The 72,089-nt window shown below is 43.2% G+C and overlaps 1 protein-coding gene across 1 annotated transcript; it reads right to left on the reverse strand.

Moving 5' to 3' along the window:
- Positions 1 to 48,457: 48,457 nt before the first annotated feature.
- Positions 48,458 to 50,116, reverse strand: LOC123125020 (salt tolerance receptor-like cytoplasmic kinase 1). The gene is made up of 2 exons (XM_044545567.1): positions 49,632 to 50,116; positions 48,458 to 49,513 (listed from the first exon to the last, which is right to left on the reverse strand). The coding sequence occupies exons 1-2, from the start codon at positions 49,984 to 49,986 to the stop codon at positions 48,831 to 48,833; spliced, it is 1,038 nt and encodes a 345-aa protein (XP_044401502.1). The 5' UTR covers positions 49,987 to 50,116; the 3' UTR covers positions 48,458 to 48,830.
- Positions 50,117 to 72,089: the final 21,973 nt, after the last annotated feature.

Below are 72,089 nucleotides of genomic sequence, written 5' to 3' on the forward strand. Positions count from 1 at the left end.
CTTGCGGAAATTCTTTTCATTGCAGAAAACCATGTCAAGAGTGATCTGGCCAAGTGATTTGGTTTTCTTTCCTGGGATGATTCCATGGAATCGCATGTTGCTCTCGCTGAGTTTGGACATCGGAATGCCCATTCCTTTGAGGGCCTCAGCATATAGAATATTCAGACCACTTCCACCATCCATCAGAACCTTGGTCAGTCGGGTGCCTCCCACGACTAGGTCGACTACCAGCGCTTGCCGCCCAGGGGTAGCTACGCATGCCAGGTGGTCAGACTGGTCGAATGTAATGGTTTTTTTGACCACTTCAAATACTTCGGCGTTGCCGAAGCCACCATGTTCACCTCTCTGTTTATGACCTTCAATCGACTTTTGCTCTTGATATCGGCAAAAATCACCAAGGTGGAATTGACATTAGGGTAACCACCATCATAATCCTTATCTTCTTCTTCCTTCTCAGACTCTTTGTCCTTATCACTAGGTTTACTCTCTCGGAAGTTCTAGATTAGGAGTCGACATTGTCGAGTGGTATGCTTGGGGAGAATCAGGTTCCCCTCTTCATCCTTCTTGGTGTGAATATGACACAACAAATCCATCACATCGTTTCCTTCCTAGTCCTTCACTTTCTTAGGGATCCAAGGCCCTTTGGGTTTCCCTTTGAACTTTCCTTGATTCAACACTACTGCCTCGACAGGACCTGCTGCCTTAGCCTTTCGCTTCTGCTTCCGACTGCAATTTCCTCCTCCGCTGTCCTGGGTGACTGCTTTGTGTTTACCGCTCCGGAGTCGGTCCTCTTATTCGCCGTTAGCATACTTCGTGGAAATCCCCATCATCCGAGTCAAAGACATATCTCCAGTCCAACCAAACTTCAGATTGAGCTCTCTGTAGCGAACGCCTTCCTTGAAGGCACAGACTACTTGGTGATCTGACACATTCTCCACTATGTGGTGCAGAGTGATCCATCTCTGGATATAATCTCTCAAGGTTTCATTCGGTTTCTGCACGCAATGCTGCAACTCCGGTAGACCAGTAGGTCTCTTGCAGGTGCCCTCAAACGTTCTGGTGAACACTCGGGCTAACTCATCCCAACTCAAAATGCTCCCAGGGGCCAACTGATTCCGCCAAGCCCTGGCAGAACCTTCAAGCATCAGAGGAAGGTGCTTCATGGCCACCTTGTCGCTGCCGCCACCAATGTGCATAGCCACTCGGTAGTCTTCAAGCCAAGTATCAGGCTTCGACTCTCCTATGAACTTACTAACACCAGTTGCCACCCTGAAGTTATGAGGAATCTCAGCGGCTCTAATGGCTCTTCCAAAACATTCTGGGCCGGAAACATGGACTCTGCTTCCACTGGGTCTGTCTCGATCCAACCCTTCTCTATATGCTCTGTTTCGATTGACCAAAACCTTGCGTCGAAGCCAGGCTCTCTGGGGTCGACTGGAACTCTGCGGTCGTTCCCATATGGACGCCAGTCATCGTATCGCCGGGGCACATACGACCCGTCACTCGGAAGGGGCGAAGGTGCTCGATGGTGGTTGTCGCGGGTGTACTCGCGATCATATTCTCCATGAGCTCTTCCCAGGTGCCGATCCTGGCGGTGATCACAACCTCCATGCCACAAAGGCGACCTAGGACTGTGTGCCGACTGAACAGTGTATGCTCTTACTGATCTGCTGTGGATTCTGTTCCGTGACTGGGACACAGCGGAGTTCTGGTCTCCTACTGCCCGTAGCAGTGTTCTGATCTGTTCCAAGCCTCTTCCAGCCTCCAAATGGGACGACTGAATGGACTCTGCAATACGCGCAACGGCTGCAAGATTCTGAATCGGTGTGTGGAATACCTGAGTTTGCGATGGAAACAATTGCCGTGGACGTCGACTGGACTCGGGGATCAGTCGACGAGCATGCTCGTCGAGAGAATGTTGGAGATTCTCCAAACGGGTGCGCTCAGCCAGAGTGGCCAGGCGCACTGCCTCCAAGGCCCGGGCCTCGGCGGTTTCCCCTATGATGGGGGTTTGGAGAGCCTCCACGTTGCGGCGATGCAGCTCCTCTCTCTGCTGCAAGCTGAGAGGTTGGGGCTGATATTCTTCATTGTCGAATGACAGGCTGTCGCTTCTACCGCCGTTGCTGATGTGACAAAAACTAGGTGGACCGCGATGGGAGTCGGCCATGAGGACCTCCGTCTCGGGGTCACAACTCCCACTCTCGGAAAAGGTATCTGCGAGATCAGTCGATAGGTCGACCGATCCGCATGGAAATATGTCGGGCTCGATCACCGCGACTTGGGGGGTGAACGCCTAACGAGCCACCGCGTGCTTCAGCCATCGCTGGAGCCGCGAACGACCAGATTGCTTGCGGCGGCGTCCAGCAAAGTGAGACGATGACGCGAGGACCGACTAATACGGAGTCGACAGCTGCCGGAGGACGACGACGCAGGCCTTCGCACGGAAGTGCGATAAGCCACGAACCGGGAGGGCCTCGACATCGAGGGGGGCCTCCTGAAGCCAGGCGGAGTCGTCGGCGACGAAAGTGAGCGCACTGAGTCGGAACTTGCGGCCCATGACCAAACCGCCGCTGGAAACCGTGTTGATGAAGATTGAAGAAAACACAACCTCGCCGGAAGTCGCTAAGACGCTTTGCCCCAAGGCGGGCGCCAACTGTCGTGGTACTAAGTCTGACAGTAAGTATAGGGGGTACGAATGAGGAGGTAATGTCCTAGCTACGGCAAGATTGTACGCAAGTGTTTACGAGTTCAGGCCCCTCTCGGAGGAGGTAAAAGCCCTACGTCTCGGTGCCCCAAGGAGGTCAACTGGAATATGGTGTGTGTTACAGGGGGTGCGAACCCTTGTACCAGAGGAGGGGGTGGCTTATATAGAGTGCGCCAAGACCCCAGCCATCCCCCATTACAAGGAGTTCAATGTACGTAAAGACGGGGCGTTACTGATAATGCCAACCATAAGTGCTATTAATGATGTTAAAGACTATAGAACGTCCGACCATTGCCGTTCTGAGTGACTCTGGTCTACAGTAGGTCAAGTGATTGATTGGTCGAGTGTCATCGGGAAGGAGGGGTACCCGAGTGACTGATTAGTCGAGTGGATTGCACTCGACACCTTCTCTGGGCACTTCTTGTCGTCTCTTGGGCTTATTTGCTTCTAGGGTAGTGACCTTGGGTAGGGCTTATAGGTCAGGCCTATGACCCTACCCTAGGTCTATATCATCATCACTACATGCCTATCCTATTACATGATCGCCATCCAAACCGGTTGAAAATATCCCGTGCTACCATCTCCCATCAGGTAGACCCAGTAACCAAACGCTCCCTGGCCTCCGTCGGAGTGAGTAGCGACCACATACTGATCAATGCAGTGGCTCTGAAGATAACCTGCAAAAAGTGAATATTTGTTGTTTTGTTAAAGACCAAATCATTTCTGCAATTCCAGACTGCCCATAATAAAGCACATACTCCTACACGAATGTGTCTCGCTGTATCGTTATCTATCCCATCAAGCCACGTCCCAAATAACGTGTTGATAGAATTCGGTGGAGTAATGTTAAAAGCTATGTGAACCGACCACCACAATTTTTTTGCTAGAGGACAATCCAGAAATAGATGTTTGATTGACTCGTGTTGGTCACAGAAACTACATCTGGTAGATCCTGTCCAATTGCGTTTTGTCAAATTATCCTTAGTTAAAATAACTTGTTTATGTACAAACCACATAAACACTTTGATTTTCAAAGGAACTTTAACTTTCCTAACGTGTTTCGATCTAGGAATCACACTAGAGTTGATAACATCCAAATACATGGATTTAACCGAAAGTTCACCATTCTTAGTTAGTTTCTAGCACAAATGATCGGGCTGTTGAGACAGCTGAACATCCATCAATGTTCTGACAAGATTGAGCCAAGCTTCCCAACGGGTTCCCACTAGCGTCCTCCTAAATTGAATAATGAGCGGAGTTGACTGCATAACTGTTGCAACGTAAGCGTCTCTACGCTGAACAATGTTATAAAAAGAAGGATATTGGAGTGTGAGGGGCGTCTCCCCTAGCCATGTATCCTCCCAAAACCTTGTAGCGTTACCGTTACCAACTATGAATCTTGTCCTGTTGAAAAAGAGTGGTTTAACCCTCATCAGTACTTTCCAAAAAGGCGAATCAGTCGGCCTCACTGTCACCTGGGACAAGGTCCTGGAGTGAATGTACTTGTTCCGCAAGATCTGAGCCCAAGTGGCCTCCGTCTCGACAGAAAACTTAAACAGCCATTTGCTAAGGAGACATTTGTTCTTCACTTCTAGATTCTCAATACCTAGACCCCCTTGGTCTTTCGGCCTACAGATGATATCCCATTTAGCAAGTCTGTATTTTCGCTTAAGTTCATCACTCTGCCAGAAGAAGCATGATCGATAGAAGTCTAGCCTCTTCCGGACTCCCACCGGAACCTCGAAGAAAGAGAGAAGAAACATGGGCATACTCGTGAGGACCGAATTAATGAGAATTAAGCGTCCTCCATATAACATCAGCTTGCCTTTCAAGCAGCTCAATTTCTTCTCAAAACAATCCTCAATGCACTTCCATTCTCTGTTGGTTAGCTTACGATGGTGAATTGGTATACCTAAGTACGTAAAAGGTAAAGCCCCCAATTCACACCCGAACAATTGCTTGTATGCATCTTGTTCATCATTAGCTCTTCCAAAACAGAACAGCTTGCTCTTGTGGAAGTTAATCTTTAACCCGGACAATTGTTTGAACAAGCATAACACGAGCTTCATATTTCATCCTTTTGCCAAATCGTGCTCCATGAATATGATAGTGTCATCAGCATACTGTACGATGGATACACCTCCATCTACTAAGTGCGGGACAAGGCCGCCTACCTGACCCGCATCCTTAGCTCTTCCTATAAGAATTGCCAACATATCGGCCACTAAGTTGAAGAGAATATGAGACATCAGATCCCCTTGCCTCAGTCATTTGTGTGTTTGGAAATAGTGACCTATGTCATCATTCACTTTAATTCCAACACTCCCTTTTTGCGTGAAGGAGTCTACCTGGTGTCTCCAGGCCTAATCAAAACCTTTCATACGGAATGCCTGTTGAAGGAAGGGCCATTTGACCTTATCGTATGCTTTCTCAAAGTCCACTTTGAAAACAGCTCCGTCTAGTTTTTTTGAGTGGATTTCATGGAGTGTTTCATGCAGAACGAAAACCCCTTCCAGGATGTTTCTGTCCGGCATGAAAGCGGTTTGGGACGGTTGCACAATAGAGTGCGCAATTTGCACAAGCCTATTAGTCCCAACCTTGATGAAAATTTTGAAACTAACATTAAGAAGACAGATAGGACTGAACTGCTCAATACGAACAACCTCTGTCTTCTTGGGGAGTAGAGTAATCGTTCCAAAATTAAGTTGAAACAACTGAAGCTGTCCAGAGAAAAGATCATGGAACATTGGAAGCAAATCCCCTTTCATAATATGCCAACATTTTTTATAAAACTCCGCCGGAAAACCATCCGGCCCGGGAGCCTTCTTGTTCTTCATTTGTGAAATAGCCTCAAACACCTCTTTCTCTGTAAATGGGGCGGTCAAGACCTCATTCTCATCCGACGCAAGTTGAGGGACATCCTCAACCCTGGACTCATCTAAGGACACAAAGTTATCTTCCGGCGGCCCAAACAGCTACTTATAGTAATTGGTAATATAAACTTTCAGATTTTCTTGACCTAAAATCGTCCCTTCGTCCTACTCAAGCCGAAATATTCTCTTCTTGCGGTGTTTGCCATTTGCAATCATGTGAAATAACTGAGTGTTATCATCCCCTTGGATGATTTTGCGAACCTTAGCTCGCAATGCCCACTTCAATTCCTCCTCTCGAAGAAGATCTTTTAGTCTCAACTCCGCCTCTACCTTATTTTCCAGCTCTCTGGTATCTAAAACAGTGGATTCGGCTTTTAAGTCTAGGAATTGAATAAGTAAAAGGAGTCTTTCCTTCTCAGCCTTATAAATCCCATGCGTATGTTTAGCCCATCCACGAAGGAATCTTCGCAGATGCCTAATCTTATTTTGCCATCTCTCAACAGGAGACCTTCCTCTAGAATCTTTAGCCCATTCTCTAGCGATCAGCTCAAGGAACCCTTTTCTATGAAACAACGATAGCTCGAAAGAAAAGGTGTTCTTATTTCCCACATGGGTTGGATCGCCAGAGTCAACAAGCAACGGGTATGATCCGAAATTGCGCGTGATAACGCCTGAACTGTTACGAGGGGGAACTTCTGCTCCCAATCGACACTAGCGAGGACACGGTCCAACTTCTCAAAAGTCGGGTTAGGTAGCGAATTAGCCCAAGTGAATTTCCTACCAGATAGCTCTATCTCTCTAAGATCCAAACTTTTGATTATGGTATTGAACATAAACGACCATCTGCCATCAAAATTCTCATTATTCTTCTCCTCCCTCCTTTGAATAATGTTGAAATCGCCCCCAACTAGGATTGGGAACTGCTCGCTACCACAAATACGAACCAGATCAGCCAGAAAATCTAGTTTGAGTTCTGGCTGCGCGGCCCCATATACCGCCACCAAAGCCCAATTAAACCCATCGGCCTTAGATCTGACCCAAAATTTTACCGCTAAATCTCCCGTAACCACACTCCTTCTAATTCAAAGGAATAATTAGGGCTCCTTCTAATTCAAAGGAATTCCATAGGATTTTTTAAGGATTTAGAAAATACCACAAGATGCTTTGTAGTACATTATTTTGGAGGAAATTTCCATCCATGCAAACATCTTTGTTCTACATTTTTGTTTTTCCTATAATATCAAACACTGCTTGATCTAAATTCAGTGGTCTTCTAATCTTATAGGATTCAAGAGGACACGTCATTTCAATCCAATCTTTTCTTGTTTGGTCATCATTATTTGACATTATTCTTATATATCAAATAGATTATAACTTTACATCTGTGTTCAAATTTTTCTGCACATATTCCAGGCTTTTCGATAATGTTCTTCAGTGTGAGACGACGTTCCAGGTGCCTTAGGTGACATCGCCAATCTCAAGATTTGCCAGCTCGGTTGCTCTGATTTTCTCTGCACGCGTGCGTCTCTCTCTCTCTCTCTGTGTGTGTGTGTGTGTGTGTGTAAGAATAAGTATAACTTCACACTACAAGTCAGAAGTACTTATGTAGAATCACAAAACCAAAATATGACATACGCACAAATATCTTTGTACTAAATACGTACAAAAAATGTTTGTATGTTCTAAAACAAATATTCACGACGTTAAGAAAAAAGATGCGCACATTTAAAAAATGTCCATACATCTTTGAACCAATGTTATTGGCGTTTAAAACAATCTTCTTGTTTCTCATAAACAAGTTAGCCCATTTAGTTCAAGAAGAAGAAATGAAAATAAAATGGAACATTTTAAAAGTTAAATAATAAAAGTAGAAAACATATATGAAAAGCTGAAAATAAGAAATGTACATGCATTTATGAGTAAAAATGTTAATGATTTCTTAATAAATGATCATAGAGAGGGGGCGGGGGATTAACACAGGAAAAGACTACCAATAGAAAGTACACAATAGTGAAAAAAATAAAAGAAGAAAAGGCAAACCCAAGAGACAAGGCCGGGGGTAAGCCTCCTTTTTAAAAAACAAAAAACCCAAGAGACAAACATTGGGGGAAAACATGGGCCTTGCCCTATGAAATTTTGCTGAAGGTAAAAACATTTCCTTGTCACTGCCTATGGAGTAAATGAGATATAGCCAGATTGCGTTGAATAAAGCTCAAGCAAACCAAATGCTTCAACTATCAAAACTTGAATCGCTATTTCTCACTTATTACAAGACGTAAATCACGCTCGACTCCAGTGTGGCTTCGCTAGGCTGTGACCGAGAAGCAAGGGAGGGAAATTGTTTTTTCATCACTCTTTTATTTTTAAGAAATATCTTTTTTTCTTGAGGCGTTGGCTTTTATCTGGTTCTAGGGGCCGCAGCCTAGTAGAACGGACGGGTGAGGTTTTTTATTGTTGTTTTTGGGCACCGAGTTTTACTCTGTTTTTTTTTGCCTGATCTTTTTTGTTATTTTTAAATTTTACTAGCAAAGAGTCTGTGAGTGCAAAGGAAAAAAATATCACGCTCCCCTAACACAATAACCATGACTTAAGACCACCATAAGTTCATGTTCTTTATTTCACCACATGAAATCTCATCTATGTCACCACTTCTCCTCCTTCCCACCGTCGTCGATGGTGGCCTCGATGCTCACACAATCTCATCGCGTTTGAATATTGTCAATTCTAAGATGCATGTTTGTTTCCTACCATTAATGGTAGTTCCACCACTTGCGTTTTGTATGTTGTATGTAGTATATGTCAAAATCAAGAATATGTACGTATATAACAATGTTTAGATAGTATATATACATTTTTTAGGTAGTATGTATCATATTTTGAGCATACCCTTTTTACATTGATATAAATATGTATGTATTTTACAAATATAACAAAAAGTATGGGCTCATATGCAATTTTCGTGTAACTTGCTTTGAAATATCTTAGATATAATATATGAACACATTTAGAATGACAAAGTAGTATATATACTACTACATAATAGTACATGAGACATGTGGGATAACTACCCCGGGTGGTAGGATGTATTTTCCCTATATGTGAAATCTGCTTTTTTCCACTATGAGGTTTTGGCAAGCATGCATGCAGCATGCATGGTTATAGAAGATTTTTTTCGTTTCCAATTCTAGTTTTGTTGATGTGTCCATTTCCAATCCAGATCAGAACCGGTATGAAATATAGACAGATCATGTGCCATTGATTAAGGTTTCCTTTTAGGGGGGGGGGGGGGGGGGGGCATTGATTAAGGTTGCACCCTAAATAGCATTTTAAATTGGTTAACAGATACTATAACATCATATTTAGATTATACATATTTTTCTAATCAAATTACATATATAACTTGCTAAATTTGGAGTTACCGTTTAAAAGATACATATATATTTAAAAGGCAATTGATATGCATTGTTGGTTGATTAACCCAATTATCAGGAGCTTCCTTGCAAAAGCAAAAAAATTGACTTAAAATTGGCCTGCAGGTTGAATACCAGAAATATCGGGGGACCTTTTGTAGAAGTGAAAATCTTTAAAAGTCGACTGATATATATGGTTTTAAAGTATTTTTGTTTTGGATTTCTTACTTTTTCTACTTATTATCCTTTTCTCTTTTGTTCTATTCATGTTTCTTTTTTCACTTTTTAGAAATTCCATTATTTATTTTGTCGAAATGATTGGGCATTTTTATATGTCATGAACCTCTTTTTAAACAACGGAGCCAACAAAATACTAAATTTTCATGAACAATTTTGCAAATTGATGATTTTGTAATTGCATGAATTTTTTCTACATCTAACAGATGTTTTTCAAAGATGGCATGTACAATTTTTAAATGTTCATTTTTTTGATGGTACGAATTTTTTTAAAACTGGATGAACAGTGTCTACATGTGTGAATACTTTAAAATTATAGGAATTTTATTGAAAATACATGCTAAATAATTGTAACATGACTTTAATACAGAGTGAACTTTTTTTAAAATGAATGAAATAAAATTATTTTCTAAAACTATGTTTTACAACACTTTTAAATATGAGTTTAAAGAAATATAGTTTACGTATACGCATGGCTGCTAGCGATCAGGGGTAGCTCCTATATGTAGCTAAGTGCGTCAAGATTTAGACCATTCGCACAGGCACCACGACGGGGCTAACCAAGCTTATCGTACGTGCGATCAATCCTCTAATATTTTCGTTATTTGTACTTTCCATTTTATTAGTTTCCATAAGGTTTTCTTGTTTTCGAATAAAACAATTGTTGGGAAACATAGTTGGAAAAAAGAATTAACCTACAAATCATCCAGAGGATCATTATGAAGATGAAGGTAAGATTGGATCTAGATTAGATGCTCGGCAACATAGCACACTGGACATGAGAGTTGGTAAAGCGTGCTGATGCAGATTCCCACAGCTATGTTATACCACCAACCATGAGAATTTCCCCCTCAAATTGATTTGTAGATCAAGCACCAAACATTCGGTGCCTCTGTAGATATCCATGCATACGAAACCACCGATCCGGCATAACTTCATTGTCCAGAACAAGAGCAATGTGAGAGAAGTAGAGGAAGACATGGAGCACCCTTACGGCGTGGGAACAACATCTCGCAAACAGACAGAGAGAGGGGGGGCATGAGAACCCACAAGTATAGGGGATCACAACAGTTTTCGAGGGTAGAGTATTCAACCCAAATTTATTGATTCGACACAAGGGGAGCCAAAGAATATTCTCAAGTATTAGCAGCTGAGTTATCAACTCAACTACACCTGAAAGACTTAATATCTATAGCAAAGTATTTAGTAGCAAAGTAATATGGAAGTAACGATAATAGTGACAAAAGTAACAGTAGCAGTTTTGTAGCAATCGTAACAGTGGCAACGGAAAAATAACTTAGCAAAGATCAATATGAAACGAGCTCGTAGGCAATGGATCAATGATGGATAATTATGTCAGATAGCATTCATCATGCAACAGTTATAACATAGGGTGACATAGAACTAGCTCCAGCTCATCAATATAATGTAGGCATGTATTCCGAATATAGTCATATGTGCTTATGGAAAAGAACTTGCATGACATATTTTGTCCTACCCTCCCGTGGCAGCGGGGTCCTAATGAAAGCTACGGGATATTAAGGCCTCCTTTTAATAAAGTACCAGACCAAAGCATTAGCACTTGGTGAATATATGAACTCCTCAAACTACAGTCATCACCGGGAAGTGTCCCGACTATTGTCACTCTGGGGTTGCCGGATCATAACATGTAGTAGGTGACTATAACTTGCAAGATAGGATCAAGAACACTCATATATTCACGAAAACATAATAGGTTCAGATCTGAAATCATGGCACTCGGGCCCTAATGACAAGCATTAAGGATGGCAAAGTCATAGCAACATCAATCTTAGAACATAATGGATACTAGGGATCAAACCCTAACAAAAATAACTCGATTACATGGTAAATCTCATCCAACCCATCACCGTCCAGCAAGCCTATGATGGGATTACTCACGCACGGCAGTGAGCATCATGAAATTGGTGATGGGGGGTGGTTGATGATGCTGATGGCGACAGATCCCCCTCTCTGGAGCCCTAATCAGACTCCAGATCAGCCCTCCCAAGGAAGACCAGGGCTTGGTGGCGGCTTCGTATCTAAAACGCGATGAATCCTTCTCTCTGCTTTTTTTTCTCCCCGAACGTGAATATATGGAGTTGGAGTTGAGGTCGGTGGAGGTCCAGGAGGGCCACGAGGTAGGAGGGCGCGCCCATGGGGGTAGGGCGCCCCCCACCCTCGTGGCCAGGGTGTGGGCCCCCTTCGGCTGATTCTTTCGCCAATAGTTTTTATTAATTCCAAAAAGAATCTCCGTGAAGTTTCAGGTCATTCCGAGAACTTTTATTTCTGCACAAAAATAACACCATGGCAATTCTACTGAAAACAGCGTCAATCCGGGTTAGTTCCATCCAAATCATGCAAATTAGAGTCCAAAACAAGGGCAAAAGATTTTGGAAAAGTAGATACATTGGAGACGTATCAACTCCCCAAGCTTAACTCATTGCTTGTCCTCAAGCAATTCAGTTGACAAACTAAAAGTGATAAACAAAAACTTTTACAAACTTTGTTTGATCTTGTTGTTGCAAATATGTAAAGCCAACATTCAAGTTTACAGCAAAGATCATGAACTAACCATATTCACAATAACATTTAGGTCTCATGTTTACTCATATCAATGGCATAATCAACTAGCGAGTAATAAAAATAAATCTCGGATGCCAACACTTTCTCAAAACAATCATGATAATATAACAAGATGGTATCTCGCTAGCCCTTTCTGAGACCGCAAAACATAAATGCAGAGCACCCTTGAAGATTAAGGACTGACTAGACATTGTAATTCATGGTGAAAGAGATCCAGTCACGGTGATACTCAGTATCAATTAATAACAAAGCATACAAATGAAAGTGGTGCTCTCTAACTGGCGATTTTTATAAGAGGATGATGACACAACATAAAAGTAAATAGATAGGCCCTTCGCAGAGGGAAGCAAGGATTTGAGAGGTGCCAGAGCTCGAGTTTTGAAACAGAGATAAATAATATTTTGAGCGGTATACTTTCATTGTCGACATTAGAACCAAGAAATCTCGGTATCTTCCATGCTACATACATTATAGGCAGTTCCCAAACAGAATGGTAAAGTTTATGCAAGTGCAACTATCCCTGGGTGGTTTTGGTAATTATTAACAACATATAGCTCATTGAACTAATGCTATTTCAAGATGAATATTTCAGGAAAGTTCAATGATTGGCATGGCATGGATTAGGAATGTGGACCCCTCAAAATGCTAAGGACAAAGGATTGGCTCAAGCTCTAAAGCTCAAGACTCTACATTTTACTTTTAGTGATCCAAGATCACATTGAGTCCATAGGAAAAGCCAATACTATTAAAAGGGGATGAGGTGTTTCTTAATGGCTTGCTTGCTCAAAGTGCTGAGTGATATGCTCCAAAGCCCTCAACCACTTTCTCATATCCACATATGTCTCAAACCAAAAGTTAAACTCGGCCCCACCGATTTGATCTCTCCGGCGCCACCGAGTTCATTTGACATAGCCACTGCCAGAAACCCTAGTCACCTTGGTCTCACCGATAGGGATCTCGGTCTGAGCAAGATGGGGTTGCAAACTTTTTGTTTCCCTTCGTAACGTTTCGGTCTAACCGAGATGAGCGATCGGTCCCACCGAGTTTCCAATGCAAACTCTCTGTTTCCCCTTCGTAACATTTCGGTGTCATCGAGATGAGCGAATTGGTCCCACCGAGTTTGCCTGGCCAACTCTCTGGTTAGCTTATTACCAAAGTCGGTCCTACCGAGTTTGTGTAATCGGTCTCACCGAGATTACGTTATGCCCTAACCCTAAATAAATCAGTCCCATCGAGTTGACATTCGGTCCCACCGAAATGCCTAACGGTCACATTATGAACTAAATCGGTCTGACCGAGTTTTCTGATTCGTTCTCACCGAGTTTGGTAAATTGTGTGTAACAGTTAGATTTTTTGTGGAGGCTATATATACCCCTCCACCCTTTCTTCATTCATGGAGAAAGCCATCAAAACGTGCCTACACTTCTAGCATTCATTTTCTGAGAGGGAACCACCTACTCATGTGTTGAGGTCAAGATATTCCATTCCAACCACATAAATGTTGATCTCTAGCCTTCCCCAAGTTGCTTTCCACTCAAATCATCTTTCCACCAAATCCAATCCTATGAGAGAGAGTTGAGTGTTGGGGAGAATATAATTTGAAGCACAAGAGTAAGGAGTTCATCATCAACACACCATCTATTACCTTTTGGAGAGTGGTGTCTCCTAGATTGGTTAGGTGTCACTTGGGATCCTCTGTCAAGATTGTGGAGTTGAACCAAGGAGTTTGTACGGGCAAGGAGATCGCCTACTTCGTGAAGATCTACCCTAGTGAGGCAAGTTCTTCGTGGGCAATGGCCATGGTGGGATAGACAGGGTTGCTTCTTTGTAGAAGCTTCGTGGATGGAGCCCTCCATGGACTCGCGCAGCCGTTACCCTTCGTGGGTTGAAGTCTCCATCAACGTGCTTGTACGATAGCACCACCTAACGGAACCACGCCAAAAATCTCTGTGTCTACATTGCGTTTGCTCCCTCAAACTCCTCCATTTACCTTCATGTGCAATGTTTTACATTCCGCTGCTATACTCTTAGAATTGCATGTGTAGATTGATTGCTTGACTTGTGTAAAGTTGCTAAAATCTGCCAAGACTTAAAATTGGGAAAAGGCTAGATTTTTATTTGGTAAAGTAGTCTAATCACCCCTCTCTAGACATACTTTCGATCCTACAAGTGGTATCAGAGCTATGGTCTCCATTTGCCTTTATTTCCATCCATAGCTTTTGGTGATCATAGCCTTGGTTTCACAACCTAGGAGAGTATGGCGTCTAGCGAGGGAAATTACCACCCTAGGGGTCCTTACTTTGATGGTACTAATTTTGCTAGTTGGAAGCATAAGATGAAAATGCATATTGTTGGACATAACCCCGCTGTTTTGGCTATTCTGTGTATTGGTTTGCAAGGTGAGTTCTTCGATGGGAGAGAACCGAACAGTGAAGATACCGCAGAAGAGTTGAAGATGCTGCAATACAACGCTCAAGCTTGTGATATTCTCTTCAGCAGATTGTGCCCCAAAGAATTCAACAAAACCAGTCGTCTTGAGAATGCAAAGGAAATTTGGGATACTTTGATTGATATGCACGAAGGTACTGACTCCGTCAAGGAATCCAAACTAGATGTGCTTCAAAGTCAGCTTGACAAGTTCAAAATGAAGGATGGTGAAGGTGTCGCTGAAATGTACTCTAGGCTTGCTCTCATCACAAATGAGATTGTCGTCTTAGGAAGTGAAGAGATGGCCGATAGATTCATCATCAAGAAGATCCGAAGAGCCTTGGATGGAAAATATGATACCGTGTGCACATTGATCCAAATGATGTCAATTATAAAGATCTCAAGCCAACGGAAGTCATTGGAAGAATTGTTGCTCATGAGATGTCACTCAAGGATAAAGAAGAGCTTCACAACAAGTCAAAGGGTGCTTACAAAGCCTCTTGTGATGCTCCTACATCACAAGTGAGAAACAAACCTTCAATGAATAATTGAGCCTAATGGTGAAGAACTTCAACAAATTCTACAAGAGTAGAAGCAAGGAAAGAAGTTCCAAGTCAAGGTCCTATAATGACAAAAGATCTTCGAGTCGTGAACATAATTGCTACGATTGTGGAAGACCCGGACACTACTCAAATGAGTGTACGGCTCCCTACAAAAGAAGAGAAGATTCACCTAAAAGAAGAAGTAGAAGAGAAGAGTCACCACCAAGAAAGAGAAGGAGTAGAGATGATCGTTATGAACGAAGAACCTCTCGGAGAAGCAAGGATTCAAAAAGGAAGGACAAGTCATCAAGGAGCCACACAAAACGAAGACATCAAGGTCATGTTGGTGAATGGGTATCTGGCTCCGACTCCGACCACCACTCCGAGAGAAGTTATCACTCCGACTCCGAATATACTCAAGATGAAGGTGTTGCCGGTCTAGCACTCGTGTCAACCAACTCCTATGACATATTTTACTCACCAAATGAAGGAATTGGGAGATGCTTCATGGCTAAAGGCCCAAAGGTATCACACCCCGAGTATGTTGATTTCAATAGTGATGAAGATGATTTGCTAGGTGATGATGATTTACTTGTTGACAACTCTAGTTATGAAAACTATGATGAATTTCCATACTTGTGGAGTGCTCAGTTCAGTTCCTGATTTCTCTCAAGCCTAAACCGGAAAAGGAAACCTATTACCCGGGGTCCCCCCTTTCGGCTATCTCATCTGCTGTTCCTCGACTCTCAGTTTACTATTAATCATGCTAATCAAGATAAAATGAATGACGATGATAAGAGGGAGATTGATCGTCTAACTAAAGAACTAAATACTCTTAAGTTAGCTCATGAAACTACCTTGGAAGATCATCGAGAACTTTTAAAGACTCATGAAAAGCTATGCTTTGAAAATCTCAACCTAGAGCAAGAGCATGAGTTTTTAAAGGCAATCAATGATGATCTTTGCAAGAAAAGTTCTTCTTACATTGCCAACCATTTACTCTTGTCTACTTACATACCACAAGTTAAATCTAGCAACAAAAGTAAGAAAGATTCTTCTTCTAGTAGTAACAATAATCATGCTAAAAATGTTGTTGCTTCTAGTAGTTCTCTTGATTCCACTAATGATTCTCTTAGCCAAGTTACACTTGAGCAAGAAAATAGCTTATTGAAGGGAATTATACAGAATGGTGTTTACAATAGCCTTGCCGGAAGTAAGAAATTTGAGGAAATTGTACGCAAGCAAGGAAGGCACCGGAAGAACCAAGGTGTTGGTTTTGAACGAAAGTTCAGTGCCAATGGAGTTGAATGGGAAGAAGATCAATACCCCAAGACAAAGTTTGTTCCTCAACAAGAGAAGCATGATCCTACTTCTTTCCAAGGGACACAAGCTCAAGATGATCTTTCACCACAAGACCACAAGCAAAAAGGCAAGGATAAGCTTCAAGAGGAGATTGATGCATTTGAAGAAGCTCCCAAGGCCTTGATCAAGTGGGTTCCCAAGACTACATCAAGTTCTACTTCATCAAGTACGACTACAACCCCAAGGATTCCCATCAAGATGATGTGGATTCCGAAGAAGAAGAACTAGAGAGTTCTTGAGGGTGACTCCGCCAACACACTTCACTCATATCATTTTGGCAAGAACAAGTGCAAACAAATTCCATATCTTGCACTAGTTCAAGGAGTCACAAACCCTCTTGTTGGTAAGACAAGGGACAAGGTAACCTAATGCTTTCATGGACATCATCTTGTGTGTACATCATTCTATGTCTATGGATATCCTTGCTTGTTCCTTGTGGGACTAACCCGTGTAGGTATTGAAAGTGCAACTCACTCCAATGGATTGCTCCGAATGATCTACATCAACATTGAGCGTCCACATCTTCAACAGCTACATGAAGTCATCATCGACAAAACCAAAGGTTAGTTCATCCCTCTTAGGGGGGATATCACATCTAGGGGGAGCTTTACTCTAAGAATTGAGCTAAAGCAACTCTAACAGTGTGAACACAATAATGCTTTATGTAAAAGTGGTAACCCCACTTGTGCTTAAACGATGAGTATGACCTATGATCAAATGTTCTCATTTGACTCCTAAGTCAATATACTCATATATAGATGACCTAGTCATCGCAAATTGCTTGGTAGATTCTAGAGTGTCTGTGCATGCTTTGCTACATATTTCATTTGCCATTTTAATTGTGTGAGCATGTTGGTTGCATGTTTTACTCATTCGAGGACATCCACTTGTTGCTTTGATTGTTTGGTTCTTTCTCTTTTGCCAAGTGGATGGACAAGAATTACTAATAACCTTCTCTAGCTATCTATGCTTTTATCGTCTCAAACTCTATTCATGCTACATCACAAAGTTTGATCAAGTCAGATTCGAACCACTCTGTGTGAGGAGCACTCGGAGTCCCTGATTCGTCATAGACTTAAACTTCCAAAACCTCTTTGTGCGTTTCGGTCTGACCGATTCACCCTTTTCGGTCATACCGAGATCACTAAATTGATCTAGGTTTTCAACCTCGGTGCAACCGACTAGAACTTTTTGGTCACACCGAGTTGCAGTAACTGCTTGCAGTTTTGCATCTCGGTGCCACCGAGTTGTTCCACTCGGTCACACCGACAGGGTAAGGCTATATATACCCACGGGTCAAATTTTGGAAAAATTTCTGAAACCCTTCGCCCGCGCATTTCGGTATGACCGAGTCATCCATTTCGGTCGCACCGAGTTCACTAAGTTGATCTAGGTTTTCATCTCGGTGCAACCGATTTGAACATTTCGGTCCCACCGAGTTGCAGTAATCGCTTGCGATTCTACATCTCGGTGCCACCGAGTTGTTCCACTCGGCCACACTGGCAGGGTCAGGATATATATATATCCACGGGTGAGATTTTGGAAATTTCTTCAAAAGCCCTCAGCCCGCGCATATCCTACTCTGCCTCCTCGTATCTCTGGATCGTCTCCTTGCCACCAGTGACCTCCCACCGCTGGTTTCTGTCGCCGTTAATGGGAATCTGCTCCACCGTTGCCGCCGTAGCGAACTCCCACAAAACTGAGGTATGAGTTCGACCCCTTGTGCTCTCTTTTTACCTCTGATTCTAAGCACAAGGACAATGCCATGATCTTTGGCACATATGAAATCAATCTATCCAGAGAAAACTTCTTTTAGGTTAAGTTTGATTCAAAAATTTAGGGTTAGGTCTCTGCTAAACTCATCTCGGACCGACCAAATTTTAGAAATCGGTCTCACCGATTTGGCTTAGGCCATTGCACATGCGCTTTTCGGTCTGACCGAAAACTGCAAATCGGTGTGACCGAGTTCAATTCTTTGTGAAACCCTAGCAATCTCGGTGCCACCAAACTGTGACTCGGTCCGACCGAGTTCACTAGTTTAGGTTCCAAATGTTGCATCGGTATCACCGAGTTCATCAATTCGATGGCTCCAAAATCATTTCAGTAGAGAACTAAAACTATGTTTTTGACTCATTTGTTTTGCAAAAATCTCTGCACCTTGTGATGCTCATCCATTCTACCTCATCTATATCTATTCACAGGGTTTGCTGTCAGTTTGGCTGATAAGATGTATGACCAGAGTGATAGCCAGAATAAATCTTAAGAGCAAGTGCAAATGAGTGAGGGCACTAGTCCTTCAAGCAGCTATGATGAGGGCAGCAGGAGCACACTAAGTAACTTGCCCAAGGCAGCCACTAGAACAAGGAAGAAGAGAACCTCAGACTCTGAGGATGAGGACTATGTGGCTGTTGAGGATGAGGCCACTCAAAGAAGAAAGTGCTGAAGAAAGAGTATGACACTGCTGCTACAACTAAGCCAGGGTTGCACAAGAAGGCACCAGCAAGGAGAGTCCCAATGTCAAAGCCAAGGAAAGTTCCAACAGGAGAAACCATGAAATTCACAATAGAATCAGATGATGGTAAGGCAGTTGGAGATGGCAAGAAGAAGAAGAGGGCAAGAACCACATTTGCAAAAGTTCTTGGAAAGTCATGGTAAGAGATTCAGAAGAAGAGGAAGAGGATGCTGCACCAGCACCCAAGTCACAAAAGCTTATGGGAGATGCAATAAAGTCAGGGGCTGCTACTTCTAAGCCTAAACCTGCTCCCAAAACTGCTTCTCAAACCACCAAGTTTGCACCCAAGAGAAGCACCAGAAACATTCCTTCTGAGGAGAAGAACAAGGCCCCAGTGCCTGAGATGGATGAATAAGAAGATGTTGAAGCCCAAGTGCTCAGAAAGCTTAAACCAAAGATTCCAGACCACAATGACACTCATCGAGTGGCAGAGGACATGAACATCAGAAAGGATGCAGGATTGAGACTTTGGAGATAGTCTGATCCATATGCTGTAAGAAGGAGAACTTATGTGGACTATAGGTTCCACACCAAAGAACAACAAGATTTCTATGAGACCATTCTGCTTGACAAGAAGCCAATTGTCTGTGATATGAGATGGGTTGATTGGGAATATATTATAGAGAATTAAGATCACTTTCCAGGTGTATATGAAAACTTCAAATCTTGTGGAGTTGACAAGTTCGTTGGACAGAAGCTCACCAAATGGAATGATGAGCTAATCATGCAATTCTACTCCACTGCTCATTTCTATCCAGATGGAAGGATAATGTGGATGTCTGAAGGTACAAGGTACCAGGCAACTATTGAGGAATGGGCAAAGTTGATCAATGCCCCAAAAGACCATGAGGATGATAAGAGGACATTCAATCAAATTGTTGCATATTTTTTATGTGCCTCAAAAATTCAAGGTCATGAGTCTGATTGTAGAGACAATCAAGAGGATAGCTGCTGACCAGAAAAGATCTCATGGGTATGCTCCACACATTCAGGTGCTCATCAACTCAAAGATGGGCACATGCACTTACTTGTTGGACAAGGAGCACTTACCTCTCAAGCCAGAATTTGAAGATAACACAGTTGTAATGGATGAGAATGAACCTTCATCAGTACAAGCACAAGAGAAGAGAGCTAAGGCAAGGACAGAAAAAGCTGCAAAGATGCCAAGTGCTGAAGAGGCATCTCAAGTGTTCTTGAAGAGCAAACAAGATCAACTTGGATATCTGATCCAATCAACTTTGAGGATTGAGAAGGGCTTGGCCACCCTGACTCAGAATCAGGAGAGCTTGGAGAGGATCATTGAACAAAAATTCTATGATCTTGATCTGAAAGTGACTGAGATGCAGACAGTGGTTGAACAGCTCCAGGAGGATGCAGAGGAGAAGAAAGGGAAGGCAACTACAGATGCTTTTCAGCGAGTGCCAAGAACTCAAAGGTCAGCTGCAGTGCCAGTACCAAACACTAGATCTACCACATCAACACCATCAGCTACAACTTCAGTGCCACCTCTAGCAGCCACTCCACCAGCTCCAGCTACATCGACTGATGCCTTCATCCTTGGAGTTCTCTCTACACCAACTCACGAGGACCAAGCCTGAGAGACGCATAGCACTGCATATTTGAACTTTTTGTTAACTTGTTGCCAAAGGGGGAGAAATATGTATAGATCATAGGCTTCGAGAGAGAGTGTTTCTTTTTGTCTCTCTTGCTATTTGTTTGGTTGAACTTAATTGTGTGCTTGTTTGAAACCTTATGTCCTTGTGTGAGATACTTGTATGATCATGTGTTTGGTCATATGCTACTTTAATGTCTGCTTGGATGATATTATCTCTTATATCCATATATGATCATTCACTTTGCTTGGTGATGAGTGCATGCTTTTAATTGCTATCATTTTGAGCGCTCCACCAAGATGTATGTGACATGGAAGAGTAACCCATGATACTAATCGATTGTGCATTTGCATTCAAAAGCAAATCTTAAATAATGCACAAATTTAGGGGGAGCTCTTGCTTATCACATACTTCTCAAAGCGATGATGTATTTCAATCTTATCATCATGTGTCGAAGCTTTGATCTATATGTTTTCATCAATTACCAAAAAGGGGGAGATTGAAAGTGCAACTATCCCTAGGTGGTTTTGGTAATTATTAACAACATATAGCTCATTGAACTAATGCTATTTCAAGATGAATATTTCAGGAAAGTTCAATGATTGGCATGGCATTGATTAGGAATGTGGACCCCTCAAAATGCTAAGGACAAAGGATTGGCTCAAGCTCTAAAGCTCAAGACTCCACATTTAACTTTTAGTGATCCAAGATCACATTGAGTCCATAGGAAAAGCCAATACTATTAAAAGGGGATGAGGTGTTGCTTAATGGCTTGCTTGCTCAAAGTGCTTAGTGATATGCTCCAAATCCCTCAACTACTTTCTCATATCCACATATGTCTCAAACCAAAATTCAAACTCGGCCCCACCGATTTGATCTATCCGACGCCACCGAGTTCATTTGACATGGCCACTGCCATAAACCCTAGTCACTTCGGTCTCACCGATAGGGATCTCAGTCTCACCGAGATGGGATTGCAAACTCTCTGTTTCCCTTCGTAACGTTTCGGTCTAACCGAGATGAGCGATCGGTCCCACCGAGTTCGCAATGCAAACTCTCTATTTCCCCTTCGTAACGTTTCGGTCTCACCGAGATGAGCGAATCAGTCCCACCGAGTTTGCCTGACCAACTCTTTGGTTAGCTTATTACCAAAGTCGGTCCCACTAAGTTTGTGTAATTGGTCTCACCAAGATTATGTTATGCCCTAACCCTAAAGAAATCGATCCACCGAGTTGACATGTCGGTCCCACCGAAATGCCTAACGGTCACATTATGAACTAAATCAGTCTGACCGAGTTTTCTGATTCTGTCTCACCGAGTTTGGTAAATTGTGTGTAACGGATAGATATTGTGTGGAGGCTATATATACCCCTCCACCCTTTCTTCATTCATGGAGAAAGCCATCAGAACGTGCCTACACTTCCAGCATTCATTTTTTGAGAGAGAACCACCTACTCACGTGTTGAGGTCAAGATATTCCATTCCAACCACATAAATCTTGATCTCTGGCCTTCCCCAAGTTGCTTTCCACTCAAATCATCTTTCCACCAAATCCAATCCTATGAGAGAGAGAGTTGAGTGTTGGGGAGAATATCATTTGAAGCACAAGAGCAAGGATTTCATCATCAACACACTATCTATTACCTTTTGGAGAGAGGTGTCTCCTAGATTGGTTAGGTGTCACTTGGGAGCCTCCGTAAAGATTGTGGAGTTGAACCAAGGAGTTTGTACGGGCAAGGAGATCGCCTACTTCGTGAAGATCTACCCTAGTGAGGCAAGTCCTTCATGGGCGATGGCCATGATGGGATAGACAAGGTTGCTTCTTTGTGGACCCTTTGTGGGTGGAGCCCTCTATGGACTCGCGCAGTCGTTATCCTTCATGCATTGAAATCTCCATCAACGTGGATGTACGATAGCACCACCTATCAGAACCACGCCAAAAATCTCCGTGTCTACATTGCATTTGCTCCCTCAAACTCCTCCCTTTACCTTCATGTGCAATGTTTTACATTCCGCTTCTATACTCTTAGAATTGAATGTGTAGGTTGATTACTTGACTTGTGTAAAGTTGCTAAAATCTGCCAAGACTTAAAATTGGGAAAAGGCTAGATTTTTATTTGGCCAAGTAGTCTAATCACCCCCCTCTAGACATACTTTCGATCCTACAGTGTATACTCCCCCACCACCAACATGCACATTCCACGACTGGTCCGAAACAACGGGTACCGTCCAACTAGCAACAATCCTGGGGGAGTTTTGTTTGCAATTATTTTGATTTGATTTGAGCATGGGACTGGGCATCCCGGTTACCGGCCATTTTCTCGTGAATGATGAGCGGAGTCCACTCATCGTGAGAATAACCCACCTAGCATGGAAGATATAGACAACCCTAGTTGCTACATGAGCGATTCGAGTATACAAAACAAAATTTCATTTGAAGGCTTAGAGTTTGGCACATGCAAATTTACTTGGAACATCAAGTAAATACCACATACAGGTAGGTATGATGGACTCATATGGAACAACTTTGGCGTTTATGAAAGTGGATGCACAAGCAGTATTCCTGCTTAGTACAGGTGATGGCTAGAAAGAGACTAGGAAGCAACCAACTAGAGAGCGACACAGTCATAAACATGCATTAGGATTAACCAACAACGGGTGCAAGCATGAGTAGCATATAAATCACCATGAACACAAATATCGTGGAAGCTATGTTGATTTTGTTTCAACTACATGCATGAACATGTGCCAAGTCAAGCCACCCGGATCATTCAAAGGAGGATACCACCCTATCATACTACATCACAACCATTTTAATAGCATGTTGGCACGCGAGGTAAACCATTATAAACTCCTATAAGCATGGCATGAGTAACTATAATCTCTATTTGTCATTGCAAACATGTTCCATTCATAATAGGCTGAATCAGGAATGATGAACTAATCATAATTACAAAAACAAGATAGGTCGAGTTCATACCAGCTTTTCCTCATCTCAATCATTTCATCATAAATCGTCATTATTGCCTTTCACTTGCATGACTGAACGGTGTGGATAATAATAATAGTGTACGTGCATTGGACTAAGCTGTAATATGCAAACATTTATTCAAAGGAGAAGACAAGGTAACATGGGCTCTTTGTTAGATCAACGATAATGCATATGAGAGCCACTCATCATTTTCATCGTGGTCTTCTCATCTCGACCCCAAAGAAAAGAAAAGAATTTCAAAGAACGAGAAAACCTATTTACACGGGAAAGCTCCCAACAAGCAAAAGAAGAACGAGAAATCTTTTGGGGTTTTCTTATTTAATTACTACCACTACAAGCATGAAAAGTAAACTAGCTAGAAGCTACATCTAATTTTTTTGGTTTTTTCTCGAAGTTTTTCAAACACATAAGAAGAAAGTAGGAAAAGAAAATAAACTAGCATGGATAATACAATGAAAAAGTATGAACACTAACAACTAGAATGAGTGTGTGAACATGAATGTAATGTCGGTGAGAAATACGTACTCCCCCAAGCTTAGGCTTTTGGCCTAAGTTGGTCTAAGCCCATGGATCAAAGTAGCCCTCTCCGGGGTACTGAGGAGGATCCTCGGGGTTCCACTGGTTAACGAGCTCATGTAGATCCCACTGATAAATAGACTCCTGATATGGATCAGGTGACGGCTCTGGCTCCACATCTGGGGATTGTGTCCCCCTCCAATATGCGTGAATATCCACGGGCAAAACAAAGTGCCTACCTGAATGAAGATCAAACAAAGTAGGCGCAGGCAAGGTAACAATCTGAAAATTATCCTCGCCAAATATCAAGTTATAAATAAGTCTCTTTTCCTTGTCATAGCGAAGAAAATCACGTGCTTCCATACTTTGATAATCTAAGTAAATAGTGGGCAGCAACTTTTCTTCTTTCTCATAGTGTCTAATAGGTATCTCAAAATATTTAGCAAGACGAGAAGCATAGATTTCTCCAAAAATGGGACCCTTCGTATGGTTTAAACTCAACTGTTTAGAAACCGTAGCGCCTAAACTGAAAGTTTTATCACGAAATAAAGCATGGCAGAAAAATGGCAAGGTCAGGAGCACTGAGGCCCCCACTGTTGCGCAAGATAGGAAAATGTATACTAGTAGTTCTTGCATCCGACACTTTTCTCCTTTCCCCTATAATAATTTCATTAATAAAATATCCCACATCACTAGGATGTAGTTCCTCGACGCTGCCCTCAAAAGGTAATTTGCAAACCTCACAAAAATCATAGAGTGACATCTCCTTATACTCATCATATAAATAAAATTCTACTGAGGGCGGTGATCTCCTAGCATGAAAATGAAAATTTTGCACGAAAGTATTAGTGAGTAGGAGATACTGATCACACTTATCATGGAGAAAGTCGGTGATGCCTGCATTCTCAGCCAAGTAATAGAAATCTTCATAAATTCCGGCTGCCTTCAAGAATGCGTCACATGGCCATTGACACGGTCGGACCTCCATGGTGCCAGGAAGGTTGTACTTGGACTTTTCATTCTCTTCATTCTCCTTTTCCTTCGAGCCACAGCTCGAGGAGCCTCTTAACAATCTCCTCAACATTTTTCTTCCTCTAAAAATTTCTGAAATTTTTAGTGACTCAAAATAAAAGTGAACCAAACTCAACAAGATTGATAGAAACTACTCCCATAAGTGCATAGAGACTATATCATGCATCAAAACTACTTTGGACCATAAAAATTTGACATGCAAGCTCAAGAACAGGTTCACTTCAGCAGCAAAAATATGCAATAAATAAAGCACTAGAACAAAAACTAATTGGACCATTCGAGGAGTCACATACCAAAGAACAATCCCCAAAGCAGTTTTGTGAATGGAGCTTTGAACAAGCAGATTGAAAATGGCAGCAAAATGAGCAAGAACACGAGTTTGAGCTACATGATGATTTTTTTGGAGGAAGAAGAAGTGGATGGGTGCTGGAATAAGTGGAGGGGGGCACGTGGGGCCTATGAGGCAGGGGGCGTGCCCAGGGGGATGGCACGCCCTCCACCCTCGTGGCTCACTGGTGCATCCCCCTGGTGTGTTCTCAGTGCTAGAAATTCTCAAATATTGTATAAAAATGCATACTAAATTTTCAGGGCATTTGGAGAACTTTATTTTCGAGGTATTTTTTATTGCAAGGATAATTCAAAAAACAGACGGAAAAATACTATTCTTGCTTTATTTAAACTAAATAACAGAAAGTAAAAGGAGGGTACAGAAAGTTGGCCTTTCTAAATTCATCCATCTCATGCTCATCAAAAGGAATCCATTAACAAGGTTGATCTAGTCTTATTAACAAACCTCTTTCGAATAACATGAAACTGGAAAATTTTCGAATAACACTAGGTTACCTCAACGGGTATACGCATGTCCCTAACAATAAGAATATCATATTTCTTTTTGACAGTAGGAAGAGGGAATTTAAAACCTCCAATAGTAATAGTTGAGATTTTTCCAATAGAACTGATACTATGAACTTGAGGTTGTTTCTTTGGAAAGTGTATCGTATGCTCATTGCCATTAACATGAAAAGTGAATTGCCTTTGTTGCAATCAATAACAGCCCCTGCAGTAGTCAAAAAGGGTCTACCAAGGATGATCGACATACTGTTGTCCTCGGGAATATCAAGAATAACAAAGTTCGTTAAAATATTAACATTTGCAACCACAACAGGCACATCCTCACGAATACCGATGGGGTATAGCAGTTGATTTGTTAGCCATTTACAAAGAGATTTTAGTAGGTATCAACCTATTCAAATCAAGTCTACAATATAAAGAGAAAGGCGTAACACTAACACCGGCTCCAAGATCACATAAAGCAGTTTTAACATAGTTTCTTTCAATGGAGCATGCTATAGTTGGTACACCTGGATCTCCTAGTTTCTTTGGTATTCCACCCTTAAAAGTATAATTGGCAAGCATGGTGGAAATTCCAGCTTCCGTTATCTTTCTTTTATTTGTAACAATATCTTTCATATACTTAGCATAAGGATGGATTTTAAGCATATCAGTCAAACGCATACGCAGAAGGATAGGTCTAATCATTTCAGCAAAGTGCTCAAAATCATCATCATCCTTTTTCTTGGATGGCTTAGGGGGAAAAGGCTTGGGTTTCTGAACCCATGGTTCTCTTTCTTTACCGTGCTTCCTAGCAACGAAGTCCCTCTTATCATAACGTTGATTCTTTGATTGTGGTTTACCAAGATCAACAGCAGGTTAAATCTCTACATCATTATTGTTACTAGGTTGAGCATCATCATTAACATTATCACTAGGTTCATGTTCATCACCAGATTGTGTTTCAGCATCAGAAATAGAAATATCATTGGATTCTCTGGTGTGTCAATAACAGGTTCACTAGAAGCATGCAAAGTCATATCATTATTCTTTTTCTTTCTATTAGAAGGACTAGGTGTATCCGTATTAATTCTCTGAGAGTCTTGCTCAAGTCTCTTAGGATGGACCTCGGGATACAAAGGTTCCTGGGTCATTTTGCCACCTCTAGTCATAACTCTAACATCATTATCATTATTCTTATTATTTAACTCATTGAGCAAATCATCTTGTGCATTAAGTACTTGTTCTACTTGAGTTGTAACCATGGAAGCATGTTTACTAATAAGCTTAAGATCACTTTTAACTCTAGACATATAATCACTCAAGTGTTCAACCATATAAGCATTACGTTTCAATTGTCTACCAACATAAGCATTGAAGTTTTCTTGTTTAACAATGAAATTGTCAAACTCATCCAAGCATTGACTAGCAGACTTATTATGAGGAATATAACATTCATCAAATCTATAGAGGTAATTTACCTTTACTAGTTGTGTCAGGTTATCAAGACCATGTATCTCTTCAATATGTAGTAAATTCTTAACATCTTCAGCTTTAATACCTTTTTCTTTCATAGATTTCTTTGCCTCTTGCATATCTTCAGGACTGAGAAATAGAATACCCCATTTTCTTTGGAGTTGGCTTAGGAGTTCGTTCAGGAAGTGTCCAATCATTATCATTACTCAATATATTATTCAATAGCAATTCTGCTTGCTCAACAGTTCTTTCCCTGAAAACACAACCAGCACAACTATCTAGGTGGTCTCTGGAAGCATCGGTTAGTCCATTATAAAAGATATCAAGTATTTCATTTTTCTTGAGAGGATGATCAGGCAAAGTATTAAGTAATTGGAGAAGCCTCCCCATATCTTGTGGGAGACTCTCTTCATCAATTTGCACAAAGTTAAATATTTCCCTTAAGGCTACTTGTTTCTTATGAGTGGGAAAATATTTTGCAGAGAAGTAATAAATCATATCTTGGGGACTACGCACACAACGAGGAGCAAGAGAATTAAACCATATTTTAGCATCACCCTTTAACAAGAAAGGAAACAGTTTAAGAATATAGTAATAGCGAAATTTTTCCTCAGGAGTAAATATGGTGGCTATCATTCAATTTAGTAAGATGTGCCACAACAGTTTCAGATTCATAGCCATAGAAAGGATCAGATTCAACCAAAGTAATTAACTCGGGATCGATAAAGAATTCATAATCCTTATAAGTAACACAGATAGGTGAAGTAGCAAACGTAGGATCATATTGCATTCTAGCATTCAAAGATTTTCTTTTAGCTTAGCAAACAGTTTCTTAAGATCATATCTATCATTGCAAGCAAAAAAGTCTCTAGCAGTTTCTTCATCCATAATATAACCCTCAGCTACAACAGGCAATTCATATCTAAGGGGAGAATCTTCATCATCACTTTCATTAATATCATCAGTTTCATAAATTTCATTCTCTCTAACCCAAGTTGTTTATCAAGAAATTCACCTAGTGGCAGAGTATTATCAAGCAAAGAAGTAGTATCATCATAAGCATCATGCATAGCAGAAGTGGCATCATCAATGACATGTGACATATCGGAACCAATAGCAGGTGTAGGTGTCGCAATTTTACTCAAAACAGAAGGTGAATCAAGTGCAGAGCTAGATGTCAGTTCCTTACCGCCCCTCGTAGTTGAGGGATAGATCTTGGTTTTGTTGTCTTTCAGATTCCTCATAGTGATCAACAGATATAAATCCCAAGTGACTCAGAGAATAGAGCTATGCTCCCCGGCAACGGTGCCAGAAAAAGGTCTTAATAATCCACAAGTATAGGGGATCACAATAGTTTTCGATGGTAGAATATTCAACCCAAATTTATTGATTCGACACAAGGGGAGCCAAAGAATATTCTCAAGTACTAGCAGCTGAGTTGTCAATTCAACCACACCTGAAAGACTTAATATTTGCATCAAAGTATTTAGTAGCAAAGTAGTATGGAAGTAACGGTAACAGTGACAAAAGTAACAGTAGCAGTTTTGTAGCAATCGTAACAGTGACAATGGAAAAATAACTTAGCAAAGATCAATATGAAACGAGCTCGTAGGCAATGGATAGATGATGGATAATTATGTCGGATAGCATTCATCATGCAACAGTTATAACATAGGGTGACACAGAACTAGCTCCAGTTCATCAATATAATGTAGGCATGTATTCCGAATATAGTCATACGTGCTTATGGAAAAGAACTTACATGACATCTTTTGTCCTACCCTCCCGTGGCAGCGGGGTCCTAATGGAAACTAAGGGATATTAAGGCCTCCTTTTAATAGAGTACCGGATCAAAGCATTAGCACTTGGTTAATACATGAACTCCTCAAACTACGGTCATCGCTGGTTAGTGTCCCGACTATTGTCACTCTGGGGTTGCCGAATCATAACATGTAGTAGGTGACTATAACTTGCAAGATAGGATCAAGAACACTCATATATTCACGAAAACATAATAGGTTCAGATCTGAAATCCTGGCACTCGGGCCCTAGTGACAAGCATTAAGCATGGTAAAGTCATAACAACATCAATCTTAGAACATAATGGATACTAGGGATCAAATCCTAATAAAATTAACTCGATTACATGTTAAATATCATCCAACCCATCACCGTCCAGCAAGCCTATGATGGGATTACTCACGCACGACGGTGAGCATCATAAAATTGGTGATGGAGGATGGTTGATGATGACGATGGCAACGAATCCCCCTCTCCGGAGCCCGGAAGGGACTCCAGATCATCCCTCTTAAGGAAGAACAGGGCTTGGCGGCGGCCCCGTATCGTAAACGCGATGAATCCTTCTCTCTTATTTTTTTTCTCCCGGAACATGAATATATGGAGTTGGAGTTGAGGCCGGTGGAGGTCGAGGGGGCCCACGAGGTAGGAGGGCGCGCCCAGGGGGTAGGGCGCACCCCCCGTCCTCGTGGCCAGGGTGTGGGCCCCCTTCGGCTGATTCTTTCGCCAATATTTTTTATTAATTCCAAAAAGTATCTCCGTGAAGTTTCAGGTCATTCCGAGAACTTTTATTTCTGCACAAAAATAACACCAAGGCAATTTTGCTGAAAAGAGCGACGGTACGGGTTAGTTCCATCCAAATCATGCAAATTGGAGTCCAAAAAAAAGTAAAAGAGTTTCGAAAAGTAGATACGTTGGATTCGTAGGGGGCAGCCCTTGCGCCAAGATTGGATGTGCAGCCCCTCACTATTATAGGTTTAAGGCAGGGTGGGCAGCTTTGGAGGAAGGGTCGCTTCTCCTAGATGCGCCTTCAAGTTGTGGGCCCAACCCAAACCCTATTTGCACACTTTTACTTTTCCTTGGGCAAGCCGCACCCTTTGGTGGCCACCAAAGATCTAAGGAATTAGGCATACGTTAGCTTCCGCATGATTATACTTACAAAGAAATGATGATTTGATCTCGAAGTAAATCAATCGGTTGAGTCTGTTCAACACAAGTGTTCTTCCAACAATGTGTCCTCAAAGTTGTTGCCATCCCATGACCAGGAAAACAAAACCACCATGCAACCCTTGACCCAGTCTTATAAACAAGACTAGGAATATATTTACCATTTATTATTCCACACATGCGCATAAATTTTCCTGGTTATTGCAGACTCAAGAACCATTGCAAAATATAGCAATGAAAATAAACATTAATTGCGAACATAGAAAAAATAACTTTTTATACTTCCTTGAACAACATTGTTTTTTCTTTAAAGAGGACATTTTTATGAAACTTTGAGAACATTATTTCAAAAAATTGTGAAGATTTTTAATAACTTTTAGAAAAACTAGATTTTTTTAAAAAGAATGCAAAGATATTGCAAAAAATGTGATCACTTAAAAAAATTCTGAACCTATATTAAAAAATGAGAATATTTTTAAAGACTGTGAACATTATTTACAAAATATACATTTTCTAAAGATGTAAATATATAAAAAAAGTTGGAACATTTTTTGGAAAGCAAATAAAGACAAAAGAAAGGGTATAGAAAAAAAGGAACTGGCTACAACTTTCCTAAAACTTGAAAAACCTGACCCCAAAACCGTAACCTGTCTCTTAAATAATTAAATGGGCTCGCCCATCTCCTGCTCGATTGGTCGCGCTACTGTGCGATTGTCCAATATTTAGTGAGTAATAAAGACGGATTATCCGACCAGGTGTGCTTGCCTGCTTACTTGGCGGTGGAAAATGTAACGTGGTATTGGCATTCTTTCAAAATAACATTAAAAAACAATGTCTCATGACTTTAAAAAATTGTGCACGTGTTTCATGAAAATGTTGACTAAATTCAAAATATGCGTACATAATTTATAAAAATGTCGGGGTAATTAAAGAAATGTTCATGCTATTTAAAATAAGGTTCACACTATGAAAACAATATGCTCATAAAATTATAAAACAAAACAAGAAAATGAAAAATGTCACATATATTTTTCAAAAAATCTATATATTGTAAAAATGATCATGCTTTCTAGGAATATGTTGTTGGCATTTAATAAAACTATTTATACAATGTAAAAACTCAAATAAGTTTTATAAAAATCTTACTATTCAAAAAAAAATTCCATCCATAATTCAAAAGGTTTAACATTTAATGAAAATAAATATATATATTTTTGGGTAAATGTTCAACATGTATCAGAAAGAAACTACACACTTATACAAAATGGACATATGTATTTGAAAAGTTTAAAAAGCAAAATAAAAAGGAAAAAATAATCAACAAAAACCAATGAAACCATGAAAATCTACAACAAAAACACACAGAAAAAAACCCGCTGGAAAGCTTCTGAAACCTGATTGAACCAGTTCATAGAAGCTTCCCAAAATCTGCTCATGGTGGCTACAGTATGGGCCCAACTCACAAATCTCGCGCCCGAGGCAAGACTAAAGGATCTGAGCAAGAAATAGCCCTTGTGAAGAGCAGACGATACATTGCTTAGACCGTTACTGTGAAAGGTCAGTGACACGCACCGAGCTGAGCGAACAATATATAGCTCAGTAGAGCACAAGCCAATCTAACTCCATATTCCTTTTTTTAGATTTTATTCTATTTTTCTCTTCTTTTTGTGTTTTTCTGTTTCTTTTTTATAATAAAAGAGCATTTAAATAAAATCAGTATGCTAAAAAATGTTTTGAACTTCACAAATTATTTAACTTATATAAAAATTTGAAACTTCAAGAATAGTTACAATTTCAGAACATGTTCAACAAGTATTTTGAAAATCACCAAAACTAGAAATGCAGAATTTCATCATTTTATCTTTTTCTCTGAAAAAATATTTGAATTTTCAAACTATGTTCCAAATTTTCAGAAAAATTTGCATTTTTGAAAAAATTCACAAACTTAAAAAATGTTCACTATTTTCTACAAAAATAATAATTTTGCAAGTCTTACAATACATGCACATGAAATCGCGTTTCTACGGTTAGAGCTCCTTGTCGGCACTCGCAACCCGCATTGGTCGAATAGGTAGATTGTACCGATTGTGCACCATATTGTTTGAATGGGCCGGCCATGTCTCCGTTTTTCCATCGCTTTTGGGAATCTTCTAGGACCTTCCTTGAATTGGGTTTTTTCATTCTATCTTAATTTAAATTGTACATATTCTTTATTTTGTGAACTTCTGTCAAATTCATGAAGATTTTTTAAATATGCCAACCTTTTTAAAATGATCTACCATTTCATAAAAAATCACAAATATTTCCTGCAATCATGAAAAAATCGACTTCACGAATATTTCTTTTACATATTCCTGAATAGTCTTTGAAATCGAGAGTATTTTATCATTGGCGAACATTGTTTTATAAATTCAGAAATATTTTTCTAAAATGTGAACATTTATTTGAAACAAGGGAACTCTTTTCAAATCCTAATCATTTTTTCAAAGTTGGGAACAATTTTTTCTATTCATGAAGATTTATTTGTTTCTGATGAACAATTTTTGGAATACATGAACGTTTTTCTAGTTGATGAATATTTCTTGAACCACCGCATACTCTTTAAAATGATGATCTTGTTTGAAATTTGGGAACACTTTTAGTATCCACAAAAAAGTATTTCTGAAATTTTTAAACAGTTTATGTAATACTGAACAATTGTTAAGTTCATGCACATTTTCTGAAATTCCTTTAAAGTTTTTCAACCTAATAATTTTCTTCCGAAATTCCTAGCAAATTTTTTGTATTTTAGATTCATAAGTATTTCACAATTTTTTTAAAAAAAGGAACAAACAAAAATATGAAAGAAGGAGGCACAACACGTGCCCACACATGGGCCGGCCCAAATCACGCGCGAGGGGTTGCCCCTTCGCTCAATATCCAACACGAACGACTAGGGAAAGCTCCTAGTCTGGAAATTTCCGAAATCACTAATTGAGGAGTACTCCTCACAAAGATCACTTCCACCTTTCCAGGTTGTGACAAGTAGCATGCTGCATGTGTACCACTTATCGCAACCTGGTAGTTTTCCCTTTTTTCGTAGATCTGTTTATTCGAAACGTTTCATTTATTAAACCTTGCATCCAAATCTCAAACCATTTTCACTGTTGGATTTCTTGCGTCGAGATCTACAAACCTATACTCCATGTTGATAGGTTTTGACGAAAAAAAATCCTAAAAAAACAGACGAAAAAACTGAACCGGGAGCACGGTTTTTTTCCTTTCCGAAAGAAGCACGACCATGGCTCTCGCAAAATCACAACCGTGTCTCTCTTGAAAGGAAAAAATAATAGAAAACATGTTTTTTTTTCGTTTCTGAGAAGGCACAGCCGTGCCTCTCGCGAAAGCACAACCATGCCTCTCGCGAGAAAAAATTGTGCCTCTTGCAAAAAAAACATTTTTTTTCGTTTCCGAGAGGCAGCCTCTAGCTAAAGCAAAACTGTGACTCTCGCGGAAGAAAAACCATGCCTCTAGCGAAAGAAAAAAAATAGAAAACATATTTTTTTCGTTTCCGAGAGTCATGGTCATGCCTCTCGCGAAAGCAAAATCGTGCTTCAAGCGGATGAAAAAATAGAAAACATGTTTTTTTTGTTTCCAAGAGTCATGGTCGTGCCTCTCACGAAAATAAAACGGTGCCTCTCGCAAAAGCAAAACTGTGCCTCTGGCGGATGAAAAAAAAAAGAAAACGTGTTTTTCGCATAAAAAAAGTTTCGCTTTTTCGGGTCCAAAAGTTAAGGAAGACAGGTGGAAAACTGAAACATCGAAAACACAGGAAAAAAACCCTTTTAAAATCCAAAAACGCGTGTCGAAAAATAAAAAAAATTCGGAGGTAGCATCGAGAGCACGATACGTGGTGGGTCGATAAGAGCGCGCCAAGTGGCACTAATCGTTGTGAGGCTACCAAGTTGCTCCCGGAAATTTCCCATTTGCAGCATTTGCCGCAAATAGTCGACCAATCGCATGGACGACCTGAGTGGGCCGGCCCAGCTAACGGTGTGTCCCGATGGTTTTGTGAACTTTTCTGGAAGGTTCCTTGTTTTTGTGTTTTTTTGGTTTTTTTTTGTTTTGTTCTAATTATTCGATATTTTTCCGTTCTATCTATTTGTTTTTTATTTTTATGTTTGTTCACTCTTTTCGTTTTTCTATACTGTTACCTTTTCTTTTCTTTAAAATCCACAAATTTCAACATGAAAATATTAAATAATTGTTCATTTCTTATAAAAAAAATCGAACGTTTCCAAATTTGTTCACTTTTTGAAATTTTTCGCATTTTCAGCAAAAGTTCGAAATTTCAAAATTTGTTCAAGGTTTCAAAAAATGTTCTTAGTTTCAATTCATGTTTTCAAAAATTGTTAACTACTTCAAAATATTCTCGGAATATCAGAATTTGTTTAGGTTTTTCAAAAAATGTTTAGATTTTCAAATTATTGCTCACGTTTTCAGAAATTGTGTGCAATTTGGAAAATATCCGTAGTTTTTTTTCATAATTTACAAAACAAATCGTGTTTTCCTACGAAAGATGGAATTTTAATTTTTCTTCTCATTTTTTCAAAACAAAAGAATTCCAAAATATGTTCCAAATTTCCAAAGACTGTTCGTGTTTAAAAAAATTCATTTTCCAAAAATTGTTCAGAGATTGAAAAGTAGTTCGCATAATAAAAAAAATATTCGTGTTCTCAAATCTGGTTTGAAATTTTGAAAGTTGTGTCCGTTTTCAAAAATTGTTCACATATTAGAGAAGTGTTTGGGATTTCAGTATTTCTTTATGTTCTTTTTAAAAATGGAATAAAATATTTAGAATTCCATATTTTATTTTTGTTTTCAAAACAATATTTGACATTTACTCTTTTTAACTTAAAATCATGAAACAGTCAAACATTTTCTGTGAAGATTGATTTAAATGCGCCGCTTCAGTGAGATTTAAAACGATAGCGCTCTCGTTATATATAAGTAGCAGCAGATAGCTCCAGTGGGCACACGTCATGTACTCAAATGTCGTGAGTTCTATTCTGACGGCTCCTTGCTAAATTCATTTTTTGTTGCGCTCTCCTTTATTTCATGTCAGTGGGCCGGTCCAAGGCGGGTCCTGTGTGTCTGCGCGCTAGTGTCAACGAGGAGTTTCGGTGCCCACGCAGCCGCGTCTCTTGGGCCGGCCGGAAACGGGGGCGCTTGCAAAATGATAAATAAGGGGGGAAATATTCTAAAGAAAGTAAGGAAAAAAATGGCGCGCAGAGTGAATCTAACCAGCGTCCTCATGTTTCATGGTCATCAGGTAAATCTGTCGGCCTTGTTCGTTTTTTTCTTTAAGTTACTACTCGTTTCACGATATGTTGCGCTAACCACTCAAACACAAGAGGTTATGTCAGGTAGTTGTCCCGTTCGAGATCCAGTTCCTGTCGTCCAATGCCGAGGACTCTCAGCCCTCATCGAGGACCAGATGCCTCCTGATTCAGATGTATTCAATGAAGGCATGGGTCCTCATTTCGGCCCTACAACATTTGTGCTCGTTGTGCCAAATAGTGTTGCTGCTCCCGCCGCACTAAGGGCAACAACATAGGCAAAGAAGGATGATAGGGTGAACGCGACAAGGTGGTAGCCTGTTCATGTACACGTTCGTGCTTAACAAGATGTGTGAGCTTATATCTAGTGGGGTTAGGACTAATAAGGACTTTTAAGAGGCGCACAAAAATAGCTGTCACAGAAAGTTTAAGAGTAGGCAGCCGGCTGAGGATGCTTACTTCAAGACCATGCTCATGCAGGCATGCAACAATTTTGAAGTTGGCAAGGTGGATTCACGGTTTGGGCTTAAGAACTCGATCATCACTGTCCAGTTCATCGTGATTGCAATGTTGTTTTGTTGGTGTGATCCTGTCTAAAGTGTGACGGGTAAGCTTACTAGGAAGAGTATAAGGTTACCAAACCTTGTTGCATGTGTGCAACCAGACACCTTGTATTTGCTTCTGTTCTGTCAATGCGGTACATCAAACATCATGTCAAAACTGATATCGTCATGCAACAACACCAATGCGGGCAAACAAACAAAATGCAAATCTTAAAAAAAAATTCTATTTTTTAAACGAGACCCAAATTAGCACGGCATGCAAATGCAGGCAAATATAGGCGAGCTACCAAATAAGAGCTGAAGGAAATATGCCCTAGAGGCAATAATAAAGTTATTATTTATTTTCTTATATCACGATAAATGTTTATTATTCATGCTAGAATTGTTTTAACCGGAAACTTAGTACATATGTGAATACATAGACAAAACATATAGTCCGTAGTATGCCTCTACTTGACTAGCTCGTTTATCAAAGATGGTTATCTTTCCTAACCATAGACATGTGTTGTCATTTGATGAACGGGATCACATCATTAGGAGAATGATGTGATGGACATGACCCATCCGTTAGCTTAGCATTATGATCATTTCAGTTTCATTACTACTGCTTTCTTCATGCCTTGTACAAGTTCCTCAGACTATGAGATTAGACAACTCCCGAATATCGGAGGAACACTTTGTGTGCTACCAAACGTCACAACGTAAATGGATGATTATAAAGGTGCTCTATAGGTGTCTCCGAAGGTGTTTATTGGGTTGGCATAGATCAAGATTAGGATTTGTCACTTCGTGTTTCGGAGAGGTGTCTCTGGGCCCTCTCGGTAATACTCATCACTATAAGCCTTGCAAGTATTGTGACTAATGAGTTAGTTGCGGAATGAAGTATTACAGAACGAGTAAAGAGACTTGCCGGTAACAAGATTGAACTAGTTATGATGATATCGACGATCGAAACTTGGGCAAGTAACATACGGATGACAAAGAGAACAATGTATGTTGTTATGCCGTTTGACCGATAAAGTTTTCATAGAATATGTAGGAGCCAATATGAGCATCCAGGTTCCGCTATTGGTTATTGATTGGAGATGTGTCTTGATCATATCTACATAGTTCTCGAACCCGTAGGGTGCGCACGCTTAACGTTCGATGACGATTTGTATTATTAGTTATGTGTTTTGATGACCGAAGTTTGTTCGGAGTCCCGGATGAGATCACGGACGTGACGAGGAGTCTCGAAATGGTCGAGATGTAAAGATCGATATATTGGAAGGCTATATTCAGACATCGGAAAGGTTCCGAATGATTCGGGAATTTTTCGGAGTACCGAGGAGTTACGGGAATTCACCGAGAGAAGTAATGGGCCTTATTGGGCCATACGGGAAATAGAAAAGGCAGGCCAAGGGGAGGTGGCGCCCCCCCCCTATGGGTCCAAATTGGACTAGGGGAAGGGGGCGGCGCCCCCCTAGCCCTTTCCTACTCCCTCTCCCCTTCCTTTTCTCATACTCCTAAAAGGGAAAGGATTCCTACTAGGACTTGGAAGTCCTAGTAGGACTCCATACACTTGGCGCACCCCTAGGGGGTCGGCCTCTCTCCCTCCCTTCTTTATATACGGGGGCAATGGACACCCCAAAAATATACAAGTTGATTGTTTAGCCGTGTGCGGTGCCCCGCTCCACAGATTTCCACCTCGATCATATCATCGTAGTGCTTAGGCGAAGCCCTGCGCCGGTAACTTCATCATCACCGTCACCACGCCATCGTGCTGAGAAAACTCTCCCTCGACCTCAGCTGGATCTAGAGTTCGTGGGACGTCACCAAGCTGAACGTGTGCAGACCGTGGAGGTGTCGTACCTTCGGTGCTAGGATCGGTCGGATCATGAAGATGTACGACTCCATCAATTGCGTTGCCATAACGCTTCCGCTTTCGGTCTACGAGGGTACGTAGACAACACTCTCCCCTCTCGTTGCTAGGCATCACCTAGATAGATCTTGCGTGATCGTAGGAATTTTTTTGAAATTACTGTGTTCCCCAACAAGAGCAACTCCAACGGGGCGACCCATTTCGTCCGCCGCCGTCTGTTTGGGTCGGCGCGGGCAAAAGAAAAGACTCAAGCGCCGACCAAACCCAAAACGCGTCCGCATCGCGTCCGCGCCGACGCATTTGCGGCCCAAATTTGTGCCCCAAATGCGTCGGCGCGAACGCGAAACGGACGCCACGCGCGGCTTCTTGGTGTCCGCCGCGGCCTCATCTCGCGGTCGTCCAACTGCCCGCCACCTCGCCGGTCAGCTTAATCTATGAACCCGGGCCCACGCGTCAACGACGGCGGTCGTCCTTTTTTATGCCGACCATGCGGCGGGGTCGTCCTCATCCGGTTCTCGTCCCCATCTGGCCACACTCGCTCCCCCGTCGCTGGCAAGCGAACCCTATCCAACCTAGCCACCCCATCCGTGCCAAATGGGGCTCTTCTCCGGCACCGGCAGCAGCAGCAAGTCGAAGGGCAAGGCCCCCGCCGTCCCCTTCCCCGCGAAGTTCATCCCGGCTCCACCTGCGCCGGCTCACCGGCAGAGGCAGCGCATGAACGTCCCTGTGCACCAGGCAGAGTGGCACTGGCGGCACCGCGTGCTTCTACCGTACCCCGACGTCACCCTGCGGCACGACTGGCATCTGGATCCGGAGAGGATCCCAGTGTCGGCGGCGCCGCGGCCGGCTAGGGCGTACGTGGAGGAGGTGCATCGTCGGCGGGCGCTCCTGACGCCGGAGCAGCGCCGCGACCAGGCCTACGCCTCCGACTCGTCCAACTGAGCGCGCTGGTTCGCCTTCGAGCACGAGGAGGCGAGGCGATGCGGCGTCCGCGAGGTCGACCACAGCTTGTCGCCGCCCCCGCTCATCGTCCGTGAGGAAGACCAGGCGGCAGAGGACGCCTACCAGGCGGCCCTTGCGGCTGTCTACAGGGAGAGCGAGGAGGACGAGCGACGCATGGCGGAGGCGGCAGAGGAAGAAGAGGCTCGGTACGAGGCGGCCATGGCGCATGCCATGGCCCTCTCCGCGGCCGACGACTGCGTGGTGCCGCCGATGGCCCCGCCGTCCCCTCCCCGCCGCCTCGCCGAAGCCGAGCCGCAGCTGGAGCCGAAGCCGAAGCCCATCGAGCGCTACTCCTGGACAGGAGTAGTGCGCGAGTGGGTCAAGGTGCCGCCGGTCTGGCTGGGGGCGACGCCGGAGCAACATGCGGCCTACCTCGAGCACCAGCGCCAGATCCGGATGGCCGAGGAGTGCTGCGACGGCGAGTACCTCAAGATACTCGAGCGCGATGCCGAGGCCGAGCAGCTCGAGATCTAGGAGGAGGCGCGCTAGGCCGCGGCTCCCCAGGCCGCAGCACTGACCGCGCCGGCACAGCCGACACCCGACATGACCGCACTCCGGAACACGGTGTTTGCCTGGGCCGGTCCGGCGCTGACGCTCATCGACCTCACAGACCCCGAGGACAACGACGACGATTCCTAGGGCAGCGGCCGACGCATAGTTTTTAGTATGTTTTTATTTTTCTTAAATGCTAATATGGACGCATGGACTCCTGCCGGCCTTCGTGTCCAGCTTTAATGTTTAGTTAATGTTGTTTTTATGATAAATGTGCATGCATTCAAATTTTCTTTTGCGCCGTCAAAATAGATCACGCCAGCATTGAACGCACGCGTCGACCCAAACGTGAAAGCGGACATTTGCGTCCCCTTTGTCGACCTAAACAGACAAAAAATTAACAAAATCGTTGTTCGTTTGGGTCGGTCAGTTGAAATGGCCCTAAGTCTAACTTGACTGGAGTGACGCCGTCTGATTCGACCCGGGAGGCCAACCTGCGAGCCATTTTTCGACGTAATCTCAAACCTCGACTCGTTTGGGAACCCCATGCACCTCACGCGGACGGCGCACCTGCCCTGCCTCGGGGCGAGGCGCGTGACACCACCGAGACCTGCACAATGTGCAGTACACCGTCCCTGCCCTACCTTTCTGATGCACCACCAGCGGTAGTGCGATCTAACTGTGTTGACCAACGACCACTGGCCCGCGCTTCTGCTGTGCAAGATGCAAGAAGCCATGGCCCCCCCTGTGCTGTGCGGGTGTGGCCAATGATTTGCAGCAGGCCAGCGATAAAGAAACCTATCCATCGGAGGGCCGTCCATGGCTCGCCGGCGTGTCGACACATGTCCCTCGCCCTGCGTCACCCGCTCCCCAGCAGACGTATGCGTCGAAGGCTGGGGGTGTCAGGGCCTCAGGGGGTGGAGTAGCGTCAGGGATAAAAAAATGTTTACGCCATCCCTAAAGCTGCGCTCTTGTTTGTAAAGGCAGCCTCACTGCATGATCATCAACTACTCTCTCGTATAGTGTACCTCCTTTTGAGTAGAAAACATGTGTGCCGACTGACTGCCGATCTGCGCAGCATGCTGAGCTCATCTCGGCTCATGGATCGGATTCGGATAGGCATCATTGCATGGCTCGGTCCCCTCTCATCCTAGCCAAGTGGCATGGCAACACATGTCACACTTTTCTTCTAATATCGTGCCATAATACGAGTACACAGCAAGCAAAAGAAGAATGAAATACTAAAATTGCAGCAAAAAAAGAAACAGAAACAGAAACAGATGGGAGCAGCAGACACCAAGGGCAAAGGTGAAGCCAAAGCGAAGCAAAACCAAAGCCACGCCCCCTTTGTGCGCGCGTCCATCACAACTACACAACCAACGCATGCATTGCATTGCATTCCATCGCATGTGCATGTGGCATGTCGAGTTGTTCGGCTCGTCGCCGAGCCCTCAGAGAGCGTGGCGTGCACCTACACAGCATGGCGTGGGTGTAAAGTGGCGGCCCGCTCACATGGCGCCTCCGGCATCATTGACACGCGGGCCCTGCCTTGCTCGTCGACGACGACGACGATGATTGGCTTTATCGGCAGCTCCATCGATCGATCGCTGCATGTGTAGGCGGTTGGTTCCGGAGTTATTACGCATGGGCGGGCCCTTGTATTCTCGTATTCATGCTCGTATTTTCTCTCTGTTTCCGTGGCCTCTGTACCCTGTACCAGACGGCTCGGAAACTGACATGCAAAGACTCTCGCATTATTGGGAGTCGTTAGATGCGCCAACGCTGCACATTTTTGAGAATTCTCGATGTGTCTGTTCCTGAGTGCGTGACAGCGTGAGCGCTGGCCTCCTTCTGCCAGGATCCAGCGCTAGGTTTGGAGCAGCACGTGATGCGTGACGGCATGAGTGGTGGCACGCGCACATGCATGCCGCCGCCTCGTCTCCTGGAGCACTCCTACATGGCATGGGGGTGGGGGTGGGGTGTAGTGGGCTTGGGTGGGCGCCAAAATTCAAATATCGTTGCGGATGTGATCGGGATTGGGATTGGGACTGGGGGACGATCGGATCACAGGGGCTCAGAGAGAGCGGTGGGCTGTGGAGGGGCGCCAGGCTGGCGGTCCAACCTTGCGTCACGGGATGGCCCACCGGGAATAATTCTGCCTGCGCTCCCCTGCCCCGGACTCCGGGGAGCCGCCGGAGGGCCAGCACGAATGCCAGTCAGGAACAGAGGACGAGTGCACTCTGTTATATGCAGGGTATAGTAGTAAAACGATTCTTTCACTGCGTGATCTTCTTTGGCTTCAGGGGGTTGGTTTGCAAAGACGACATGATCTCCGGCAAAGCGCCGATGTTTGGTAAGCTAAATGAAGGCTACTTAAGGCCGTGTCTGCCGCCATTGCCCATCGGCTGTTCTTTTTTGAGGCATCTACCATTCTCGTACTGTACGACATTACTCTTCGTACCATGGAGTTGAGGGACGGTTAGTATGATGACTATATGAGCGTCGTGTTCGTCGGCTTGGGATGTCGGGCTGTCGATGGATCTCTGGCTCTGGCACGAGCGTTTTCCCTAGCGCTACAGGTGGTCAAAGTAGAGCCCGCCGCGAGCCGCAGCACATGCAGATGCAACCTCGCTCGCGCGCCCGCTGAACGACACCGAGGCAAGCGAGCAGCGTACCGATCGTCTCCGTGCAAGACGATTGATGTCTGCATGTAGTACTTATTTGTCAACGCGTCGGTCTGAGCCAGCTCGTTCTATGTCAGTTTTCAAACTGTAGAGAGAAGAGCACAGAGTCGGAGAGGTAGCTAGAAACATCGCAGCGACCGAGCAAACACATGGCATTCAGCTATCGGAATCCCCCGCGCGTTCACAGAGGCGTCAAAGGGCCGGGCATGTCGATCATGTAGCATGGCACATGGCGTGCCGCTCCGATGATCGCCTGCGGCCTGTCCATCATTTGGCAAATGCAGTAGGAGTACTACTCTAGATGATCGACGGTGTCCAGCTATAGCTACCTAGATGTAGTAGATGGTGATGAATAGTATAGTGATCGTGGAATGTTCTCGGGGGACCAACAACAGATATGCTACTGATGGATCATCGCATTATCTCACATGCACCTATGGGTGAAATGATGCGCCGGGCGTCATGGATAAGGTGAGGCCCGGACTCCAGATCATATGAGCTATGCATTGCATTCGCCGGGCTATGTGCATTTATACAATATACGACGTGCGTGGCCTTCAAGCTACTCTCATGCATGGAGATTGGAGGAACGTTATACAGTGCAAATTAAGGAAACACCATTTCTACGTGCTCCCTTTGGATAATAAGATTGCTTTTTCGCCGTATAATTTTCACGGTATAGGAAATTTAGTTACAGGTTTTGGAGGAGACCAAACATGATGAACAGTGGCGGAGGCAACAATTTTGCGACGTTGGGCCTCCGCAACGCCATAAAAAACTCATCTTCAGGCTATTTGCACACTGCAACTGAATGCATGGCTGCCTTCATGGACCATACAATAATAAAAATTCTTCACCTCCCAGTGATGATGAATATTATGCCTCATGGAAAAACTCTTTAAAAAAAATCAGTGCATCTTCTCTCTTTCTCTCAGTACGTGAGATCTCATTCTTTCTCTTCTTCCCACACAAAGGAGGCTTGGGGTTTTCTCTCTTCGCTGGCATGGCCGTTGTCCCCCGTCCCATCTAGGCCTGGGGAGACGGAGCGGGGCTAACAACATGCTTGTTAATCAATCAGTTGGGCGAGAAAATCTTTGAGAATGACTGTCCTTAGTCAAGCATATACATGTATCATATGGGATGATCGTTCACAGGCAATGTCGTGTTGGTATGTTCTCCATTTATAGTACTACCGTATGGGGTTTGACCTATGGATGAGGTGACCAGGGTGTTGCCTAGCTCCTGTCCCCCGTATGGCCGCCTGTAAACCATCACAAATGCCAATAACAGCTAGCATTGCCCCAACGCGAAGTATGTGTTGGGCATGTGCCATGCTCCCTCGAATTAACCTAGCTGCTAGCTCCATTATGCTGGCACATATTCATGGATCAAGATATCACGCATGTTAGGATGAATTATAAGTTGGCGCTTCCCCTCTCTTTGCCCCTTTCCGGTCCACCAGAAACCCTTTTCTTCGTTCCTATGTGCGTTTCATGAGCAGCTAGCACGACGTACTACCGTGTTTTCCTCTGGCACCTTCTCATTGTTGTTATTGCATGCTGTTGTGACGGTCGTTAGGCCTATGCATGTCGACCTCATGCTAGCATTTTGGCATGTGCTTTGTATGACACAGTTTGGTTAGTTAATTATCTTGTAATGACGTTCGCCAGCAGTTGGATGTGACATTGCAAAGCTAGCTTAATTAGCTCGATGATTAACTAATGTTCAAAAGGTCTCCTCCTTTTGGCTGTCTCCTTAATTTGCACCCCGTGAACTAACCAGCATGTCCTACAATCTGGACCTCTCATGGCTGGTTCTTGCATGCTGCTTTTCGTGAACAACCTGAATCTCTACCCTTGGAGTCGGTTCATAATCATGATATCTTGCATGTTTATTGTTCGGCATTACGTACTTGCTCCAAGTTAACAACTTTCATATGGAGATATGATTCTGCAGGTTGTTAAGGATTGTAGCAACTAATTGCCCTCACTTTACATTGCAAAAGGCGAACATCTTTTCTGTCGTCGATCGATAATGGTGGCCTACATATCCCCTGTTTATATGCGTTAGTAGTAACCATGTTCCATGCGCGCACATCTACCAGGCCACACAGATCGCGCTTAAAACGGCTGTTGCATGTGATGTGCTCCTGCTCGGGGAATCAAGATCAAGCTGGAAGGGCAAGCAACTTGCACAGTAACATTCCCTTCGGACTAAGAAAAGGCGACTCTTCTTCTCGCTATCCACACCAATAATTCTTTTACACCTTAATTGCTGTGGAAGCAGCCAATATTTTTCAGAAAAAGAATTCGCCTTCGCGTACGAGCGAATTCTTGTGAAATGTAGTTAAGCCACTATGAAGATACATATGATTGCACCCCACGGCGTGTATGCCAGTGGTGGAATGTCTGAAAATCAGTTGACCAAGGGGCACATGGCTAAATCGCAAGAGTGCGATTCTGTGAGAGAATTCCATTTCGGCTATGGAAGTTAGTCCTCACTGTCTAAGAAATACTCTGGAAGTTAGTTATGCAATTTATTTGCCCATTCATTGATTATATAACCTAAGTTTGAGCCGCATTACAATAGAGTATGGAAATCTCATTCGGTTGGGCACCCATAATCACCTTAGTGCTTCGCGCTGGTTGCTTATTATTTGGTCAAGTTGATACGAAAATTCAGTTCAAAAAGTACAACCCTGACCTAATTCACACTAATCTACCAAACTAGGTAATAGAGATTTTGACGGGAACAAATCGACGGTGGTCCAACGTAGATTCCTGTCATCTCCCCGAGGCGGCGAGATGAAGGTTTCCCGCCGTGCATACACGCCAGAGTGAACTGGTGACAGGTGTTTAAGGTCGTTTCAAGGGTTCAACAACGACAACTGCGACTCCAAGATCTAGGTTCCTAGGGGCACGTGTACAATGACTTCTCAGCTGTCATTGACAGGGTCAAGCTGGTTTCGATAGGAGAGCGGTGATAGCGGCACGTCATTGGCTCATTTGGTCGCGGTAATGGTCGGTCGGTGGTCTAGGGACGTCGATGTAACTTTCACTATGGTTGGGCTGGTTTGTACTACCGGTGAACATTTATAATAAATCGAGGTCCCAAAATGGGATTGAAAAAGGTCGTACGTCAAGTAATTCTGCAAAATGAATGGCTTCATCTGTTCTTCTGTTTTTTTACCAAGAATGGCTTCAAATTATTGAGGGAGAATATGTGAAGATATGTTGGGTGATGCACGATCAAACCAAACTTTTTCTTTTATCTTCTCCTTTTGCCTAAACAAGAGAGTGCTCGTGACTTGTCACGCCCTCATATGTCCATATCTTGATCTACCCCAGCTCACTCCAACTGTCTCAGCTGCTCCCACACATAATCCTCTATCCATGTCCACACATAATTCTTCTTCATATGCTGGTAGAGGGGAGCAAGAAGACGAATGCTGTTGTGATCTGGCTGTTTTCTATTCAGAGATGGAGGCCCCGTAGAAGGTTATGCGCATATAATCTGCAAATATTTCAGAGTTTGATTCTCTCCTCCATTTTCACTGAGATGATTTGTTTAGGTGGCATCCTCGTAGGGAATCACCATGTTTATGTGCACTCTTCGAATGCAGAGAAAAAATTCGGATGACTAACGAGGGACATCGCTAAAAAAATTAGAATACGCCATCACGTACAAGGCACAGGGTAGATATAAATTACCGGCACCTCCTTACATCGACATGTATCAGGACTGAGGACAATTACCATGGCCGGTGACAGTTGGACTTACCAGTCCGATCACTGATACTAGTACATACCAGGGACAATTTTCTGATCCCACATTTGTTTAACCGGTTTTGGATCAAGCCGAGCAGCACCCAGCAGTCACACACATGCTATCCCAGAGCTCCTACCCAAGGAGAGGGCAAAGAACTGTTGCTTCGGCTACAAGGTTGCAACGCCTAAATTAAGCCACACTTGCTCTGAGGCTGTGGGCAAGCTCAGCTGCTGCCCGCCCGAAGATTTCAGGCAGTGACGCCAGAGCTGCCGCCCCTGCCTATTCTATCCCCGGACAGTTCTCCACCTGTACAGCTTTGCTAAGCATGCTAGCTAAAGTAGAATTCAGCAAGATGCCTCTCCTTTTTGGTAGAGGGCACATGTTCTTGTACATTCTTTGCAGACCAATTCTTTCCACCCAAATAGTACTAGAATCTTCATTTGGAAAAAACGGCAATACCTGTTCTGCATAATAGTTTCAGCTCTCAACAGCGCATGCACATGATGTACATGCTGCAGACCCAGTAAAAGTGTAAATCAAGCCATGGCCGTGTTTGAATGGCTTTGATTGATGCGTGTTGCAGTTCTAGGTAACTTGAAGTACACTTGCTCTCATGAGCAGGTCAAGAAGGAGGGCTCCGTGGCCACAATTGGCATCGGTGACCTGCCCAGGTGAAGCAACAGCCAGCATCCCGTACATGCTTTTCATATGCCAATTCTTTGTCAATAATAATGTCTTTTGACTTCCAAGGGCAAGCTTGCGATAGCTAGAGTAATACACTAGGCTGCATGACAGAATTTCGGTATAAAAGAATTCTGAATTCTATATACTCCTTTCGAAGGGGAAAATAATAATTCAGTATAGTATACAGGCTACCTTTTCAGACTCTATACAATACTAGCAGTCTAGCATAATATTCAGTACTAGTATAGAATTTTATTTGCCGGCGCTAATAAAAAATCATTGGTCAAACTTGCTGGGTGCAGGGCTATCTCGGGGGAGGTGCCGTTCGTGGAGCTGCCGGAGGCCGGCTCCTAGCGCGGAGCCTTGGGCACACGAGCGACGTCAACTGGCCCATCTCCGGCGAGGTCAATGCAAAGGCGTCCGAGACTCCCGGCCTGGTACATTGCACTAGAGCAAACACCTCACCTCTGCTATGGATGAAAAATTCCTTGGTCGTTCCGAATTTCTTTTGTCGGTGCACAAGGCGAGCCACGCACAAATCCAACAGTTTGTCATACTATTTCAGCGACCGCGACGTAAGAGACGGCAAGAAACGAAGGGCCAAGAAGAGAATCGTCTTAGAGGCGTGGACGGAAAAGAACGGGCAGGTTAATCAGAGCCGATCAATTTACCCGAGGTCCCGTAAACGGCTCGCCCATCAGGCGGACGCCGAAAGAGACGGAGAAGCTGAATCCCTCGGAGGGTTGCGTGTGCAATCACGACGGCGACGCGCCACCGCCCGTACGTGACCGGTTCCGGCGACATGTACAGGGGAGCCGACGGCGTTTTTCGTATGGGGAGCATGTCAGCGTCTCCCCCCGGCCCGGCCGCCTCGTTTTTCCCTTGTAGTATGTATGGACAGTCCTGCCCGGCCTGGCGTCAGCCTATTCAATGCGCGCGCCATTGTGGTGTGGTATGGTGGTTAGTTTGGGAGCAAGGGCATGTGTCCCTTTCCGTAGGCCTCGTTCAAAGTCAAGACCCCTCCCTCGCAGCTTGCTTAATCATTTTTGAGCTGCATTATTAGGGCTTCTCCTGTGTTACTAGTATTTTTTTTCTCCTGCAGCTGTGGTATTTCTACTATGGGGAAAATTCCAATTTGAGCGGGTGAGAAGTGTTTGGAAGAGTTTCGGGTTTTCTCTGACACGTTTTGGTTCTTTGGAATGAGCTGTGTCTGAAAAGAGTAGTACGTAGAGAACATGTACTCGTACGGAGTGGAGTAGTATACGCTTGTTTGACCAGCTTGGATTGTATATTTATACCATGTCAGAGAGCGCCATGGACTGAGTTTTTGTGCAGAGAGAGGAGGAGAATATGTGCGCGCGTTTGAAAAACGGAGTTTGGGAATCTGGCGCTCTGGGTGGCTGCCGCGATCCAAACCCACTAATCTGCTCTGCAGGACAGCGGAATAACGTCGTATTAAGAGGACGCAGTGCGCAGTTTACTTTCTGCTTTTGAACCTGGACTGCTAGATTTGTTCCTCCATCTGACGTCACCGTACCATATTACTATAGCGGTAAGGGCATGTACAATGATGGCATATGGATACATATGCCTCATGACAAAAAATAATCTGAGACACCTACATTTATTTTTTTCTCCCCAATGCAAGCTACCACTAGTGGGCCTCATTAAAAAATAGAAAATAAAGACTTTAGTATACATGCATCTCTACTTTTCACTCCAACTTTTTCAGCTTATGTCACAGGACCACATTTTTTCTTTTTAAGCACCCACCTCCTGAAAAGGATCCCGCTTCCCTATCCGAACCTACTTTACGTCATATCCGATCCTACATGGCATGCGAGACATCACGTTAAGGCTATGCATTGTACATGCCCTAATAAATTCGCACGGCAGCACAACAATTGTATATTACGGAGAGAAAGGCTGTCAAACCCGTCACAGGTAGAAGCCCGGTGACTTGCTCGAACCACAAACAAAACGAACGAACTTTGAACAGCAGCAAGAACACTCAATGTACTTCTTACAAACCAACCAAACAATCACCAAAATCTTTAGAATCGCAGAATGGACGACCCCAGTTTGTTTTAGTCTTTTTCCTCTCTCTCACACACACCCAAATCACTGCCACTTTGGCATGTAATGTCATCGAAATTCCCCATCAGCACAAACCCTACCCTTTTTCTCTTCCAAATCGACTCTTTTTCCCCACGCCTTTTCTTTCGATGGCTTTTCGATATGCTCGCCCACTACTACCGCTTTGTTCGCCCTCGGCCTGTACCGAGGCTCCATGTGTGCAGCTCACACCATCATCACAGGTTACAGCTGGCCAATCCGGATCTAACGCCTACGGTCCTCGTGAATCACAGCTTCCCCTGGCCGTCCGATCCTCTCCCCGCGGCGAGGATGGACCCCTGCGCGCTCTGCTCCAGCGTGCGCACCACGTCGCCCATGGACGGGCGGAGGCTGGGGTTCTGCCCCACGCACGACGCCGCCAGCGCGGCCACGGCGGATGCCTCGCCCGCGTCGTACGCGCTCCCGAGCCGCTCGTCGACCAGCATCCGCGCGTCGCAGGCGGCCTTGAGCCGCGGGGCGAGGACGGCCGTCAGCAGCCGGCCCTCCACGGGGCAGAAGGCCTCTATGCCGGTCAGGAGCTCCAGGAGCAGCACCCCGAAGCTGTACACGTCCGTCTTCTTGGTGACCACGCCGGAGCGGATGTAGTGCGGGTCGACGTAGCCCGGGGAGCCGAGCATGGTGTGCGCCGACGACCGCGGGCGGACGGCCGCGGAGAACCCCATCCGCGCCGACCCGAAGTCGCAGAGCTTGGCGGACATGGACGCGTCCAGGAGCACGTTCGACGCCTTCACGTCGCCGTGCACCACCTGCGGCTCGCACCGCTCGTGCAGGTACTCGAGCGCCTGCGCCACCTGTAGTGCCACCGACACCCGCCGCGACCACGGCATCGCCCCCGCGGCCTTGCCGCCGCCGTGGAGCTTCTCGTACAGGTTTCCGTTCGCCGCGAACTCCAGCACCAGCACGCCCTCATCTGCATCGACCAAATCCACAAACAATTCAGCTTCAGCACGACGGCGCGAAACGCGGCACAGAGCAGAGAAATGAATGCCGGAGCCGGGCCAGCGCGGGCGACGGAATAAAGCACGCACCTTGCTGCTCGCAGAAGCCGAGGAGGCGGACGATGTGCGGGTGGCGGATGCGGAGGAGCGTCTCGAGCTCCTGGCGGAAGACGCGGTGGATGCGCTCGCTGCTGCGGTGGACCTTGACGGCGGCGAGGGCGCCGGAGAGGCGCGCGAGGTAGACGGTGCTGAACCCGCCCTCGCCGACCACGGCGGAGGTGAACCCGCCCGTCATCCTCTCCACCTGCGCCCACGACAGCTGCCGCGTCCCGACCTCCTCGCCCCCTTTGCTCCCGCCGCACTCCGACTCGTCGTCGACCTCTATGTCGCCGTCGGCCGCATTGGCCCCGCAGCCGCAGCAGAAGAACCTGAACCTCTGGCCCATCGATCCTCGCCGGTTTCTATTTCTCGCAAACACACAGACACGAGACGGGAAGAGCAGAGCCGAGCCGAGAGAGGGAGGAAGACTTGGACGGCCTTGGGGTTCTGGCTTCCTCTGTGTATTGTGGAGAGAACGGGTGTACTTGGTGTGGAGTAGAGAGGCTTATATATAGGTGGGTGCGGGGAATTCAGATTTGGTGGGGGTGTGAACTGTGAAGTGCCAACATTAGCAGATCATTATGCAGCCAGGGGTAGGAATAGCAAGTGTAGAACCAGAACCATCTCGCCGTGGCTGGCACCCGGGCCCACCTTACTCACTCACTGACCACCATCCATCATAACCTTCCATCCAGAAAGAAAATAAATATTAATAGTACACAAAATCTGTCATGGGCTCACCCTCCCTCGTCCCTGGAGCTCCAATAGATTACACCGGACGGGAATAATGGTCCTTTTCGGGGCGAAATAATTGGATCAACACATGGACGATAACATGCGAATTTGCGTGCAGCTTTAGCTTGAAAACGGATTATTGGCGTGTTAGATTACAGCTGAAACGCCAATTATGCGCGAGCCGAGCCTCCCTACCCTCAACGGTTATGGCTCCTCCAAGATCCAGGATGTCTCGCAACTACTACCACTGATATGACTTGGTAGTAAGGTACACCTGATGATGCTTGTCTCTAGAAAAGGCTTCATCGTGCCATTTACATTTGTGGTTGCCCAGCCCTGATCAAGATCAAATAGGAGAGTCTGGGCTTTTTTCGTATTATCGCAGTAAAATGACATTTTCTTTTTGGTTGTGTTGGAAGTGTTGGGTGTGTGCATCATGCTATGCAGAGACGGCATTTGCTCGGTGCAGCTTTATCACCTCGAATATAGTGGTTGAATGAAAATGTTTTTTATCAAGAAAATGTAGATACTAATTGCCTTAATCTCAAAATTAGGATCCCCTTTTCTGCAACCAGTTTTGTTAGGTGACATGAATTGGGAGGGAAACATGTCTTGCGCGGTATAATTGCTCGCTGTTGTGTATTTTCCCCCCGAGAAGCTTCCTGCGTCGTAAAGGTGTCGGAGCCGAGACGTGTGCCGGACTTTGGCTTAGGTTTGGTGCGATGTACATTAGCGGCACCACACACCGTAGAACAGAAGACGGTGGTCAAGGCCACGCGCAACGAGAGCGAACGATGAACCGAGACGAAGACGAGCGCAGAGAGTCGTCATGATAAATGTGCTTTTGGTTGCTTGCAATGATTCACTCGGGATTAAGCAGTGTCTCGTTTCGCGCAGGTCTTGCGCTGAATCATCATCGCAAGACGCAAGTTAAGGCCTCCTTTGGTTTGAAGGAATTTCATAGGAATTCTAGAGGATAGGATTCTTATAGGATTTTTTCTTTAGAGCCCTTTGGTTCATAGGAATGGATTCCTATTCCTATATAGGATTGGTTCCTATCCTCCACATTTCATAGAAAAATAAGAATGAGCCTAGACTCAATAGAAAAATTCCTTTGGTGTCAACCAAATGACATCTTGTTTCCTATTCCTACTCATAGGATTTGAGATACATGTCATCTCATTTTCTACAAGATTCCTATTCCTACGATAATCCTATCCTATGAACCAAAAGAGGCCTAAGTTGGTGATGCGGGAAGTGGCTTCCCGCGTGCTTGTGGCCGTGTACATACCTACGCTCGATGCGGGAAGTGGAAGTGCAAACTGAAGGTTTGCGTCTCCGCAGAAGCAACGTTCGCGCTTGCAATCCTGGCCAAATGGACAGTTATTAGTTATGCTGGCGCTTCAGTCTGTCTCCGTCGCCCAAGTCTGAATCCAATGGGTGGTGTAGTTACGTGGTAGTACAACTGTACAAGCAACAGACACAGCAAGCGACGGTCCCTTTTACGTTCGATTTCGAAAACAAACTTCAAGCTTGGTGCAGCCTATTGCGGCTACGCCTTGGCTGTGTACGTATGCGTACTTCTAGCTCGAATCTGGGAGCAGAAAAGCTGCGCTGCTGTGCAGTGGTAGTAATTAAACGCGATTGTGCAGGGGGAATGCACGCATGCACGCATCGGATTCCTGAAACCGCATCGCATCTTCACATGAACTCCGCGCTCGCGTTCACTGAACTCGGCATGCATGCATGCCTGTATGGGCGCGTGTACGGTTCTAGTATAAAGGTGAGATTTATTGCGTCGAGCAAAGCCATGTCGATGGGTTCTGCGCTGGCACGGCCTATGATAAAACTTGCAGCTACTTGATGGATAGCTATTTCGAAATTGCACAGCGAAAGACTTATCATTTTCACTAGTACTACTTGAGGTTGTAGCCGCTGGAAGAAAAATAGGCAAGGACTTGTGAGAGAAGTTGTACACAACGCTGGCTAGTGTGCAGTTGGATGCTACTAGAGAGAGAAAAAGAAGACAAGAACCACTCTGACTACCATTACTTATTACTTTAGCCCCGGCTAATGACGAGAGCAAGTTTTTCTTTTGACGGTCATATTTGTTTTTGAAAAAATAACCAAATCTTTATAAAGATCCATAAGTACAAATCACTTCAAATATAAAAAAAAATTACATCAAGAACCCTGCACCAGCAACTAACTACTACCATCGCTAGAATGAACCATAGACACATTGTTGTCGGCGCTCCACTACAAGGGCCGGTTTGACCTTATCGAGGACGACCGAGAAGTTTTCGTGCACATTCCCTAAGGACCAACGTCCTAGAGATGAAGTCATCTCCATTGAACCCTTTAATTTATCTAAAGTGTGTGTAGCGACAAGACCTCAAACAAACAGTCTAATCTCTGTGCATTAGTATCATCCCTGGATCGGTAATGCTGACACGCACAGTACTTAAGGATTTATAACAGAGTAGCAATTACACACTTATTACATCGAATGTCTCAAGGGAGAACTTATTACAATAATACGGCTTAAGTCCATCTAAAAATGATAACAACGGAAGGCTTGAAAGATAAAGTGAGTCCATCGCTCCAACGACATCACTGAGTGAAAGACAACGACCTATGGCACCTTACTCGTCGTCTGAAAAGTCTGCAACATGAAACGTTGCAGCTCAAAACGGGTCAGCACATGGAATATGCTGACAATGTAACACATAAAAAAATGAACAAAATAATTGCTATCACTACATGCATATATGGCTGGTGGAAAGCTCTATGATTACAGTTTTGCATAAAGCCAATTTTCCCCTACAACAAACAAATAAATTTTATTTAACTATCATGGTGGTTGTTAAACATTGAGAAGGTTCCTCCAACTCAATCCCAATTAAACATCATCATTAAACCCAATCAAAATTAATTTAGAGTGATGAGATCAACATGATAATCCAAGAACTAGATACTCAAGATGTCCATAACCGGGGACACGGCTAACCATGATTAGTTTGTGCACTCTGCAGAGGTTTGCACACTTTTCCCCACAAGACTCTAGTACATCCATGGTCGGAGAATCGAGAAACAGTCTTTCTGAAACAATAACTCTTTACTCTGGGTGGAGAGTTACACCTACTTTCCCCTATATCTGCTAGCCCACCACTGAAAAAGGTCTTGCAACTTACTCAACTATGCTAGAACCCATAATAGCTTGTGGCTGCACACGGAAGTTTCTAGCATGAATAATTTTATGATCCTTTTGAGCCTGGGTGGCGGACCGTAGGATGATCACACGGGTACTCTGGGATATCCTTGGACAACACTGGATTCTCCAGGTGCCCTGACAATCACTGGGTACTCTAGGGTGCCTCAAACAATCCACCCAGATGTGTATTAAAGTAGCCACCTTAAGTTAACCATTAAATAACAACACTCACATCTGTCGTGAATCACTCGAACCAAACCACGTCTACAAGCATAGCATAGCAATATAAGCAACGTAGAAGTAACTCTCAAGGTTTGATAAGTAAACATGGCAATAGGTTCTACCTCATCATCTACACCCACATATTAAGCAGATCCTAACCATGCAATTATTTGGGGATTGATCTAATGCAAGAAAACTGGGTAGTAAAGAGGTGTGATCAAAGTGTTACTTGCCTTGCTGATGATCCGTGAAACCTAGAGACTCGTAGTAGCACGCTTCGCACTCCGGGTACTCTATCGTAAACAAACTAATATACAATAAGCACTCAACTAGAAGCACGGGTAAAACTCAAATAACAGAACTAACCAGAAAGTTCAACTTAAGAACCCTGGTTTGCAAAAAGAATCAAATCAAACGAAACAACGAACTCAAACTGCGAAAGAAACAAGATCAGTTTACTAATCTAGACTTAAGTCAAATTTTACAGTACAATAATCTTGTTCAAGTTGGTTAAACAGAAAGAGGGCTTCGAGATGAAGAACTAGGCGCTTGAATCGCCTGATTCCGATAAACGAGCGAAAAGATAAACTAAAACGAAAATCAGGGTAGAAATCACGATCGAAAATAATCGCAGAAAAACCTTGGAAAAAGAAAAACTGACGAACAGGCTAACGAACGAATGTTCGCTGTCTGCGGCTAACGAGTGAAAACCGTTCGTTAAAACGAATGTATGAACGGGCGTTCGCTAAATAACTAAACCGGGAAAAAATTAAAACCGATCTAAAATAAACAATAACCAAGGGTTTCTAAAAAACGTACGGTTTTCCAACGAAAACCGGCGGCGGATCGGGCAGCTACCTCGGGACGGGACGACGGCGGCTCCGGCGGGCAACTCCGGCGAGGCGGCGTCCGGCGGCGAGGTCGACGGGGTCGGCGGTACGGGTTAGGGTTAGGGTTCGGCGGAGGCGGCGGGTGGGCTGGTGGTGGGCTGCGGTGTTGGGGCGGGGACTTATAAAGCCCAGGGCGGCGGGAATCCGGGTCGCCCACGGCCCGTTAAGTTGGTTTCTCTCTCTTTTTTAAATAATTCCGACGCGCAGAAAAACGATTAAGAGAAATACTAAACGGACTTCAAAAATCCTAAAATAAATTTTCCCTGCCCTCTAAAAATGTAGCAGACAAAGTGAACATTTATTTGGGCCTCTAATGCAATTTTGAAAAATGCATTTTTTCCTAATTCAAATAAAATAGCGATAAAACTCCGAATAAAATTCTTATTTGATTTTAATATTTAACCTCCAATATTTCCTTATTTTGGGAAAGTCATTTTATCCCCTCTCTTTTATTTTCATATAGGAAATATTTGAAGAGAAAATAATTAAAATCAAATGTTCCTCTTTTCAAAATTTGAGAAAACTCAAATATGAAAATAACAAAATCCCCAACTCTCTCTGTGGGTCCTTGAGTTGCGTAAAGTTTCTAGGATCAAGCCAAAATGCAATAAAATATGATATGCAATGATGATCTAATGTATAACATTCCAAATTGAAAATTTTGGATGTTACAAACCTACCCCCTTAAGATGAATCTCGCCCTCGAGATTCGGGTTGGCTAGAAAATAGGTGCGGGTGATCTTTCCGTAGGTCTTCCTCTCGTTCCCAGGTGGCTTCATCCTCGGTATGGTGGCTCCACTGAACTTTGCAGAACTTGATAACTTTGCTGCGTGTGACTCGGCTGGCAAACTCGAGAATCTTGACTGGTTTCTCCTCCGTAGGTCAAATCGCTATCCAATTGAATCGCTTCCAGTGGCACTATATCTCTCAGAGGAATATCAGCCATCTCTGCGTGGCACTTATTCAACTGAGAAACGTGGAACACATCGTGAACTCCTGACAATCCTTCGGGTAATTCCAACTTGTAAGCAACTTCTCCCATACGTTCCAAAACTTTGTATGGTCCCACAAAATGTGGTGCTAACTTTCCCTTAACTCCAAAATGCTTAACTCCTCTAAGTGTGGACACACGAAGATAAACTCTGTCTCCTTGTGTTTTGAATCCGCATAGCTCTTCTGCCTGGACTGGCTACCTTGAGTCTATCGTGAATCAGCTTAACCTTCTCTTCAGACTCCTTAATCAAATCTGGTCCAAACAATTGACGGTCTCCAACTTCATCCCATAACAACAGTGTCCTGCACATCCTTCTGTACAAAGCTTCAAAAGGGGCCATCTTCAAACTGGCTTGATAACTGTTATTGTAAGAGAACTCTACATATGGCAAATTGTCGTCCCAGCTAGTTCATAATCTAGCGCACAAGCTCTCAACATGTCCTCCAGAATCTGATTGACTCTCTCGGTTTGTCCATTTGTCTATGGATGAAAGGTTGTACTGAACTCTATCATGGTACCCAGAGTTTCGAGCAACTGATTCCAGAACTTTGAGGTAAACTGGGTTCCTCTATCTGATGCAATGGTCCTCGGAACTCTATGCAGACATACAATCCTGGTCATGTATATCTTTGCCAACTGAGTACTGGTATAAGTGGTCTTCACTGGGATGAAATGAACTACCTTCGTCAACCGATCGACTACAACCCATATAGAGGCATAGCCTGAACGAGTCCTGGGTAATCCCGTGATAAAATCCATGCCTAGCTTATCCCACTTCCATTCTGGTATCAGCAATGGCTGTAGCAATCCTGCTGGCTTCTGATGCTCTGCCTTCACTCTCTGACATACATCACAAACTACTACATATTCCGCAATATCCTTCTTCATTCCGGTTCACCAGAAATTGTCCTTCAAATCCAGATACATCTTGGTATTTCCTGGGTGAATCGAATACGGCGAATCATGGGCCTCCTGCAGAATTAGCTTCCTGATCTCTGATACGTCTCCAACGTATCTATAATTTTTGATTGCTCCATGCTACTTTATCTACCGTTTTAGGCAATATTGGGCTTTATTATCTGCTTTTATATTATTTTTGGAACTAACCTATTAACCGAAGGGCCAGCCCAGATTTGCTGTTTTATGCCTATTTCAGTGTTTCGAGGAAAAGGAATATCAGACGGAGTCAAAACGGAACGAAATCAACTGGAGAAGTTATTTTTGGAAGGAAAGCAACCTGATGGACTTGGAGTGCACGTCAAGGGAGTCCCGGGCTGCCCACGAGGGTGGGGGGCACCCCCCTGGACGCACCCCCTGCCTCGCGAGCACCCCGGAGGTCCACCGACGTACCCCTTGCACCCATATATACCTACGTACCCTAAAACTTCCAGAACGGAAGATAGACTGGGAGTTCCGCCGCCCCAAGCCTCTATAGCCACCAAAAACCAATCGGGACCTTGTTCCGGCACCCTGCCGGAGGGGGATCCCATCACCGGAGGCCATATTCATCATCCCGGCGCTATCCATGACGAGGAGGGAGTAGTTCACCCTCGGGGCTGAGGCTATGTACCAGTAGCTATGTGTTTGATCTCTCTCTCTCTCTCTCTCTCTCGTGTTCTCTCTCGTGTTCCTCTATGGCACGATCTTGATGTATCCTAAGCTTTGCTATTGTAGTTGGATCTTATGATGTTTCTACCCCTCTACTCTTTTGTGATGAATTGAGTTTCCCCTTTGAAGTTATCTTATCGGATTGAGTCTTTTATGAGAACACTTGATGTATGTCTTGCGATCCACTTGATGTATGTTTTGGTGATCAACTTGCGGGTTTCGTGACATTGGGAACCTATGCACAGGGGTTGGCACACGTTCTTGACTCTCCGGTAGTAGCTTTGGGGCACTCTTTGAAGTACTTTTATGTTGGTTGGATGAATCTGAGATTGTGTGACGCATATCGTATAATCATGCCCACAGATACTTGAGGTGACAATGGAGTATCTAGGTGACATTAGGGTTTTGGTTGATTTGTGTCTTAAGGTGTTATTCTAGTACGGACTCTTTTATAGATCGATCCAAAAGAATAACTTTGAGGTGGTTTCGTACCCTACCATAATCTCTACGTTTGTTCTCTGCTATTAGTGTCTTTGGAGTGACTCTTTGTTGCATGTTGAGGGCTTGTTATATGATCTATCTATGTTATTATTGTTGAGAGAACTTGCACTAGTGAAAGTATGAACCCTAGGCCTTGTTTCCTATCATTGCAATACCGTTTACGCTCACTTTTACCACTTGTTACCTTGCTGTTTTTATTATTTCAGATTACAAAAACCTATATCTACTATCTATTTTGCACTTGTATCTTCATCTCTTCGCCGAACTAGTGCACCTATACAAATTACCATTGTATTGGGTGTGTTGGGGACACAAGAGACTCTTTGTTATTTGGTTGCAGGGTTGCTTGAGAGAGACCATCTTCATCCTACACCTCCTACGGATTGATAAACCTTAGGTCATCCACTTGAGGAAAATTTGCTACTGTCCTACAAACCTGTGCACTTGCGGGCCCAACAACATCTACAAGAAGAAGGTTGTGTAGTAGACATCAAGCCCTTTTCTGGCGCCGTTGCCGGGGAGGCTAGGTAAAGGGCGCTCACTCACACCCCGTCAACTAAGCTCTTTTCTGGCGCCATTGCCGGGGAGGTTAGCGCTTGAAGGTATATCTTTAGATCTTGCAATCGAATCTTTTTGTTTCTTGTTTTATCACTAGTTTAGTTTATAAAAGAAAATTACAAAAAATGGAATTGAGTTTGTCTCATACGCTTCGTCTTTTAATATATTTCGTGAGTATGATGGAAAGGAAAATTGTGCCAAAGTGTTATAAGAAGAATGCATTAAATTGTTTGGCACTAAATCTTTGAATGATGAGCATGATTGCAATGTTGTTAGTACGAATTCTTTGAATATCCATAATGCTAATAATGATTGCACTAGTTATGATGAAAATATCTCTTATGAGCATGTCAACTTTTGTGGAGTGCATGTTTGCATGAACACACCAAATAGAGAAGATATTTATTGCAAGAGGCATAAGTACTTAGAAACCAAATTGTTGCAAGAAGAGCTAGATGAATGTGCTGAAAGATTCAATATTTTTCGCGCTCCTTGTGAACTTTGCAATGAACATGGTCATTTCAAGCTCCAATGCTATTTGTTTCATGATCAAGTCGTGTCCAAATATTGTGATAATTTGATTACCCTTGAGCATCATAAAGAGCTTAGCCTTCTTTTGGGTTATGAAGAAATGAAACGTATAATTGAGGGTATTCCAAAATTTAGTCTTGATAAAATTCTTGATTTTGATCTTGAGAAAATTTATATGTATTGTGCGGAGAATTGCATTGAAAATCCTTATATTGCCAATTACCTAAAGAAAAGAAAGCAAATGGAAGATGATGAGAATACTAATGAAAGGGAAGAGGCTTCCCAATATCCTCCTATTATTTCTTATGATGAATCAGGTAACGAGGAGGAGCTTTCTATTCAGCCAATCTCATCAATAAGGAGATCAAAGAGGAAGGTTGAACCTACACATAATGTGAAGAAGAAAAAGAAAAGAAGGAGCAACAAAGGTAAAAAGGTATCCCTCCCAAATGATGTTGCTCCTATTACTACTTGTGATGATGATAATTGCTATACTATTGGTGCTATCCATATTTTTAATGATGAGAGTGACTATGCTTATGATATGAAAGGGCCCAAGCTTGGGGAAGCTATGTTTGATGAGGATGAAATATTTGAGAATATATTTGCTGGAATTAATGTTTGTCCCAAGCTTGGGGATGCTATGTTTAATGAAGATGATATTTTTAGCACCCCAAGTTTTGATATGCAAAGTTGTTATGATGATAGCTTGCCTCCTATTTATGATGATTATATTGATGAAAGTGGGTTTGGAAGAGTGTCAACTTTAGGAAGTAGTGATCCCACTATTTTGGAGGATGTCGAATCTCATTGTGATGAACATGAAAGTGGATTTGGAAGAGTGTCAACTTTATTTAGTGATGGTTCCACTATTTCGGAAGAGGTTCCAATTGATTATGAGAACAAAGTTGCTATCTATGATGATTATTGTGATGATTTGTATGCTATTAAGAATAATGATAACCATGAAACTTGTCATCATGATTTTAGTTTTCAATTGGATTATGCCTCAAATGATAGTTATTTTGTTGAGTTTGCTCCCACTATTATTCATGAGAAGGATTTTGCTTATGTGGAGAATAGTAAATTTTCTATACTTGTAGATCATGAAAAGAATGTTTTAGGTGCTGGTTATATTGTTGAAGTCATTCATGATGCTACTGAAAATTATTATGAGGGAGGAACATACGCTTGTAGAAGTTGCAATAATGTCAAGTTTCCTCTCTATGTGCTTAAAATCTTGAAGTTATGCTTGTTTTACCTTCCTATGCTAGTTGATTATTGCTCCCATAAGTTGTTTTCTCACAAAATCTCTATGCATAGGAAGTGGGTTAGGCTTAAAGCACTAGTAGAAAAAGAGGCTTCCGTCCAGCCCCATTAGTCGCGAAACTGTAGGAACCGCGACTAATGAAGTCTTTAGTCGCGGTTCGGCAGATGAACCGCGACCAAATGCCTGGGCCCAGGGCGCTCGCGGGCTTTAGTCGCGGTTGGCCAGGCCAACCGCGACTAAAGGTGCCCAAAGGCCTTTAGTCGCGGTTGGCCAGGCCAACCGCGACTAAAGCTCCTCCCTTTTAGTCGCGGTTTGTGGCACGAACCGGAACTAATGGGGTTGAGACCTTTAGTCCCGGTTCGTGCCACGAACCGGTACTAAAGGTCCCATTTTCAAACTCTACCCCCCCCCCCCGGATCGCCTTTTCAGTTTTAAAAAAAATAAAAGAAAATAATGGAAATGTCAAAAAAATAAAAGAAAATAAGTTTCTCATGTGATATGTGGTCTAGTTGTTGGGAAAATTTGCAAATGTGAATTTTGACTTTATTTGCAAAATCTCTCTGAAATTTGTAAAAATGGGCATAACTTTTGCATACTAACTCGGATGAAAAAGTTTTTTATATGAAAAATCATCTACTCGAAAAGTTACATCCAAATTTAATCGGGGGAACCCCGTTAAACATTTTCAAAATCCTCAAAAACCTAATAGAAAAAAAGTTACGGGGCTTGTAAGATCTAGAGTGGAAAAAATTGAAAAATATTCAAACAGTGGGCAAACTATGGTCAAACAATGGTCAAACTAATTATTCTAGAATATTAGTGTTACTAAATAATTATTTTAATTATTTCAATTTTGGTCAAATCTGGTCAAACTGTGGTCAACTGTGGTCAAACTGTGGTCAAACAATGGTCAAACTAATTATTCAAGAAATATTAGTGTTACTAAATAATTATTGTTTTTTAAAACAATAGTTTCAAACTCAAACAGTGAAATGTGTCACTTCATGCTCAAGCAAAATTCCTGAAGGTTAATAGGATTGACATCTTATTATTGTCAGGAAAACAACAAGTGCAGACTTGGAGCGTGGGAGAATAGAACCCGGAAGTTAAGCGTGCTTGGGCTGGAGTAGTGAGAGGGATGGGTGACCGGTTGGGAAGTTAGATGATTTGGAATGATGAGGGGTGATAAAAGAATAAATTGAGAAATGATGAGGGGTGGTGATTAGAGACTAGAGGTTAAAATAATTCAGAAATTTGAAAAAAAAAATTCAATTTTTTTTTTCAAAAACCTGTGGCGGCCTTTAGTCGCGGTTAGCCACAAGAACCGCGACTAAAGGTCCTCCGCCCACGTGGACGGGCCTTTAGTCGCGGTTCTTAAGCAACCGCGACTAAAGGGGGGGGGGGCCTTTAGTCGCGCCCGTCTGGTCGCGGTTGCGCAACCGCGACTAATGGCAGTTCCGAACCGCGACCAAAGGCCCTTTTTCCACCAGTGAAGGTGCTAGTCATATGCTTCATGATGCTCTCTTTATGTTTCAATTCTTATCTTTTATGTGAGCATCATTGCCATCATCATGCCTAGCTAAAAAGGCATTAAAGAAAAACGCTTGTTGGGATACAACCCAATATTTATCCTTACTGCTTTTGTGTGTCCACATGATTATGCTACTGTAGTAATCATGTTTTATAGCTTTTGTTTCAATAAAAGTGTCAAGTAGAACATTTGGGAAGACTTGGGTGAAGTTTATATGATCTTGCTGTAGAAAACAGAAACTTTTGCGCTCATGAGAATAGCTGCCATTTTTTTACTGAAGAGTGCTTTTAGGTTGATTATTTTTGAAGATTATTAATAGACAAATTCCTCAGGTCCAGAAATTTATTTCATAATTTTTGGGGTTCCAGAAGTATACGTTTGATACAGATTACTACAGACTGTTCTGTTTTTGATAGATTCTGTTTTCATTGTGTTGTTTGCTTATTTTGATGCATCTATGAGTAGTATCGGAGGGTATGAACCATAGATAAGTTGTATTACAGTAAATATTACACCAATATGAATTTATAATGAGTTCATTACAGTACCTAAGTGGTGGTTTTATTTTCTTATACTAACGGAGCTTACGAGTTTTGTTTTGAGTTTTGTGTGGTTGAAGTTTTCAAGTTTTGGGTAAAGATTCGATGGACTATAGAATAAGGAGTGGCAAGAGCCTAAGCTTGGGGATGCCCAAGGCACCCCAAGGTAATATCTAAGGACAACCAAGAGCCTAAGCTCGGGGATGCCCCAGATGGCATCCCCTCTTTTGTCTTCGTTCATCGGTAACTTTACTTGGAGCTATATTTTTATTCGCCACATGATATGTGTTTTGCTTGGAGCGTCATTTTATTTTGTTAGTTTTTGCTTGCTGTTAGTTAGAATAATGTTTTGTATCTTTAGTTTCAATAAAAAAAGTCAAGGATAGCCTTTGCCATGCTTATTTTGCTAGTTTGCATGTTGCTGTTTGAAAACAGAAAGTTTACCGCTGTTGCAAAAATTCCCTAGAAAAGTCAGAGCATGGTATAACATTGAATCTTTTTGCATATTAAGCTCTGATAAATTTATTACAGTGGAAATTTTAGTTCATAATTTTTGGAGTCAGGAAAGTATTGATACTCTTGCATTCTTTACAGACTGTACTGTTTTGGCAGATTGCTGTTATGGTTGCATTGTTTGCATATGTTTGCTTGTTTAATGATTCTATTTGATGATAGGAGTATTAAATATACAGAGACATTTAGTATTAAATATTGAATAATAATTTAAGTGATTTGTTACAGTAGAAAATGATAAGGTTATGCATTGGTTTGTACTAACCTATCTCACGAGTTCTTGTTGAGTTTGTTGTGAATGAAGCTTTTGATAAAAAAAGAGAAATCATGATATGAGAGGAATTAAGGAGACACAAAAGTTCAAGCTTGGGGATGCCCAAGGCACCCCAAGATAATATTTCAAGAAGTCTCAAGCATCTAAGCTTGGGGATGCCCTAGTAGGCATCCCACCTTTCTTCTTCGGCAATCATCGGTTAGTATCGGTTGAACCTAAGTTTTTTCTTCTTCACATGAGTTGTGTTATCCTTGCAATGTAGTTTCCTTTAGCTTTGCTTGCTGTTTGAATAAAGTATCAAGATCTGAAATTATTAAATGGGAGAGTCTTCACATAGTTGCATAATTATTTAGCTACTCTTTGATCTTCACTTATATCTTTTGAGCGTGATAATTTTTGCTCTAGTACTTCACTTATATCTTTTAGGGCACGGTGGTGGATTTGTTTTAAAGAAACTATTGATCTCTCATGCTTCACTTAGATTATTTTGAGAGTTGTTAATAGCATGGTAATTTTCTTAAAGATAATATACTTGGTATTCAAGATATGTGAAACCTTCTTTTGAGTGCGTTGAATACTAAGATAAGTTTGATGCTTGATAATTGTTTTGAGATATGGAGGTGGTAATATCAAAGCAATGCTAGTTGGGGTGGTTATGAATTTAAAGAATGTTTGTGTTGAAGTTTGTGATTCCCGTAGCATGCACGTATGGTGAACCGCTTTGTGATGAAGTCGGAGCACAATTTTATTTATCGATTATCTTCCTTATGAGTGGCAGTCGGGGACGAGCGATGGTCTTTTCCTACCAATCTATCCCCCTAGGAGTATGCGTGTAGTGCTTTGGTTTTTGATGACTTCTAAATTTTTGCAATAAGTGCATGAGTTCTTTTGATTAATGTTGAGTCCATGGATTATACGCACTCTCACCCTTCCACCATTGCTAGCCTCTCTAATACCGCGCACTTTTCGCCGGTATCTTACACCCACCTTATATCTTCCTCAAAACAGCCACCATACCTACCTATCATGGCATTTCCATAGCCATTCCGAGATATATTGCCATGCAACTTCCATCATCATATTCATGACATACATTACTTTTGTCATATTGCCATTGCATGATCATGTAGTTGACATCGTATTTGTGGCAAAGCCACCATGCATTATTTTTCATACATGTCACTCTTGATTCATTGCACCATCCCGGTACACCGCTGGAGGCATTCATATAGAGTCATATCTTGTTCTAGTTTCGAGTTGTAATCCTTATGTTGTAATCAATAGAAGTGTGATGATCATCATTATTAGAGCATTGTCCAATCAAAAAAAAGAGAAAGGCCAAAAAAAGAAGGGCCAAAAAAAGAAAATAAATAAAAAGGGCAATGCTACTATCTCTTTTTCCACACTTGTGCTTCAAAGTAGCACCTTATTCTTCATGTAGTGAGTCTCATAAGTTGTGCTTCAAAGTAGCACCTTGTTCTTCATGTAGTGAGTCTCGTAAGTTGTCTTTTTATACTAATGGGAATTTTTCATTATAGAAGTTGGCTTGTATATTCCTACGATGGGCTTCCTCAAATTCCCTAGGTCTTCATGAGCAAGCGAGTTGGATGCACACCCACTAGTTTTCTTTTGTTGAGCATTCATAGCTCTAGTGCGTCCGTTGCATGGCAATCCCTACTCCTCATGTTGACATCAATTAATGGGCATCTCCATAGCCCGTTGATTATCCTCGTCAATGTGAGACTTTCTCCTTTTTTGTCTTCTCCACACAATCCCCATCATCATATTCTATTCCACCCATAGTGCTATATCCATGGCTCACGCTCATGTATTGCGTGAAGGTTGAAAAAGTTTGAGATTATTTAAGTATGAAACAATTGCTTGGCTTGTCATCGGGGGTATAGAAGTTGGGAACATCTTTGTGTGACGAAAATGAAGCATAGCCTAACTATATGATTTTGTAGGGATAAACTTTCTTTTGCCATGCTATTTTGAGAAGACATGATTGCTTTGATTAGTATGCTTGAACTATTATTACTTTTATGTCAATATGAACTTTTGTCTTGAATCTTATGGATCTGAATATTCATGTCACAATTAAGAAGATTTACATTGAAATTATGCCAAAGTATCACTCCGCATCAAAAATTCTTTTTTATCATTTACCTACTCGAGGACGAGCAGGAATTAAGCTTGGGGATGCTTGATACGTCTCCAACGTATCTATAATTTTTGATTGCTCCATGCTACTTTATCTATTGTTTTAGGCAATATTGGGCTTTATTATCCACTTTTATATTATTTTTGGGAATAACCTATTAACTGAAGGGCCAGCCCAGATTTGTTGTTTTATGCCTATTTCAGTGTTTCGAGGAAAAGGAATATCAGACGGAGTCAAAACGGAACGAAATCAACTGGAGAAGTTACTTTTGGAAGGAAAGCAACCTGATGGACTTGGAGTGCACGTCAGGGGAGTCCCGGGCTGCCCACGAGGGTGGGGGGCGCGCGCACGCGCGCCCCCTTCGTCGTGAGCACCCCGAAGGTCCACCGACGTACCCCTTGCACCCATATATACCTACGTACCCTAAAACTTCCAGAACAGAAGATAGATCGGGAGTTCCACCGCCGCAAGCCTCTGTAGCCACCAAAAACCAATCGGGACCCTGTTCCGGCACTCTGCCGGAGGGGGATCCCATCACCGGAGGCCATCTTCATCATCCCAGTGCTATCCATGACGGGGAGGGAGTAGTTCACCCTCGGGGCTGAGGGTATGTACCAGTAGCTATGTGTTTGATCTCTCTCTCTCTCTCTCTCTCTCGTGTTCTCTCTCGTGTTCCTCTATGGCACGATGTTGATGTATCCCGAGCTTTGCTATTGTAGTTGGATCTTATGATGTTTCTCCCCCTCTACTCTCTTGTGATGAATTGAGTTTCCCCTTTGAAGTTATCTTATCAGATTGAGTCTTTTATGAGAACACTTGATGTATGTCTTGCGATCCACTTGATGTATGTTTTGGTGATCAACTTGCGGGTTTCGTGACATTGGAACCTATGCATAGGGGTTGGCACACGTTCTTGACTCTCCGGTAGTAGCTTTGGGGCACTCTTTGAAGTACTTTTATGTTGGTTGGATGAATCTGAGATTGTGTGACGCATATCGTATAATCATGCCCACGGATACTTGAGGTGACAATGGAGTATCTAGGTGACATTAGGGTTTTGGTTGATTTGTGTCTTAAGGTGTTATTCTAGTATGAACTCTTTTATAGATCGATCCGAAAGAATAACTTTGAGGTGGTTTCGTACCCTACCATAATCTCTATGTTTGTTCTCCGCTATTAGTGGCTTTGGAGTGACTCTTTGTTGCATGTTGAGGGCTTGTTATATGATCTAACTATGTTATTATTGTTGAGAGAACTTGCACTAGTGAAAGTATGAACCCTAGGCCTTGTTTCCTATCATTGCAATACCATTTACGCTCACTTTTACCACATGTTACCTTGCTGTTTTTATTATTTCAGATTACAAAAACCTATATCTACTATCTATTTTGCACTTGTATCTTCATCTCTTCGCCGAACTAGTGCACCTATACAATTTACCATTGTATTGGGTGTGTTGGGGACACAAGAGACTCTTTGTTATTTGGTTGCAGGGTTGCTTGAGAGAGACCATCTTCATCCTACGCCTCCTACGGATTGATAAACCTTAGGTCATCCACTTGAGGGAAATTTGCTACTGTCCTACAAACCTCTGCACTTGCAGGCCCAACAACGTCTACAAGAAGAAGGTTGTGTAGTAGACATCAATCTCCGGGTCATTAGGCACATATACGCGATCTTCAAACCATAAGGTATCGTGCTCATCCTCACGAAATCCTTTGGCCTTTCCCTTGCTCATACTTTCCTTTATCTCGGCAAATATCCTTGTCCATCTTCTGAGCTTATTTGATCTTTTCCATCAAGGTAGACTGAATTTCCAATGCTGCTACATAACCTCTCGGAACTATCTCCAAACATAGCTCACGAAGATCCTCTGCTAACTCCTTGGGTAACTCTCTGGTCATGAGCGTGTTGACATGACTCTTGCGGCTCAACGCATCGGCTACTACATTAGCCTTTCCAGGGTGATAATGCAATCTCATATCATAATCCTTGATGAGCTCCAACCATCTCCTCTGCCTGAGATTCAACTCCTTCTGCATGAAGATATATTTCAAACTCTTGTGATCCGTGTACACCTCATGGTGGTTCCGATGAGAAAATGTCTTCATGTCTTCAACGCATGCACTACGACTGCTAACTCCAAGTCGTGTGTAGCATAATTCAACTCATGGGGTTTAAGCTGTCGTGAAGCATATGAAACAACTCTTCCCTCCTGCATAAGCACGGCTCCAAGTCCTCGACGAGAAGCGTCGCAATACACTTGATAATCCTTGCGCTGATCTAGAAGAATCAACACTGGAGTTGTAGCCAAACGTTTCTTCAACTCCTGAAAACTGGCCTCACATTCCTCAGTCCATTTGAACTTGGTGTCCTTATTCAACAACTCCGTCATGGGCTTTGCAATCTTCGAGAAATTCTCAATGAACCTCCTGTATTATCCTGCGAGTCCAAGAAAACTCCGAATCTCCCCAACAGGCATGGGTGCTTCCCAATTTGTCACAGTGACAACCTTGGTGGGGTCTACTGCTATTCCTTCTCTGGATATAACATGTCCGAGAAATCCAACTTCCTTCAACCAAAACTCACACTTGCTGAACTTGGCATATAACTGATGTTCTCTGAGCTTCCCAAGTACCAAACGCAAATGCGCCTTATGCTCCTCTTCATTCTTCGAGTAGACCAATATGTCATCAGTGAACACCACGACAAACTTATCCAATAACTCCATAAACACCTTGTTCATCATGTTCATGAAATAGGCAGGTGCTTTAGTCAGACCAAATGACATAACGGTATACTCATATAGCCCATACCTCGTGGTAAAAGCTGTCTTAGGTATATCCTGCTCTCGAATCTTCAGCTGGTGGTATCCTGATCGCAGATCGATCTTGGAAAATACTTTAGCTCCTTGCAACTGGTTAAACAGATCATTGATCATTAGTAGTGGGTACTTGTTCTTGATCGTCACTTCATTCAATCCACGATAATCGACAACCATCCTCAACGATCCATCCTTCTTCTCCACTAGAAGCACTGGTGATCCCCAAGGTGACGAACTTGGGCGAATATAGCCTTTATCCAGTAACTCCTTAATCTGCTTCTTAATTTCCTCCAAATCCTTTGTGGGCATCCTATACGGTCTCTTAGATATTGGCCCTGTGCCTGGCAAAAGCTCAATCAAAAACTCGATGTCTCTATCTAGTGGCATGCCTGGCAACTCTTCTGGAAATACATCAGGGAAATCCTTCACCACTGGTACTTCCTCCTGTACAACTCCTGATAAGGAATTCACTTGAGTCCTCTTCGGCACATGCTCGGATACATACTTAATCCTCCTTCCTTCCAGGGTGGTGAGCATAATTGACTTACTGGCGCAGTCGATGTTCCCTCCATACATCGATAGCCAATCCATACCCAAAAATACATCCAAACCTTGCAATTCCAGAATTATCAGGTCTGAGGGGAAAACATGCCTACCTACGGTCAATGGCATCTGAAAACATTCTTGGCTTGCCATATGTTCCGCTCCTGGTGAGCTTACTAACATAGGTGTTCTAAGAACTTTGGTGGGCAACTTACACTTATCTCACAAATCCCCTTGATATGTATGAATGCGATGCACCAGTATCAAAAAGAACGATTGCAGTAAATGACTTAACCAAAAACTTACCTATTACTGCATCTGGTTGCGCTTCAACCTCCTCCACGTTAACGTGGTTCACTTGCCCCTGTTGAAAGGGTTGGGCTTCTTCCCAGAGCTTCCATTGCCATTTCCATTCTTTGCTTCAGAACACTCCGTGGCGTAATGTCCATTCTTCCCACACTTGAAACAAGTAATGTGACTTAGATCCTTCTTGGCGGGCGATGCTGGGTTGGAACGGTTCTGTCGTTGCTTCCTCCATTACCATTATCATTCTTGGGGCCATTATGGTTATGCGAACTCCCTCCATTGTGATTGTGACCTCCATGGTCATGGTGAAGGGGTCCTCCCGAGTTCGGGGTAAAATGAGGCCTCTGCCGAGCTCCTAAATTGTACTTCCCTTGTCCATACTTCCTCTTGCGATTGTCAATCTGCTGCTGCTTCCCTTCAATCATGAGAGCTCTATCTACCAACTCCTGGTAGTTTTTTAAGGTTGCCACAATCAACTGCATGCTCAGCTCATCATTCAGTCCTTCCGGAAACTTCTCCTACTTAGCTGCATCTGTAGCGACGTCATCTAGGGCATAACGTGCTAACTTACTAAAATCATCCACATACTGGCCCACTGTGCGTCCTCCCTGGTGCAAGTTACGAAACTCGCGCTTCTTCATGGCCATAGCTCATGCTGAAACATGGGCAGTGCGAAAAGCTTGCTGAAACTGGTCCCATGTGACAGTGTCGACGGGGTAAGTGGCTATGAAATTCTCCCACCATGATACTGTGGGTCCATCAAGCTGATGTGCGGCAAAATGCACTCTCTCCGCATATGTGCATCCTGTAGTGGTCAACTCCCTTCCAATCTTGTGGAGCCAATCATCTCCAACAATCGGCTCGGTGCTACTGGAGAACACCGGCGGATTTAGCCTTAGAAAACGGGCTAAGTGATCAACAGGTGGTGGTGGTGGTGGTGGGTTGTTGTTGTTGTTCCCTTGATTCTGATTCTGGACTAGTATCTGCATCAATGCATTCTGCTGCTGGATCAACTGGGTGAGCTCTGGCGGGAAAGCAAATCCATTGTCGTGTCTCGGAGGCATCTGATGGGTTTAGAAAAGATGAGAAAGCAGAGTAGAATGAGATCTTGAGGGAAAACACTACCCATATGCAAATGAGACAAACACAAACAATATCACTTCAATCAATTCAAACAAGAGCATACATTGGTCTAACTATCGTTACAAAAGTGCTCGGACTATACTATATACATGGGGGAATACTACTACTGATATGGTGGTCGACTAGAAAACTTGATCGGTGGAAGACTCCATGATATCTACTCCAGCTTCATCAACATAGTCATCATCGCTATCATCAGGGTCCGAGTCGGTGTCGTCGATGATGATGTAGTTCTCCGGGCAAGTGGAATCCTCGTCTTCTCCTCCTGGCGCGGGGTCTCCCATGAATACTCCTAGCTTCCTCATTAAGTCGTCGTTCTTCTCCATGAGTATCGTCATTTCCTCCTCATATCCATCGCGTGTAGACTTGAGTTCTTCCTCCAGCTCCATGATCCTGCTCATTGCCTTCTTCAGATCTGTCATGCCTGCACACATCTGGTTCTCCTAGCGTCGGATGTGCTGGTTTAACTCCTGGATGAAAGCTGCAATTGATCTATCCTTCCTGGTGCTGATCATCTCCCATTGCTCATCTCGGCGCCCACAAATCTGGTAGATAGTATCCTTGAGATCTTTGTGGTAAACTTCTCCAATGCGTCCCATGGTAATGTGGGCTGCCATGCTCTTTCCTAGACTCCAAGTTGGTGCATTAAAGGAAAACTCTATGGGCTCAGTGACTAGCATGAACGTCTTTCCTGGAACTTGAACTCGAATCATCCAATGCTCCTATTTTGGTAAAGTGGCGATGTAGGTCTCGGTGAAGCTTGGTATTCTGATGTTCAGGTATCTAGTAACTTTCTTCAAGTGTCGTCCAAAAGGTGTATCTTCAGCCGGTTGAGTGAACTTGTTCCTTGCATCTGCCATCCTATAAAGTAGAAAAGGGAGAGGAGTTAGAAATGAGAAGAGAGTAGTGATATAGGGCTTTAGCTTAGTGGTCGTGTCCTACAGTCAGCGTATGCGCTGATACCATCTTGTAGCGACCAGACCTCAAACAGTCTAATCTCTATGCATCAGTGTCATCTCTGGATCGGTAATGCTGACACGCACAGTACTTGAGGATTTATAACAGAGTAGCAATCACATACTTATTACATGGAATGTCTCAAGAGAGAACTTATTACAATAATATGGCTTAAGGCCATCTAAAAACGATAACAGCGGAAGGCTTGGAAGATAAAGTGAGTCCATCACTCCAACGACATCACTGAGTGAAAGACAACGACCTATGGCACCTTACTCGTTGTCTGAAAAGTCTGCAACATGAAACGTTGCAGCCCAAAACGGGTCAGCACATGGAATATGTTGGCAATGTAACACATAGAATAATGAACAGAATAATTGCTATCACTACATGCATATATGGCTGATGGAAAGCTCTATGGTTACAATTTTGCATAAATCCAATTTTTCCCTACAACAAAGGAATAAATTTTATTTAACTTTCATGGTGGTTGTTAAACATTGAGAAGGTTCCTCCAACTCAATCCCAATTAAACATCATCATTAAACCCAATCAAAATTAATTTAGAGTGATGAGATCAACATAATAATCCAAGAACTAGATACTCAAGACGTCCATAACCAGGGACACAACTAACTATACTCGAGTACATCCATGGTCGGAGAATCGAGACACGGTCTTTCTGAGACAATAACTGTTTACTCTGGGTGGACAATTACACCTACTTTCCCCTACATCTGCTAGCCCAGCACTGAAAGAGGTCTTGCAACTTACTCAACTATGCTAGAGCCCATAATAGCTTGTGGCTGCACACGGGAGTTTCTAGCATGAATAATCTTATGATCCCTTTGAGCCTGGGTGGCGGACCATAGGATGATCACACGGGTACTCCGGGATATCCTTGGACAACACTCACTACAAGAAATATGTCAACTAGTGACCTTCTTTCAGTGACCCTGGAAGAATTGGTCATAGATCTATGACCATTTGAGACCAATTGGTCAAAAGCTGTTCGGGGGGCTCCAAACCCTACACCATTGCGACCATTTTGGTCAGAAAGGTCATAATTTCCTTACACGAAATGGTCATAAAGCAAACAGTGCTGGTCCGCTGCCTTATTTCTAGTTGTTAACGA

This window comes from Triticum aestivum, chromosome 1B (assembly GCF_018294505.1).
Source record: "Triticum aestivum cultivar Chinese Spring chromosome 1B, IWGSC CS RefSeq v2.1, whole genome shotgun sequence".
Taxonomy (NCBI): domain Eukaryota; kingdom Viridiplantae; phylum Streptophyta; class Magnoliopsida; order Poales; family Poaceae; genus Triticum; species Triticum aestivum.

Bases quoted from the DNA above. Each gene is read 5' to 3' on its own strand.
- LOC123125020 (XM_044545567.1), bottom strand. From the start codon at position 49,986: ATGGGCCAGAGGTTCAGGTTCTTCTGCTGCGGCTGCGGGGCCAATGCG. The intron at 49,514-49,631 runs GTGCGTGCTTTA...TGGTCGATGCAG, and splicing joins CGGCTTCTGCGAGCAGCAAG to ATGAGGGCGTGCTGGTGCTG.